The 72,089-nt window shown below is 38.1% G+C and overlaps 2 protein-coding genes across 2 annotated transcripts in view; both read left to right on the top strand.

The window, feature by feature from the left end:
- LOC131044434 (disease resistance protein Roq1) overlaps positions 1–1,256 on the top strand; it is a 3,273-nt gene extending 2,017 nt beyond the window's left edge. The window contains exons 3-4 of the mRNA XM_059216804.1: positions 122–397; positions 492–1,256. Of these exons, the coding sequence (XP_059072787.1) occupies positions 122–397; positions 492–1,181 (966 nt within the window). The 3' untranslated portion in view covers positions 1,182–1,256. The remainder of the gene's footprint in view (positions 1–121; positions 398–491) is intronic.
- A 62,389-nt stretch (positions 1,257–63,645) lies between these two features.
- LOC131044432 (disease resistance protein Roq1-like) lies at positions 63,646–70,877 on the top strand. The gene is made up of 2 exons (XM_057977753.2): positions 63,646–63,883; positions 70,519–70,877. Exons 1-2 carry the CDS (start codon positions 63,646–63,648, stop codon positions 70,875–70,877), a joined length of 597 nt encoding a protein of 198 aa, XP_057833736.2.
- The last annotated feature ends 1,212 nt before the right edge of the window (positions 70,878–72,089 follow it).

The raw sequence follows: 72,089 nt of genomic DNA, 5'->3' as shown, positions 1-72,089 counted from the left end.
CTTCATCTTCTACAATTGGAAACTATCAAAACCACCGAAACATTTTTTTTCCTTAGCTTGATCTAACTTTTAGAAGAATTTAAATCTTCAGCACCATTTTGACCTGGATCTTTAAATGCAGGAAAAGAAGGGATTCAAAAATATCCTCACCGAAACCAAAGACAAAAAAATTAGGTGTTTCAATTCAATTTTTGATTTGTCCATGAAATGCCAAATCACATATTTCTTGGGAAACTCAGATGATCGTGATCTGGCGTTAACTGATTTGCTATGGATTGAGCTTCAAGTGAATGGACTTGAATGGACGAGCATCCCTTCATGGATTCCTCTGGAAAACTTGCAGTGTTTAAGAATCATCGGAGGACATCTCCAGAGATTGTGGCAGAAAGATGACCAGGTATATATTTTTTCTTCATCGAAAATTAAGTTTATGTTAATGCATTCCAGACTGGTCATTTTGTTAACAATTCTCACCATTGTATAAATTTCAGGTCCCTTTCGAGTTGAAAGAGTTGCTGCTTCATCGAACCTCATCTGCAGAGTTTCCAAATGAACTAAGAAAGCTTCATAATTTGGAAAAATTAGTCCTCCAAGGAAGTTTCACTAATTTGCCCGTCATTGATGGGAAGTCCTTATCAGAAACCCTTGGAAAACTGGGTAATCTTAAAAGCTTGGTTTTAGTAAATTGCGAATTAAATGGGGATCTGACTCTGAGCAGTAGTGGATATCCAGAAAGTGAGTATAAGACAGGTATATGCAATAAGCTTAAAACAGTAGGCATTCATGATGAAGATTTGTCATCCGAGGTCTTAGACCATTGGCCCAGACTTAAATGTATTGTCCTTGATTCCCTGAAAAATTTAAGTAAAGTGCATTTGTGGCTGGTAAAACCATTGAATCGTCTGAAGTTCAAAAATTGTAGAAGATTGAAAAGTGTATCAGGGAAATTGGACCAAGGAAAGCATACACAATTGATCATCAGTAATTGTCCACGGCTTCAAAAGTTACCAAGACAACTTGTGAGTTATTTGAACTCCATTGAAGTTGACCGTTTAATATCCTTTAATGCAAATAAAGACTTGAAAGGAATAGACTATCTCCATCTTTCAAATGGAAAAGTCAAGAAATACAGGACCTACTGTTCAAAGCTGTCAAAGATACTCAGCATGCTATCATCTTGAATGTCTAGAATTTCAAGCTTCTTATAGTTGTAACAGGAGCAGCATTAATAAGATAAAGTGTTGTAGATTATACTATGTCTTTTGCACACTTATGTATGAGGTCAAGCGATAAGTGTTTGTCTATCAATGAGAAATATGTATTAATGATTTTATCAGTGTTGGTCTACCAAGATTTGGCCTACTTGATTTTCTTCTAAATATTTATTTGAGTGAAGGAGTTGGCATTTGCTTTATGACAGTGAAGGTCAACTCTCTAATTTCAAGCTTGATCTTCAATCTGCATCAACCACAAATAATAATATCATAGATAGAAAGAGAAGCAGGTTATTGTAGTTTATTTGAAGACTTGCATAAATTTGTAGGATATTTTAATTTGACTAAAAAGTATATACTTGCAATCTATAAATACAATTGTACACTTTGAATGGTATTATGTTTCATCTTTATTTTGTAAAGCTTTCATTTTATATTGTTTTTATAACAAGGTAGGTAACAAAATGAATTAGATTGGATTTCTGTTTTTACAATGATCTGTATCAGAAGGGTTGTGTTATATGTGCAAACTTTTTTAAAATATTGAGAATTGTCTTTCTTGTGAGAATTAAAGGATGTGTAAAGATTTTGTGAATGATGAAACGACTTTATTTCTATTTTGTTCAAGTTTAGTTTTTAGCTTTGTGTTTCATTTATATCAAAGTTTATAAGTAAACGAGTGATGACCAATTTAGTTATTACTTTTTTATTGTATTTGGTAATTTGTCTATTTTCAATTGTAAGCACTGGAATATTGTGAAATATTGTAAATGGTACATCTCTTGAAGTTATTCACCTTGAAGTTATTTCTTATATACACATCTTATAACTTGATGTTCCTTTTAAGAACCTTTGTTCTTATCTTTCCTTTTTATCATAGAGTTTGGATCTACAGTAATTATAAAAAGAGATATTATTTTATATTTTTTAATTTTAATTCATGTTTTAAAATATTCATATTTATATTTTGCATAACTTCATGCAATATGTAAATTTTCTTTCAATACATTTCTTTCTATCCATATTCAATAATCATTTCACAATATATACATTTCTTATATTATATAAATTTCCAGCTCTTTTTCTCCATAGAAAAGAGATCTTACCATTTCAAAATACCATTATAAAAAAAACTCAGAAAAATAGAAGCGATTCAGAGAATTCATAAAGGAGGAGGAGAGATTACTTGAGGCCCTAACTTCAATATCAACATAAATAGAAAGCTCTTAAATTGATAAAATCCTTTAAGTGTTGGTCTATTTTTCAATGAGGATTGAACTGCAGGTTTAATCAATGAGAAATATGTATCAATGATTTTATCAGTGTTGGTCTATCAAGAGTTGGTCTACTTGATTTTCTTCTAAATATTTATTTGAGTGAAGGAATTGGCATTTGCTTTATGACAGTGAAGGTCAACTCTCTAATTTGAAGCTTGATCTTCGATCTGCATCAACCACAAATAATAATATCAGAGATAGAAAGAGAAGCAGGTTATTGTTTTAACACCACAAAATATGGGAGACATTTTGTCATGAAGAGATCCAGGGCCACGTCTGTCATAGGCACATTGCTTGCCACATAACACATCTGGCCTGTAGTCTATTTGAAGACTTGTATAAATATGTAGAAAAGCAAGCTGATGTTACAAAGAATATATACCAATTACCAAGTCCATTGGCTCGTAAAGAAAGCACACTAATTTGATATAGGTGGGTGTTCAATACAAAGGCCTCTTCAATGTGCATTAGCCCCAACAACACAACTTGTTTTCCTTTGCTTCTATTTGAAAATGGTAGAACATAGGAAATGTTGTAAACAAATTAAATCATATAATTGAAGATTAAATAATATAAAGTAATAAACAAATTATATAGGATGCTTATTAAGATTAATTATTATGATCATATAGATATTTATAAAGTTTGTATTTTATATAATTATTAAAAAATTATATAAAATTAATATCTTAAAACTATTAAGATGGTTATATTACAAAATATAAATATTAATTTCAATTGTTTTCTATTGCAGCTATATAAATGCTAAATCTGAAGATCTTCGAAGGACACAATACATAGGAAATCAAGTGAATATAAGACAATGGTCTAAACTAAGCTAGTCCAACATTTGACTCGGGAACAATGGAATTTTTTTTTATCTAAGTGGAAGTACTACACATAGGCCTCTTCAATGAAAATCAATTAATTTTCCTCTTGTTCCCCTCTTAGAACTAAGTGTCAACTTCAAAATTATTAAACTTTTAATGGAAAAACAATAAAATTATGGCGGGGACCCTATTTTCCCTTTCCTTTTATTTGATGGTTGAGACCCTGGGAAGATTCATTCAAAAGAGAGTGAGGGTACGAGGGGTTGAAAGGGATTTCTTTGTCTTTTACTAATTATGTTTGTTCTCATTAGCAATTTGTTGATGATACCATCTTTATGGGGGAAGGCTCTATCTCAGAGGCTAAGACTCTCAAAGGTATTTTAGATTTGTATGAACATGCTTCTAGTCAAAAGATTAGCTTACCTAAGAGTTCATTATTTTTCTTGAACACCCTAGTCAGAAGGCAACATAGAATTGTGGCAATCTTTGGTTGTCGGATTGTAGAGCTCCCTTCCACCTACCTAAGGCTTCCTCTTTGTTCTAATGTGGTCCTAAATTTCTTTTCGTCGAATATCATTGAGACATTTCAATTGAAACTTGATGGATGGAAAGGGGCTTCATTTAGCCAAGCAAGTAAATTATTGTGTAATATCAAAAATCTCAACCCTTGCAATTAATGTGACAAAGAGCGCCTTCCTCCATGTCATCGAAGGTCGAGCTTCACCACCTTTTTCCTTTTGTCCACTCGGATCATCATTGTCAGATTCAAGCAAATGCATTACCAACTCTACCAACCTGTCACCTTCAGGGACCAGGGCGCGACGCAGAGACGTCTGCGCGGTGCTATCGTGTCTCGCGAATCTGACACTCCGTAGGTGGCCATTTGAGCGCTATGCCTGTGCCCAGAAGGAATTGTAATGCCTTTGTGTGTGCCCACCGACGTCCGATTTCCTTCCAGCACATTGTGCTAGTGTCCCATCTTTGTGCGCTCGTCCCAAGGAAAGAGGCTTAGCAGAGCCACCCATAGAGTCCTCTTGGCTTTCTGTCACCCTAGGATTATTTTGTTATCTTCTGGCTCACCTTAGCGCCAGTTCGATGAGGTATCGGAGGGAGTTTATTTGCGAGATTCATCATCCTTGAGGTAGCAAATTTCCTCCGTTACATTTTGGTGAACTTGACGTGAAACATTTTCTACTTGCATCTTTCCTTTTATTTAGTTTATTGACTAAACTTCTAAGTTTTCAAAAATCTAAAAATTAAAACAAAAACAAACATTTGCATTTAGTTTAAATTTTTGCATTTTCTTTTAGCATTTTCATTTAACTTAAACCAACTCTATCATTCCAAACTTTTTCGTGTCCCTGTAGTGTGGTCTCGAACGTCGTGTAGCTTGTCTTTGAGCTTTACGACTCATACTACAACAAGAGCCATAGTTAGGAGGTCTCCCAGGAGGAGTTTTCCCCCCTGATCATTAAAATCCTCCTCTACCCAGCACGATGTAGGACAATCAAATCCCCAATCCTAATGAGTTCTTGGCCTTTCATTGTCTTAAGTCCATTCTCACAGGAGGCCCTTCTCCACCTGATTAGCAACCTGGTTCTCTGAGGAACTCTACCCCGTCCTTCCCTCCTATCGTCGATCATGATTCTGTTATCACTATCATTTTGGAGAAAATCGACATGTTGGAGTAGACCTGAGAGACTTTGAGGCTTTCCTGAACCAAGAGAATGTCCTCCCCCAGGTCGAGAATGTTGTGAGTACTCTAAGAGACATGTTGATCTCAGACAAGAGAAGCCTAGAGATGTTAAGGGCATTATCCATGATTGTCAAAAGCCATGTGCCCTTGGTAGATGCACCCCCTCAGGACAGTCAATATGAGACATCTAGTTCTCAAGTTGGTGTTGGTATTATGGGGTTGAATGTGCATATGGTTGATTCTACCATACCTAGTGTTAATGCCTCATCCACTCCATTGGGTTATACGAGTATGGCTAGTAGTTCAACCTCTGCTTTTGTTGTTGCTCAGGTGTCCTTGATCAGCACTGGCACTACATATGTGGTTATCTTAGTTTCTCTTCGAGGTATCAGTGGAGGTGGTGGTGCACCTCCACCTCCTAATCCTATCTTGGACACCATTTTGCAGAACCTGGGTTAGTTGCATTTTATAGGAAGAGCCCCTTGGATATCACCATTCTGAACACTATCCTTCCTACTACTATTGAGTCTTTGAAGTTTGATAGGTTCAATGGTGATGGGGACCTGAATGTGCATATAGATTCCTTCATGACTATGTGTAGTGATTATCATAGTCTGGATTTTGTTTTGCTCAAGTTGTTATCGTGTTCCCTCAAGGGGACAACATTAAAATGGTATAGCTCTCTACCTGATTATTCTATTCGTACCTTCAATCATCTTATGGATATGTTCCTCAAGCGGTTTCAGGCAAACATTGGTAGCGGGGTCACTATCGCTGACCTTGTTCATTGTAAACAGAAACCTAATGAGAAGGTCATAGATTTCATCTCGAGATACCATGCAATCTCCACTAGGATCCCCTTTTCCATTCTAGATAGCAACCTACAAAGAATGTTCATCAGCAATCTGTAGCCAACATTGAGGGAGAAACCGTCCCTCAATCAATATCAGAACTTTGCAAACATGTTCTTTGCCCTTACGAATTACCGGCACACTATCTCACAATTTGGAGATGCCACTTCAAACCCTCGTGGTGGGTCCTTTGCAAGCATGTCAATGAAAGGGTCCCAGAAGAATAAAGTTGTTGCTAATGTTATAGCTATTCCTCCAATGGCTACTACACAAGTCCCGCAATAGAATATAATCTTCTCTAAGTTGAATGACTCTTACCTAAGAATAATGCAACGGTTGTTGAAAGACAACTTTATCACCCTTCCAGAAATTAAACTGTTGTCAGATAGTCGACCCTACCCCTGCTGGTACGATGGATCGAAGTTCTGCCATTATCACTGTGTGCCTAGTCATGACACTGAGCGGTGTTATCATCTTCGACATGTTGTCCAAGACCACATCGATAGTGGTGCAATCAAGGTGGATACATAGAAGCACAAATCAAACAAGTATATTGATAAAACCAACAATGACTTGCAGATTTATATTAATCCTTTCCCTCTGCATTCAACAAACTTTATCTTTGCATCAGATTCTTCTTTGGATGATGGTCCATATGTGAACATGGTTACCATCACTCCCATTAGCTCACCTCCAGCCCAGAAGGCGAAGGTATCTTATATGTCCTTGTCATTTACCCTCTGGATACCCCGTATTGTAGAGAGCTTGCTCCTCTTTACATCCTTGCCAAGTTGAATGGTCAAACTATCACAGGTGTGATGGTTTATCCATCGAGAAGAGCAAACGTTATCACAAAAGAGACTCTCTTTGTGAACAGTTGCCATAGGTAGGCGTATGATGAATGTCGTCCGACCTTGAGAACGCATGATGGGTTCTCTATCTGCCCCTTAGGTAGTACCACCTTGACAGTCCTTCTAGGTCCTAAGGCGGTATCCTCTGTGTTCATAATCATTCCCGAGTCGGATCTCTTTCGAGCTAAGATAGTCATTCCTTGGTTGATTACTATGGAGGTGGTCCCTTCGGTTGTTCACAAATGTCTTAAGTTCCTCCATGAGGGCACAGTGCATGTCATCCAGCATACTGGATACCGACCCCTAATTGCCCATGGGGATTTTTCACTGGACCACTTTTGGCCTACTCCAATGGGATTTGATGTATCGTGCTTACTATTAGTGTAAGACGAGGGATTTAGCCCCTAAATCTACACAACCTAGTGTTATGTTGCCACAACCTTCATCGACCCCTCCTCCATCGATTCCGGTCATGGAGCAAGTAGTGCCTTATGTCTCCTCATCATACGGGGCCGAGGCTAAGATTGCTCCCTTGAATAGACCTCTGTGTTCGCCTAGGACCACATAGCCTCCAACAATGTCTGATGTTCCTATGACTACACCTAGCGCAACCAAGAGAAAGGCACCCAGGTTAGTGTAGGATCAAGGGGGGCCAAAAAGTGGCGATGTGAAAAAAATAGCCTTCCTCACTCGCCTAAAAACGCAAAAATCCGGTATGACTTTTTGCTTGGCCTGGGTATCAATACACCTTGGCCTGGTAATTACCTATGCAAATCGGATATCGGATAAAATCGGATATCTGATTTTTATTTGTAATTTTAATTTAAAAAATATATTATATGTTACGTATTATATAATACATATTATATTATATAATATAATACAATATTATATTATATAATATAATATAACATAATATTATATTATATAATATAATATTGTATTATATTATATATAATATAATATATGTTATTTAAAAATAATTTAAGTGTTGAAATCGGATATCCGATTTTATCGGATATCTGATTTTCAGAGACTTTTATATTTAGACAGCAACAGTCCCATGAGTCATTTTTAACTCACGGGTCGCGCGAATTTGTCAAAATCCAATATCCGCTCCATCCAATATCCGGTTTTTTGACAAAAAATTGCTAAAAAATTGATTTAGAGGTAAGAATTTTGTCGTTTTGAATCATTTTCATTCATTTTTTGTATTTTCTGTGAATGTTTATTTGATTTTTCATTGAAAATATGGTTTTTTTTCATGAAAACTAGGTTTTTTTTAAATCAAATACCTAATTGTTTAAATTTGTTAACTAAATTTAATTGTTTACATTCAATTAGGTTAAAAATGGGAAATAACAATGAAAACACTGACCAACCACAACTGCAACAACCAAACCCTCATTTGCCAAACACCCCCTCAATTCAAGATTTGATTGCACAAAATTTGAATGAATTGAGGGGGATTGTAGAAGTATATCGTAGGATCCCTCGTCTAAACCCATTGTTTGATCCTCTCACATCGATCATCAAAAGTATGGAAACCATGATTGAGGAGCACGATGCCACCCTTTTGTGGCGAGATTCTATGAAGGAAAAATATGCAGATGGCTTGTCGTATAAGGATATCAAGGATCTTGAGATATCCAAAGCCGAAATCGCCTCATTGTTTGTCAATCCCCGTACTGGTCAGCCTGTAGATCCCAAAAAAACAAAACTTTCTATCAAATGGTGCACAAATGATGGGATTGTGAAAAACTTTTGGGATCGTTGGTGGATGGTTTTCGACAAACCACCCAACAACAATCTTGATATCCCCTTCTTATTCATAAAAAAATTGTATGCTGAGTTTGTTTTACAGAAACATGTGAACTACTTTGACATCCAACCTTTCTAGGGTGTAGGTTTAGGTATGCCCCAAAATAGACTTGGGGTAGTTAGAGTAGTCTAGGGCCCATATGTCCCCCCTCCTCCTGTTGATCCCCCACTTGCAGTTCAACATCCTGATATCATTTGTGAGGCGGCTTCACGGACCATATCGGCTATTCACTCTTTAAGTAGCCTTTTGGTTTCTCAAGCTGCGTCAGTAGCTCAGCCTACTTTTGATGGTAGCGGTGCATCGGGTGGTGCTGACACGTCATCCTCGGCTCCACACATATGTGTGCCACATAGTTGTGTCATGTGTGGGCATGTATGCTTGGGTCCAGTTGGACAGCCCGTTGATCCTGTTGTGGACAGTGCAGATTACGAGGTGCATGAGATGCATGATGCACCAGAGGTTATTACACAGACTGGAGGATACCCTGGGGAGTCCTCACATGCTAGAGGTGAGGAGGCACTGTCATCATACATTGATGATGTATTGGTAAGATTTGTGTTTTCATAGTTCATGTTATATTTTAATTAAATATTTATAAATTAGATAATATTAAGTACTAATTTTTATTTACATGGTCTATTTAACAGTTGATGACCGAGGATGAGTTGAGACAGATTCAAGAGGGCACCTTGTCGGCCATTTCATTTGGCCTTGATAGCTTGACGGTACATATATTATTGCACCTAGTCATTTGTATTTTATTGTACATACATGCTCATCATTTATATTTGTATTAATTAGATTATGTAGTAACTTGCATGTATATCTTATTTTACTCTTGTAGGGCACAAGCAGCACGAGTGTGGTGCAGTGTGATCTAGGATCTAGTAGAGCAATTGGAGACAAGGGAAAGGTAATTGAATGCAAATATGATTGAATGAATAGTTTAAATAACTTATAGTGATTATACATGTCTAGACATAGATTGATAGTTTCATATACTTGTTGTGTATATATACAGAGAATCCTTGGCTTCACATCCTTGATGACTACACCTAGTATACTTGAAGAAGAAGAAGAGATGCCTCAAGTAGATGCGTGTTTATTTTATTTTTTGATTAGTAGATATAATTTGTCATTATTAGTGACAATTATATGCTAACCTGTATCAATGTCATGTTTCTAAACATATGTAGGTTGTTTATGAAAATATTCAAAACATAACTCCTCTACCGAAGACATACATCAAGAGTCCTGCAAAGCTGAAGAGAAAACATGGAGATGAGGTAAACATGAATAGTTCAATTAAATAGTTCATTTTTATGTTAAATTTTCGAATGTGAATTATATAATATAACTAATATTAATCGTGGTTTGTTTTTCTTGTGCAGGATCCTTCAGAACCAAGCAGTGTGGCGAAGAGGATCGATTTTGATGATCCATCAGCAGCTTAGGATGTTATAGATAGTTTTGGGATGCTTACATGTCTAGTTGGCATGTATATTTTGTATATGGACATACATTCACGTATTTAGACATACATTTTGTTTCAGTTGGTGTTTATGCCATATTTGTGTATGGACATACATTTGTAATCATTCGACATTTTTATATATACAGAAGTTGATATTCGATCATATAAATTGTTGCTCATCTGTGTGTGGTGTTATCATGGAAACCTTTAATCTTCATTCCAATAATTAACAATGGTTAATAATTGCTATTTAATGAACAATACAATTCATTTCATTTCATCGTAAGTGTTGTTTTTATAATGAACAATATAATTCATTTAATGAACAATACAATACAATTTATTTAATGAACAATACAATTCATTTAATCAACAATACAATAAAATTCATTCAATGAACAATACAATTCATTTAATGAACAATACCCTACACATGCTCCTGTTTTGCCCCCCCACTCGATCGAACACTCGAGGTCATACCCTACCAGCATCATCCCTTGAGCACCCTAAGTGCTCAAAATTGTCAAACTTTGGCGGGCCCTAACTCAGAATCTGTGGCACCTGCGAATGATCCGTTTGAACCTACAGGGCCACGAGAGGGGTCCCTACAAAAGCCTATCTCGGTTTTTCAAGTTTCCCTACAGTTTTATTAGGGCAGCAATTTTTCGGTTGGCGAAAAATCGTCAGTCTCACTCAATGGAATGTTGTCGCGTGGCCAATTTCTTGTTCAACTCATCGCGATGATGAACCGTCAGCTCCGACATGTCCAGTTAGGCATAATTACCCTATGCATGCTCCTGTTTTGCCCCCCCACTCGATCGAACGCTCGGGGTCATACCCTACCGGTGTCGTCCCTTGAGCGCCCTAAGTGCTCAAACTTGTCAAACTTTGACAAGCCCTAACTCAAAATCTGTGGCACCTATGAATGATCCGTTTGAACCTACGAGGCCACAAGAGGGGTCCCTACAAAAGCCTACCTCGGTATTTCAAGTTTCCCTACGGTTTTATTAGGGCAGCAATTTTTTGGTTGGTGAAAAAATCGTCAGTCTCACTCAATGGAATGTTGTTGCCTGGTCGATTTCTCATTCAACTCGTCGCGATGACGAACCGTCGGCTCCGACATGTCCAGTTAGGCATAATTACCCTACGCATGCTCCTATTTTTCCCCCCCACTCGATCGAACACTCGGGGTCATACCCTACCGACATCGTCCCTTGAGCGCCCTAAGTGCTCAAAATTATCAAACTTTGACGAGCCCTAACTCGAAATCTATGGCACCTGCGAATGATTCGTTTGAACCTACCGGGCCACAAGAGGGGTCCCTACAAAAGCCTATCTCGGTATTTCAAGTTGCCCTACGGTTTTATTAGGGCAGCAATTTTTCAGTTGGCGAAAAAATCGTCAGTCTCACTCAATGGAATGTTGTCGCCTGGTCGATTTCTCGTTCAGCTCATCGCGATGATGAACCGTCGGCTCCGACATGTCCAGTTAGGCATAATTACCCTACGAATGCCCCTTCTTTGCCCCCCCCCACTCGATCCGATGCTCGAGGTCATACCCTACTGGCGTCGTCCCTTGAGCGCCCTAAGTGCTCAAAATTGTCAAACTTTGACGGGCCCTAACTCGGAATCTGTGGCACTTGCGAACGATCCATTTGAACCTACGGGGCCATGAGAGGGGTCCCTACAAAATCCTATCTCGATATTTCAATTTGCCCTATGGTTTTATTAGGGTAGCAATTTTTCAGTTGGCAAAAAAATCGTCAGTCTCACTCAATGGAATGTTGTCGCCTGGTCGATTTCTCATTCAGCTCGTCGCGATGACAAACTGTCAGCTCCGACATGTCTAGTTAGGCATAATTACCATGCGCATGCTCCTGTTTTTCCCCCCCACTCGATCAAACGCTCGGGGTCATACCCTACCGACATCGTCCCTTGAGCGCCCTAAGTGCTCAAAATTGTCAAACTTTGACGGGCCCAAACTCAGAATCTGTGGTACCTGTGAATGATCCGTTTGAATCTTCGGGGCCACGAGAGGGGTCCCTACAAAAGCCTATCTCGATATTTCAAGTTGCCCTACGGTTTTATTAGGGCAGCAATTTTTCGGTTGGCAAAAAAATCATCAGTCTCACTCAATGGAACGTTGCCGCCTGGTCGATTTCTTGTTCAGCTCGTCGCGATGACGAACCATCAGCTCCGACATGTCCAGTTAGGCATAATTACCCTACGCATGCTCCTATTTTTCCCCCCCACTCGATCGAACGCTCAGGGTCATACCCTACCGGCGTCGTCCCTTGAGCCCCCTAAGTGCTCAAAATTTTCAAACTTTGATGGGCCCTAACTCAGAATCTGTGGCACCTGGAAATGATCCGTTTGAACCTACGGGGCCATGAGAGGGGTCCTTACAAAAGCCTATCTCGGTATTTCAAGTTGCCCTATGGTTTTATTAGAGCAACAATTTTTGGGTTGGTGAAAAAATCGTCAGTCTCACTCAATGGAATGTTGTCGCCTAGTCGATTTCTCATTCAGCTCGTCGCGATGACGAACCGTCGGCTCTGACATGTCCAGTTAGGCATAATTACCCTATGCATGCTCCTGCTTTGCCCCCCCCCCCACTCGATCTGACGCTCGAGGTCATACCCTACGCATGTGACATCCATGAAGGGATATGAAGGGATATTTTGTAAACAATCAGAAACCTTTAATGATAATCAAGTTGAAGCCTTGAGATTTATGCAATATGGTTCAAGTCCAAAACTCTACCCTGAGAGCATTTTGATTTTACTTATGTCTTGTGTATTATAATAAAGACCAATTTGCCAATGTGACATCTTCATATGAGAGAAAAGCTTCATTTTATCTCAATACAGTTGTACCTGTTTCATTATTAGAAAAAATAAATATACAAAGATCTGTTATTAGTATCCTCTAGATTATGGATTTGAATTGATGTTCTCAATTAGTTATTATCTGTCCAGCTTTTCTTCATAAGGCACAACCATCTGGTGGTTATCATATGAGGACAACCATCCATGACTTTCAAAGTAATTGATATTTATTCCTACACCTCACACTCACAAGATTAATAATAAAATGACATTTATGATTCATCAAATGCTGACAAAGTCTAATCAAAGTTCAACTTCAAGATGTATACAACATATCATATTCAACTTCAAGATGTATACAACTTACCATATTCAAGCTCATGCCAACCACCACTTGGATATTGTTATATGTCGATTAAAGTACAATATATGTAATAAAACCATATAGTCTTACAAAAAAGCCATCATAGACCATCTATGTCGATTAAAGTACAATTCATTTGTAACAGGGGCACACTCACAATCTGAAGTTGCAAAGCCCTGTGGGAAGCATCAAATTAGAAATTTATTAATCTGACTCATACTACTGTCAAAAGCAGCAAAGATGCTACTGCTAGAGAACACCATGCTCCATTGTGGAGAGAATATTAGGTGCATCTGATGTCAGCATCTGAAAATGAAACAGTGTTATTCAATTGCCAAAATCTAACTGACTTTATTTTATAAACCATTAATGAATAAAAATAGACAAGGTTACCTGAGTGAAAGTTCAATGACCACTTTGACTAGTAGGTGTTGATGTTGAAGGCCCAACATTAACCTATTTACCTGACTATCAGTGTCAAATGTTTGATTCAATAGATCATCTGTCATGACAATTTGATCCACTGCAAATGTGTCCTGGCCACATGCATTTGAATCATCTTCATGATAATACATACAACAAGACCCACAATTTAATCTCATTAATGCACAAAGGAATATGTACCATCACCAAGAGAGGGTCTCGTCAACAATGAATGATCTAGCATGAACCTGTATTTTTAAGAATTGTTAGTCTACACATAAAATGCATGGATGAACATAACGGATTTATGATAATCACTTCAACTGAAATGCATGATAATAAATGAAAAGGTGGGATCATATACCATAAAAATATGTCCCTTCGAATTATATCAATAGAACCCACTATGTTGATGCAAAAATCGTAATGTGATACTGTTGTATATCATCAAAAAATACCTTCATGAGCATAAATGTTATGCGATAATTATATCATAAAAAATTATCAAATAGTGTTCTCTAATAAAAAAAATTGTAAAGCTCATCAAATGCATGATAATAAGTCATGTTGCAAAAATACGTCCCTTCCAATTATATCGAGTATACTCGCTATGTGCATGCAAAAACCGTGTTGCCAAAAAAAAACGTTCATCAATAGACTTGCATTTTGAACACATCCTTAGTACACGTAACAAACTTGAACATTAAGGTTTAATGATCATTGTTTGAAATGAAATGCATGATAAAAAAATAAGGCACCATTAAAGACCTACTACTCAAGTGTGCCTGAAGGGTCATCTCTTTGTTTAAGAGTATCCAGTATTGCTTCATGATCAGCAGTAGTCACTGTCCATAGCTCTTTGGTCTTTGGTTTTTCTTGATGCTTCAACAACTTGACATTTGTAGCTATAATAAGGTGTGAATACATTAAAATGGTTTTGTGTCTCTCATAGTCTTCAAATGCAGGTATGTCATTCTTTCTAATCATGTATGTTCACAACCAAGTTCCCACAACAACAACTGAACCTGTAGGATATGTGAACCCATCATCATCTATCACTGGTTGTGTTAGCTTTTGTTTTCCCTGTACACATCATGCCAACCAATATTCTGATCTCTCTTCATTCCCTTGCGGTGCAACAACTGCAAAAACATGTCCTGGTTGTACAAGACCTGATAGACGATCATACTCAAGTGAACTTTCCATGTCATCATTTGACAAGGATATTGTTTGAGATAAAGGAGTTAGATAGTGGGGAACCCACGTATCAACCTACTCACTTGACTCGCACTGATCCCAATCACACCGAAGACAACTCTGACAAAAACAAGCCAACGCTTGTGTCCAAATGGTCCATGTACTTGCACCTGAGCTGAGAAATGAATGCATCTTTGAAGAATCTTTAATTGTTTGAAAATCCAATCTATCTCCCATTGTTCCCTCCTCGACCAACCAAAAGAATCTGCTCACTGTTGAATCAAGAGTACCTCCATGTGACAATGTTGAACTACACCAATCAACAATAGAACGTGCATCAGAGAAATTTGCACCTGAAATCCTCAATTGCTCCTTAACTAGAGCTCTCTTCAAACATGCACCTACTCCATCATGCTCTCCCTTCCCATGCCCCGCCTCAAAAAACACCAAATATGAGGTATACGCCTCTCCACATGCATTCTACTCAACCAGTAAAACATACGCGCATTCTTGAATTGACCCATACAGTTATCTGACCATATTATATGTTGGTCAATTGCAATATCTTTCTCATGCAAGAACTCAAAAAAATTCTCAAAAGAATGTTGCACATACTCGGAGGAGTGTGATCTATCATCGCTCATATAAAAATGATACTCCCTGGTTATCTTCCTGTCCTCTTCTGTACTATCAGGAGCATGTCTATATGTAATGTGAACAAAAATAGCAATCTGGACTGAATTGTAGTACTGAGACTGTACCTCATTCTGTGGTTGCAATGTATAGTTCTCTACAAAATCAACCACCGATACAATAGTGCCAATCGGAAAAGAGTTCTTACACATCTTGAATTGTTGATCCAACCACTGAGACCTATGGGTGTGCCTTGCATACTTGTAGAAAATATTTTCCTTAAAATCCAAAATAAAATCAGCAATACTCACTTCTCTTGAGACTAATTCGCATCTAGAACCTTCACCTCCACTCTTCACAGTATATTTCATTGTCTCATATCTTTTTTTCTCAACATAATTATTTCCAAACTCGTGTTCGTTGCCCTCATGAAAACATGAAACAAACTTTGACAACCCACCGCATTCTGAGCACTTCTCATTCAAACAATAATTTCTATAGAAATAGCAGCGATCATCTCTAGGGCATAAAAATAGATCTTGCAAGTCTCTTGATGATCTCAGAAATAACATTGCACCACACTCCTGCAACATCTCATTAGTATGCATCGTAGAATGAATATGACATAAAAGTTCATGGTACATTGAAAACTCCACATGGTACTTGCAACAACAGGCATTGCGAATCTTAAGAGGAACACAATAAAATGGTTTCAAAGATTCAAAGGCCCTTTGTAATATTTGCAAAGTTGGATGTAATTCACAAAAAAATTTGTACAACATTGTTTGGCTTGATTCCAAGAAATGTTTGGGATGCAGTGTGCGGTCTCGGTTGCCGATTCTTAATTTCAAAACGTCCTTTACATTGGGTGACACTCTATAATTAGAGTGCCAAAATTGTTGAATCTCTTCCTTCACATTGTCAATCAACTTTCTATCAACACGTGGAAGCCTCCAACCAAATGCCCATGTATCTTGTTGAAGTGGATCGTCAAGTCTTTGTCTTCGTGCAAGTGCTCTATCCAAAGTTTTATGGTTTATGTTAAAATCAACACAAGTTTGTCTCATTTGACGAGCCTTCCTCAATTGATGGCTTACTAAGGAGGTTGTAATCACTCTTCGAGCAGCTCTCTTATCTCTTTCTTTGGTATTCTTTCCAATAGAATTGAGAGTGTCAAATAGATTTTTTGCAATAATACAATTTCTCTCCGTTTTCTTGTTCATACGAATCTTCAATTTGTTTAGCAATGGTCTCATCTTTATCATCTTTAGCAATTGAACAAAGAGTTGGCATTGCTTGGTCAATGTCTTATTGCTAAAATTTTGGTTGAAAAGTCTTGTAGCCCACAACCGAATGGTTCTTGTTGACCTCTTGCCTTCAAGATTCGCAATAATGTTCTCATCGATTTCAAATAACCATTTTGGGGTTCTTGAAGGTCTTGGATTTGGAATTTGTCTTTCATCCATGAGAGGGTCTTCATTTCTAAAGTAATTAGGTGTTACATATGGTTCACTTGGTGAGGCAATTCCACCTTCAATGTTAAAGTTTTCCACATTTTCACCTCCTATGTCAAAATTTTCCACATGTTGAGCATTTTCATTATCACTTTCAACATTTCAAAATTTTCAATATTTTCCCTTTCAAAATCTACATTTTCATTTTCAATAACTTGTGGCACATTTTCCACATGTTGAGCATTTTCATTATCACTTTCAACATTTTCAAAATTTTCAATATTTTCACTTTCAAAATCAACATTTTCATTTTTAATAACTTGTGGCACATTTTCCACATGTTGAGTATTTTCATTATCACTTTCAACATTTTCAATATTTTCACTTTCAAAATCTACATTTTCATTTTCAATAACTTGTGGCACATTTTCAATTTCAATTTCCTCTTCAGTTGAAGTAACATTAGCAATATTTAACATACCTTGTCTTCTCCTCCTATGACATTCTCTATCTCTTTCTCTATACACTTCAACTTGGTCATTTGAAAGTTTTCTTTTGCGTTTAGACTTTCGACGACTACTACTCCCCATTTCCCTCCACACATATGCTCCTTCGTGATTGACAATGTAAGTTTTCACTTTAAGAATCTCCCAAAAGCACTAATTTGTCTCTAGTTGTCTGCAACCTCGTGATCGTCGACAGAAAACATAGGACCCAGACTATCGGCCCTTGGAATCAACAGAATGGCCCACAAACCCTTTTTTTTTTTGGTTTTAGTACCAAAATCGGATATCCGATAAAATCTGATATCCGATTTTATCGGATATCCGATTTTAGTACAAAAATGTGGTCCCCAAAAAAAATTCCTGTTGCCGCCATTTACGAACTAAACTGCCACATGGCAGAAATCCGATATCCGATTAAATTAGATATCGGATTTTATTGGTCATATTTTAGAGAGAGAGAGAGATGGAGGAGAGGGAGAGAGGGAGAGAGAGAGAGAGAGAGAGAGAGAGAGAGAGAGAGAGAGAGAGAGAGAGAGAGAGGAGGAGGAGGAGGAGAGGGAGAGAGAGAGAGGGGGAGAGAGAGAGAAAAGGAGAGGGAGAGAGAGAGAGGGAGAGAGAGAGAGAGAGGAGGAGAGGGAGAGAGAGAGAGAGAGAGGAGGAGAGGGAGAGAGAGAGAGAGAGGAGGAGAGGGGGAGAGAGAGAGAGAGAGAGAGAGGAGGAGAGGGAGAGAGAGAGAGAGAGAGAGGAGGATAGGGAGAGAGAGAGAGGAGAGGGAGAGAGGGAGAGAGAGAGGGGGAGAGAGAGAGAGGAGGAGAGGGAGAGAGGGAGAGAGAGAGATAGAGAGAGAGAGAGGAGGAGAGGGAGAGAGAGAGAGAGAGGGAGAGGGAGAGAGAGAGAGGAGGAGAGGGAGAGAGGGAGAGAGAGATAGAGAGAGAGAGGAGGAGGAGAGGGAGAGAGAGAGAGAGGAGGAGAGGGAGAGAGGGAGAGAGAGGAGAGAGAGAGAGAGGAGGAGAGGGAGAGAGGGAGAGAGAGAGACACACAATATGACCCCTAACGACATGATTTGGTGTCTTAGGGGGTCCGATGGTGTCGTTAGGGGTCATATGGTGTCCATAGGGGTGATATGGTGTCCCATGAACCCTTATGACCTCTTAGGACACCATATGACCCCTAATGACACCATATTGGGTCATTTTGGGTCATATTGTGTCCTAAGGGGTCATATTGTGTCTTAAGGGGTCCTATGGTGTCCCAAGACACCATATGACCCCTATGGACACAATATGACCCCTAACGACACCATAGGACCCCTTAAGACACCAAATCATGTCGCTAGGGGTCATATTGTGTCCTACGACCCCGTACGACACAATATGATCCCTAACGACATGATTTGGTGTCTTAAGGGGTCCTATGGTGTCGTTACGGGTCATATGGTGTCCATAGGGGTCATATAGTGTCTTGGGACACCATAGGACCCCTTAAGACACAATATGACCCCTAACGATACAGTATGACCCAAAACGACCCAATATGGTGTTATTAGGGGTCATATGGTGTCCTAAGAGGTCATAAGGGTTCATGGGACACCATATGACCCCTATGGACACCATATGACCCCTAACGACACCATATGACCCCTTAAGACACCAAATAATATTGTTAAGGATCATATTGTGTCGTATGGGGTCATAGGACACAATATGACCCCTAACGACATGATTTGGTGTCTTAAGGGGTCATATGGTGTCGTTAGGGGTCATATGGTGTCGTTAGGGGTCATATGGTGTCTTGGGACACCATAGGACCCCTTAAGGCACAATATGACCCCTAACGACACAATATGACCCAAAGCGACCCAATATGGTGTCATTAGGGGTCATATGGTGTCCTAAGAGGTCATAAGGGTTCATGGGACACCATATGACCCCTATGGACACCATATGACCCCTAATGACACCATCGGACCCCTTAAGACACCAAATCATGTCGTTAGGGGTCATATTGTGTCCTATGACCCCGTAAGACACAATATGACCCCTAATGTTATGATTTGGTGTCTTAAGGGGTCCTATGGTGTCGTTAGGGATCATATGGTGTCTTGTGACACCATAAGACCCCTTAAGACACCAAATTGTGTCATTAGGGGTCATATTGTGTCCTACGACCCTGTAAGACACAATATGACCCCTAACGACATGATTTGGTGTCTTAAGGGGTCCTATGGTGTTGTTAGGGGTCATATGGTGTCCATAGGGGTCATATGTGTCTTGGGGACACCATAGGACCACTTAGGACACAATATGACCCCTAACGACATGATTTGGTGTCTTAAGGGGTCCAATGGTGTCGTTAGGGGTCACATGGTGTCCATAGGGGTCATATGGTGTCCCATGAACCCTTATGACCTCTTAGGACACCATATCACCCCTAATGACACCATATTGGGTCACTTTGGGTCATATTGTGTCGTTAGGGGTCATATTGTGTCTTAAGGGGTCTATGGTGTCCCAAGACATCATATGGACCCCTATGGACACCATATGACCCCTAACGACATGATTTGGTGTCTTAAGGGGTCCTATGGTGTCAGTAGGGGTCATATGGTGTCCATAGGGGTCATATGGTGTCTTGGGACACCATAGGACCTCTTAAGACACAATATGACCCCTAACAACACAATATGACCCAAAGTGACCCAATATGGTGTCATTAGGGGTCATATGGTGTCTTAAGAGGTCCTATGGTGTCCTAAGACACCATATGACCCCTATGGACACCATATGACCCCTAACGACACCCATAGGACCCCTTAAGGACACCAAATAATATCGTTAGGATCATATTGTGTCGTACGGGGTTGTAGGACACAATATGACCCCTAACGACATGATTTGGTGTCTTAAGTGGCCATATGGTGTCGTTAGGGGTCATATGGTGTCCATAGAGGTCATATGGTGTCTTGGGACACCATATGACCCCTAAGACACCATATGACCCTTAAGACACAATATGACCCCTAACGACACAATATGACCCAAAGCGACCCAATATGGTGTCATTAGGGGTCATATGGTGTCCTAAGAGGTCATAAGGGTTCATGGGACACCATATGACCCCTATGGACACCATATGACCCCTAACGACACCATCGAACCCCTTAAGACACCAAATCATGTCGTTAGGGTCATATTGTGTCCTATGACCCCGTAAGACACAATATGACCCCTAATGTTATGATTTGGTGTCTTAAGGGGTCCTATGGTGTTGTTAGGGATCATGTGGTGTCTTCTGACACCATAAGACCCCTTAAGACACCAAATTGTGTCGTTAGGGGTCATATTGTGTCCTACGACCCCGTAAGAAACAATATGACCCCTAACAACATGATTTGGTGTCTTAAGGGGTCCTATGGTGTCGCTAGGGGTCATATAGTGTCCATAGGGGTCATATGGTGCCTTGGGACGCCATAGGACCCCTTAGGACACAATATGACCCCTAACGACATGATTTGGTGTCTTAAGGGGTCTGATGGTGTCATTAGGGGTCATATGGTGTCCATAGGGGTCATATGGTGTCCATGAACCCTTATGACCTCTTAGGACACCATATGACCCTAATGACACCATATTGGGTCGCTTTGGGTCATATTGTTGTCCTAAGAGGGTCATATTGTGTCCTAAGGGGTCCTATGGTGTCCCAAGACACCATATGACCCCTACGGACACCATATGACCCCTAACGACACCATAGGACCCCTTAAGACACCAAATCATGTCGTTAGGGGTCATATGGTGGTCGTAAGGGGTCATAGACCACAATATGACCCCTTAGGACATAATATGACCCAAAGCGACCCAATATGGTGTCATTAGGGGTCATACATGGTGTCCTGAGAGGTCATAAGGGTTCATGGGACACCATATCACATAACTATCATTAGGGGTCATAGTTATGGGTCGTAAGACACAATATGACCCTAACGACATGATTTGGTGTCTTAAGGGGTCCTATGGTGTCCCAAAGGACACCATATGACCCCTAACGACACAAATTGTGTCGTTAGGGGTCATATGGTCTCTCTCTCTCCTCCCTCTCCTCCTCTCTCTCTCTCTCCTCTCTCTCTCCCTCTCTCTCTCTCCCTCTCTCCCTCTCTCTCTCCCTCTCCTCTCTCCCCCTCTCTCTCCCCCCCCCTCTCTCTCCCTCTCTCTCCTCTCTCCCTCTCTCCCTCCTGCTCTCTCTCTCTCTCTCTCTCTCTCTCTCTCTCTCTCTCTCTCTCTCTCTCACTCTCTCTCTCTCTCTCTCTCTCTCTCTCTCTCTCTCTCTACCTCTCTCTCTCTCTCTCTCTCTCTCTCTCTCTCTCTCCCCCTCTTTAAAATATGACTAATAAAATCTGATATCCGATTTAATCGGATATCAGATTTCTGCCATGTGGCAGTTTACTTCATAAATGGCGACAAAGGGAAATTCATCGGGGACCGCAAATTTTTGTACTCAAATTTTCAAATTTCAAATTTCGGCTCGGGAATGCTTTGGTAGTTAGGCTTGGAAGTTACAAGCCTGGAAAGTCAACTGGAAAAACGTGTTTTTTAGTATTCCCTGAGTTTTCCAGACTTTACACTGGTGGCTGACGACTTTTTTTTGTAGCCAAAATTGATAAAATGAAAAGGGTTTTTTAAGGACGTTCCCAGCTTTCCAGCAATATAAGCCTTGTCTTATTTCGACTTTAGTAATAATTATTATTTATTTTCTAATTGAATTTTGACAATAGTCCTGATTGATATACTGATTGAAAAAAACTCATAACTTTCAAACGGTATAACATTTTTTGAAACCGAAACATGCGTCACATCCTATGCTTCGTCTACTATAGGGAAAAAATTTTAAAAATTAAAATTTCATAAGGTTTTGACCAAGTTAAGGGTGGTCAGATGTAGGAGTTTCTAAATTTCTGAAAAGTTGTAGTAAAAAAATCATAAATAATTATTTAATTCATAAAAAATTAAAAAAAAATATGTGTCACATCCGGACATGAGTCTAATACTTATATTATAAATATTATAAAAAAAATTAAGATTTTATTTTGATTAGGGTGGTCAGACATACGTCTACTTCTTATTTTTTTTCTGAAATTTTAGTACCACTGCATTGAAATTTTGAAATTTTCATCAAATAGGATTTTTTTTTCCAAAAAACAACTAGTAGCTTAGAAACTACATTCAATTTTCTATATATTCTCTTCTTACATATTTTAAAAATAATGTTCACAACTTATTCAAATTTTCATGCCAAGTTGCATAACTCTGATTTTTCTGAAATTTCATTGCCACTTAAGGGCCTGTTTTAGCACACCATGATCCTACACATACCCACCCATGTTGTTGAAGTCTGCGATTGGCCCTCCCTTCGAGCTCTCGATCATGGCCAAATATTCCTAGACCATCTTGTTATGAGAGACAAGAGCGCTCTTCTCATGTTCCTTCATCCCCGCTTGCTCCTTCATCATGACCTATGTCGATGCCCTCCATCCCTTCGACTGCTCCGCTCCAGCGAAGCGAGGTAGGGCACCCATTGCTATGAATGTGGTGCATCTTCAAGATGCACCTCCTATTTCATCGACTGGGGCCTTCTCATGTGTCTGACATGGTTCCGGAGGCCAATCCTATGGAGTATGATGCTCCTAAATCCTCTTAGTCTTTGGTTGGGTTAATGCAGGATCAAGGGGGGCCAAAAAAGTGGTGATGTGAAAAAAATAGCTTCCTCACTCACCCTAAAAACGTGAAAATTCGTGTTGACTTTTTTCTTGGCCTGGGTGTCAATACGCCTTGGCCTGGTAATTACCTATGCAAATCGGATATCCGATTTTTATTTGTAATTTTAATTTAAAAAATATATTATATGTTACATATTATATAATACGTATTATATAATATATTATTATATTATATTATATTATATTATAATATAATAATATATTATATAATACAATATTATATTATATTATATTATATATTATATAATCATTGTATTATATTATATATATATATAATATTGTATATAATAATATTGTATTATATTATATATAATATTATATTATATTATATTATATTATATTATATATTATTATATATAATATAATATATATAATATTATATTATATATTATAATATATATAATATAATACAATACGTATTATATAATATAATAATATAATATATTATTATATTATATAATATATTATTATATTATATATGTTATTTAAAAATAATTTAAGTATAGAAATCGAATATCCGATTTTTCTGAGACTTTTATATTTCGACAGTGATAGCCCGTGAGTCATCTTTAACTCACGGGCTGCGCGATTTCATCAAAATCCGATATTCGATGCACCTGATATCTGGTTGTTTTGGCAAAAAATTGCTAAAAAAATAGATTGAGAGGTAAGAATTTTATTATTTTCAATCATTTTCATTCATTTTTTGTTTTTTTTGTTAATGTTTATTTGATTTTTCATTGAACATATGGTTTTTTAATATGAAAACTAGGTTTTTTTAAATCAAATACCTAATTGTTTAAATTTGTTAACTAAATTTAATTGTTTACATTCAATTAGGTTAAAAATGGGGGATAACAATGAAAACCCTGACCAACCACAACTGCAACAACCAAACCCTCATTTTCCAAACCTCCCCTCAATTTAGGATTTGATTGCACAAAATTTGAATGAATTGAGGGGGATTGCAGAAGTATATCGTAGGATCCCTCGTCTAAACCCAATGTTTGATCCTCTCACGTCGATCATAAAAAGTATGGAAACCATGACTGTGGAGCACAATGTCACCCTTTTGTGGCGAGATTCTATGAGGGAAAAATATGCAGACGGCTTGTCGTATAAGGATATCAAGGATCTCGAGATATCCAAAGCCAAAATCACCTCATTGTTTGTCAATCCCCGTACTGGTTAGCCCGTAGATCCCAAAAAAACAAAACTTTCTATTAAATGGTGCACAAATGATGGGATTGTGAAAAACTTTTAGATCGTTGGTGGATTGTTTTCGACAAACCACCCAACAACAATCTTTATATCCCCTTCTATTTCATAAAAAAATTGTATGCTGAGTTTGTTTTAAACAAACATGTTAACTACTTTGACATCCAACCTTTCCAGGGTGTAGGTTTAGGTATGCCCCAAAATAGACCTAGGGCAGTTAGAGTAGTCAGGGCCCATATCTCCCCCCTCCTCCTATTGATCCCCCACCTACAGTGCAACATCCTGATATCATTTGTGAGGCGGCTTCATGGACCATATCGGTTATTCACTCTTTGAGTAGCTTTTTGGTTTCTCAGGCTGCGTCAGTAGCTTAGCCTACTCTTGATGGTAGTGGTGCATCTGGTGCCATTGACATGTCATCCTTCACTCCACACATATGCGTGCCCCATAGTTGTGTCATGTGTGGGCACATATGCTTGGGTCTAGTTGGAGAGCCCATTGATCCTCCTGTGGACAATGCAGATTATGAGGTGCATGAGATGCATGATGCACCATATGTTATTACATAGACTAGAGGATACCTTGGGGAGTCCTCACATGCTAGAGGCGAGGAGGCACCATCATCATACATTGATGATGTAGTGGTAAGATTTGTATTTTCATAGTTCATGTTATATTTTAATTAAATATTTATAAATTAGATAATATTAAGTACTAATTTTTATTTACATGGTCTATTTAACAGTTGATGACCAAGGATGAGTTGAGACAGATTCAGGAGAGCACCTTGTCGGCCATTTCATTTGGCCTTGATAGCTTGATGGTGCATATATTATTGCACGTAGTTGTTTGTATTTTATTGTACATACATGCGCATCATTTATATTGGTATTAATTAGATTATGTAGTAACTTGCATGTATATCTTATTTTACTCTTGTAGGGCACAAGCAACATGAGTGCGGGGTAGTGTGATTTAGGATCTGGTAGTGCAATTGGCGACAAGGGAAAGGTAATTGAATGCAAATATGATTGAATGAATAGTTTAAATAACTTATAGTGATTATACACGTCTAGACATAGATTGATAATTTCATATACTAGTTGTGTATATATATAGAGAATTCTTGGCCACACATCCTTGATGACTGCACCCAGTATACCTAAAGAAGAAGAAGAGATGCCTCGAGTAGATGTGTGTTTATTTTATTTTTTGATTAGTAGATATAATTTGTTATTATCAGTGACAATTATATGCTAACTTTTATCAATGTCATGTTTATGAACATATGTAGGTTGTGTATCAAAATATTCAAAACATACCTCCTCTACCAAAGATATACATCAAGAGTCCTGCAAAGCTGAAGAGAAAACGTGGAGATGAGGTAAACATGAATAGTTCAATTATAGTTCATTTTTATGTTAACTTTTTGAATGTGAATTATATAATATAACTAATATTAATTGTGGTTTGTTTTTCTTGTGTAGGATCCTTCAGAGCCAAGCAGTGCGGCGAAGAGGATCGATTTTGATGATCCATCAGCAGCTTAGGATGTTATAGATAGTTTTGGGATGCTTACATGTCTAGTTGGCATGTATATTTTGTATATGGACATGCATTCACGTATTTAGACATATATTTTGTTTCAGTTGGTGTTTATGCCATATTTGTGTATGGACATACATTTGTAATCATTTGACATTTTTATATATACAGAAGTTGATATTAGATCATATAAATTGTTGCTCATTTGTGTGTGGTGTTATCATGGAAATCTTTAATCTTCATTCCAATAATTAACAATGGCTAATAATCGCTATTTAATGAACAATACAATTCATTTCATTTCATTGTAAGTGTTGTTTTTATAATGAACAATATAATTCGTTTAATGAACAATACAATACAATTCATTTAATGAACAATACAATTTATGAACAATACAATTCATTTAATCAACAATACAATACAATTCATTCAATGAACAATACAATGAATGAACAATACAATTCATTTAATGAACAATACTTGATACAATTCATTATTACCCTATGCATGGTCCTATTTTACCCCCCACCTCAGTCAAACGCTTGGGGTTTTATTAGGCCAGCAATTTTTCTGTTGGCGAAAAAATCGTTAGTCTCACTCAATCGAATGTTGTCTCGTGGCCGATTTCTCGTTCTGCTCATTGCAATGATGAACTGTCGGATCCTACATGTCCAGTTAGGCATTACTACCCTATGCATGCTCCTATTTTTCTCCCCCACTCGATCCGACGCTCGGGGTCATACCCTACCGACGTCGTCCCTTGAGTGCCCCAAGTGCTCAAAATTGTCAAACGTTGACGGACCCTAACTCGGAATCCGTGGCACCTACGAATGATCCGTTTAAACCTACGGGGCCATGAGAGGGGTCCCTAAAAAATCCTATCTCGGTTTTTCAAGTTGCCCTACGATTTTATTAGGGCAGCAATTTTTTTGTTGGCGAAAAAATCGTTAGTCTCACTCAATCGAATGTTGTCGCGTGGTCAATTTCTCATTCTGCTCGTCGCGATGACGAACCGTCAACTTCGACATGTCCAGTTAGGCATTATTACCCTACGCATGCTCCTATTCCCCCCCCCCCCAAAATCGATCCGACGCTCGAGGTCATACCCTACTGGAGTCATCCCTTGAGCGCCCTAAGTGCTCAAAATTGTCAAACTTTGACAGGCCCTAACTTGGAATCCGTGGCACTTGCAAACAATCCATTTGAACCTATGGGGCCATGAGAGGGGTCCCTACAAAAGCATATCTCGGTTTTTCAAATTTCCCTACGGTTTTATTAGGGCAGCAATTTTTCTATTGGCGAAAAAATCATTAGTCTCACTCAATCGAATGTTGTCGCGTGGCTGATTTCTCATTTTGCTCGTCGCGATGACGAACCGTCAGCTCCGACATGTCTAGTTAGGCATTATTACCCTACGCATGCTCCTATTCCCCCCCCCACAAACTCGATCTGACGCTCGGGGTCATACCCTACCGTCGTTGTCCCTTGAGTGCCCTAAGTGCTCAAAATTGTCAAACTTTGACATGCCCTAACTTGAAATCCATGGCACCTGCGAACGATCCGTTTAAACCTACGGGGCCACGAGAGGGGTCCCTACAAAATCCTATCTCGGTTTTTCAATTTGCCCTACAGTTTTATTAGGGCAACAATTTTTCTGTTGGTGAAAAAATCATCAATCTCACTCAATTGAATGTTGTCGCATGGCCGATTTCTCATTCTTCTCGTCGTGATGACGAACCGTCAGCTCCGACATGTCCAGTTAGGCATTATTACCCTATGCATGCTACTATTTTTCCCCCCCACTCAATCCGATGCTCAGGGTCATACCCTACCGGCGTTGTCCCTTGAGCGCCCTAAGTGCTCAAAATTGTCAAACTTTGACGGGCCCTAACTCGGAATTAGTGGCACCTGTGAATGATTTGTTTGAACCTATGAGGCTACGAGAGGGGTCCCTACAAAATCCTATCTTGGTTTTTCAAGTTTCCCTATGGTTTTATTAGGGCAACAATTTTTCTGTTGGCAAAAAAATCGTCAGTCTCACTCAATCGAATGTTGTCGCGTGGCCGATTTCTTGTTCTTCTCATCGCGATGATGAACTGTCGGCTCTGAAATGTCCAGTTAGGCATTATTACCCTATGCATGCTCCTATTTTTCTCCCCCACTTGATCCGATGCTCGGGGTCATACCCTATTGGCGTCGTCCCTTGAGGGCCCTAAGTGCTCAAAATTGTCAAACTTTGACGGGCCCTAACTCAGAATCCGTGGCACCTGTGAATGATCCGTTTGAACCTACGGGGCCACGAGAGGGATCCCTACAAAATCCTATCTCAGTTTTTCAATTTTCCCTATGGTTTTATTAGGGCAGCAATTTTTCTGTTGGTGAAAAAATCATCAATCTCACTCAATCGAATGTTGTCGCGTGGTCGATTTCTCGTTCAGCTCATCGTGATGACGAACCGTTGGCTCTGACATGTCTAGTTAGGCATTATTACCCTATGCATTCTCCTATTTTGGCCCCCCCCCACTTGGTTGAACGCTTGAGGTCATACCCTACTGACGTCATCCCTTGAGCTCCCTAAGTGCTAAAAATATAGATAAACAAGCATTACACTATTGACACATAATGATCATCAATATTTCCATGTATTGTATACACATAATTACCATTACACTTGCATGTGACATCCATGAAAGGATATGCAAACATGATTGTTTTTTCATTATCAATACAACTACACCAATGTACTCATGTACAGATACATTGTATATCATCAATATAACTAAACCAATTTGCTCATGGACATTGTATATCATCATAACAATGTTACATCAATTCACATCCATATACAAATACAACATCCCACTTCATCTGCATCAGACATCCCCATGGCCTAAGATAAAAGCTTGCGTATAGCAATGCTTGCATATAAATGAAGGCCAAAATAAGTAACCTTGTTATGCGGAATGAATGTGCTACAAGAAACAAATTATAACACTTAATACAAATTAGTTTGGCAAATTATAAATAGATCATTTCAAATATTTTTAAGATGCACACGATTGTATAATTATGAAACTTACCAGTTTCTCTGCAAAGTATACAAGCATAACTTTGAAGAAAGACTCATGTTGATTAAATCCCTTCTCACTGCATTTCTCTGCATGGTTGAAGACGATGGTAGATATGGTCATTTCTAAATAGCAATACATTCACTTGACTTAATTTTTATGCATAAAATTTTATCTCAATAATGCACAAAAGAATATGTACCATCACCAAGAGAGGATCTTGTCAACGGTGAATGATCTAGCATGACCCTATATATCATCAAAAATCATAATGTGATGTACTATTGTATATCATCAATAAAGACCAGAATGAGCATAAAGGATTTGCGATAATTATATCATCAAAAATTGTAAAACTCATCAAATGCATGATAATAAGTCGTGTTGCAAAAATACATCCCTTCTGATTATATCGTGTACCCGCTATGTGCATGCAAAAACTATGTTGCCAAAAAAAAACGTTCATCAATAGACCTACATTTTCAAGACATCCTTAATATACACATAACAAACTTGATCATTAAGGTTTAATGATCATTGTTCGAAATGAAATGCACGATAAAAAAAATAAGGCACCATTAAAGACCTACTACTCAAGTGTGCCTAACGGGTCATCTCTTTGTTTAAGAGTATCCAGTATTGCTTTATGATCAGTAGTAAGCAGTGTCCATAGCTCTTTGGTCTTTGGTTTTGCTTGATGCTTCAACAACTTGACATTTGTAGCTATAATAAGGTGTGAATACATTATAATGGTTTTGTGTCTCTCATAGTCTCCAAATGCAGGTATTCCATTCTTTCTAATCATGTATGTTCTCAACCAAGTTCCCACAACAACAACTGAACCTGTAGGATATGTGAACCTGTCATCATCTGTCACTGGTCGTGTTAGCTTTTTTTTTCCCTATACACATCATGCCAACCAATATTTTGATCTCTCTTCATTCCCTTGCGGTGCAACAACTGCAAAAACATGTCCTGGTTGTACAAGATTTGATAGACGATCATACTCAAGTGAACTTTCCATGTCATCATTTGACAGGGATATTGTTCGAGATAAAGGAGTTAGATAGTGGGGAACTCACGTATCAACCCACTCACTTGACTCACACTGATCCCAATCACACCGAACACAACTCTGATAAAAACAAGCCAACGCTCATGTCCAAATGGTCCATGTACTTGCATCTGAGCTAAGAAATGAATGCATCTTTGAAGAATCTTTAATAGTTTGACAATCCAATCTATCTCCCATTGTTCCCTCCTCAACCAACCAAAAGAATCTGCTCACTACTGAATCAAGAGTACCTCCATGTGACAATGCTGAACTACACCAATCAACAATAGAAAGTGCATCAGAGAAATTTGCACCTGAAATCCTCAATCGCTCCTTAACTAGAGCTCTCTTCAAACATGCACCTACTCCATCATGCTCTCCCTTCCCATGCCCTGCCTCAAAAAAACACCAAATATGAGGTATACGCCTATCCACATGCATTCTACTCAACCAATAAAACATACAGGCATTCTTGAATTGACCCGTACAGTTATCTGACCATATTATATGTCGGTCAATTGCAATATCTTTCTCATGCAAGAACTCAAAAAAATTCTCAAAAGAATGTTGCACATACTCAGAGGAGTGTGATCTATCATCACTCATATAAAAATGATACTCCCTGATTATCTTCCTGTCCTCTTCTATACTATCAGGAGCATGTCTATATGTAATGTGAACAAAAATAGCAATCTGGACTGAATTGTAGTACTGAGACTATACCTCATTCTGTGGTTGCAATGTATAGTTCTCTGCAAAATCAACAACCGATATAATAGTGCCAATCGGGAAAGAGTTCTTACACATCCTGAACTATTGATCCAACCACTGAGACCTATGGGTGTGCCTTGCATACTTGTAGAAAATATTTTCCTTAAAATCCAAAATAAAATGAGCAATACTCACTTCTCTTGAGACTAATTCGCATCTAGAACCTTCACCTCCACTCTTCAAAGTATATTTCATTGTCTCGTATCTTTTTTTCTCAATATAATTATTTCCAAACTTGTGTTTGCTGCCCTCATGAAAACATGAAACAAACTTTGACAACCCACCGCATTCTGAGCACTTCTCATTCAAACAATCATTTCTATATAAATAGCAGCCATCATCTCTAGGGCATAAAAATAGATCTTGCAAGTCTCTTGATGATCTCGGAAATAGCATTGCACCACACTCCTGCAACATCTCATTAGTATGCATCATAGAACGAATATGACATAAAAGTTCATGGTACATTGAAAACTCCACATGGTACTTGCAACAACAGGTATTGCGAATCTTAAGAGGAACACAATAAAATGGTTTCAAAGATTCAAAGGCCCTTTGTGATATTTGCAAAGTTGGATGTAATTCACAAAAAAAATTGTACAACATTGTTTGGCTTGATTCCAAGAAATGTTTGGGATGTGGTGTGCAGTCTCGGTTGCCGATTCTTAATTTCAAAATGTCTTTTACATTGGGTGACACTCTAGAATTAGAGTGCCAAAATTGTTGAATCTCTTGCTTCACATTGTCAGTCAATTTTCTATCAACACGTGGAAGCCTCCCACCAAATGCCCATGTATCTTGTTGAAGTGGATCGTCAAGTCTTCATCTTCGTGCAAGTGCTCTATCCAAAGTTTTATGATTTATGTTAAAATCAACACAAGTTTGTCTCATTTGATGAGCCTTCCTCAATTGATGGCTTACTAAGGAGGTTGTAATCACTCTTCGAGCGGCTCTCTTATCTCTTTCTTTGGTATTCTTTCCAATAGAATTTAGAGCGTCAAATAGATTTTTTGCAATAATAGAATTTCTCTCCATCTTCTTGTTCATACGAATCTTCAATTTGTTTAGCAATGGTCTCATCTTTATCATCTTTATCAATTGAACAAAGAGTTGGCATTGCTCGGTCAATGTCTTATTGCTAAAATTTTGGTTGAAAAGTTGTGTAGCCCACAACCAAACGGTTTTTGTTGACCTCTTGCCTTCAAGATTCACAATAATGTTCTCATCGATTTCAAATAACCATTTTGGGGTTCTTGAAGGTCTTGGATTTGGAATTTGTCTTTCATCCATGAGAGGGTCTTCATTCATAAAGTAATTAGGTGTTACATATGGTTCGCTTGGTTGAGCAATTCCACCTTCAATGTTAAAGTTTTCCACATTTTCACCTCCTATGTCAAAATTTTCCACATGTTGAGCATTTTCATTATTGACTTTCAACATTTTCAAAATTTTCAATATTTTCACTTTCAAAATCTACATTTTCATTTTCAATAACTTGTGGCACATTTTCAAATTCAATTTCCTCTTCAATTGAAGTTACATTAGCAATATTTAACATACCTTGTCTTCTCCTCCTATGACATTCTCTATCTCTTTCTCTATACACTTCAATTTGGTCATTTGAAAGTGTTCTTTTGCGTTTAGACTTCTGACGACTACTACTCCCCATTTTGCTCCACACATGCTCCTTCGTGATTGATAATGTAACTTTTCACTTTAAGAATCTCCCAAAAGCACAAATTGTTCTCTAGCTGTTTGAAAACCCATGATCCTCGACAAAAAATAGAATATGGAGACTGTGGGCCGTTGGAATCTACAAAATGGCCCACAAACCCTTTTTTCCTGGTTTTTTGTACTAAAATCGGATATCCGATTTTAGTACAAAAATTTGTGGTCCCAAAAACTTTTCCTGTTGCCACCATTTATTTAGTAAACTGCCACATGGCAGAAATCCGATATCCGATTAAATCGGATATCAGATTTTATTAGTCTTATTTTAGAGAGAGAGAGAGAAGGAGAGGGGGAGAGAGAGAGAGAGAGGAGGAGAGGGGGAGAGAGAGAGAGAGAGAGAGAGAGAGAGAGTCACCATCATTGAACTCACGCTTTTTGCTCACACCAAGAAATAGTCGCCATGACAAACTGATCCGATTCTCCCCCCTTATATTTTCATTTTTTATTATACCCTCCCCCCCCCCCCCCCCCCCCCCCCCCCCCCCCCCTAATCCCCAAGATTTTTTTTTTTTTTCCTTGTGGTGGGTGTGTGAGTACGCGATACTTTATATTGACAACTTGAGCAATTTGAGCACTTGGGCGATTTGGCTACTAGGGTGTGGCCCACAATGATCAGGCGAGTTGGAGAACAAAAAGAAGGCATTCCTAGCATAAACCAGCCACCCCGATGCGTACGATCTGACAGTTTGGTGTCGCGACAAGCGGATTGAAAGATGGGGCATTGTGCAACTTTTCATTTAACTCATTTGTCGCTTTTTGTTGTGACCGAGAAAGAGTCACCACGAGCAACTGGATCTGATTCTACCCAAACCGAGAGAGGCTTTTTTAGAATTCCATAACACAACCCCATAGGATCAGATGGATTGTTCTTATGATTAACGGGCATAGAGAAACGCGATGCCGAATATTGACAACTTTGAGCAATTTGAGCACTTGGGCGAGTTGGCTGCTAGGGTGTGGCCCGCAACGATCGGGCGAGTTGGAGAGCAAAAAGAAGGAATTCCTAGCGTAAACCTAGCCACCCCAATGCGTACGAGCTGACGGTTCGGTGTCGTGACGAGCAGATTGAAAGATGGGGCATTGTGCAACTTTTCATTGAACTCATCTGACGCTTTTTGTCGCGACCGAGAAAGAGTCACCACGAGCAACTGGATCCGAGTCTACCCAAACTGAGAGAGGCTTTTTTAGAGTGCCATAACATGACCCCGTAGGATTAGACAGATTGTTCTTATATGTCACTAACATCGAGAAAAACCATGCCGAATTTTGATAATTTTTCACACTTTGAGTGATTGACAACAAATGAGAGTTTTTTACATCTTTTACCATATTAACAAGGTATACTTCACGAAATGATCCCATGTGATCTCGAATGGTCCAAAATGACATTATTTACATAAAATCACACAAAACAAGACATTACAATGCCTCGAGTAGTCAAAAATACAAGTCATGTACATATATCCAAATAAGATTGATATTAAATTTTTTTACATTTACATTTAATCCAATGAACCATCTGGATCTGCTCTACTCTTTATCGTGTCTAGTATGGCCTCATGGTCAAACTCACAAACCTTCCATAGGTTCTTGTTTAGTGGTCTACCCCCATATCTGATCAAATGAACATTTGAAGCTACAACAAGGTTAGAATAATGAAGAATCTTCCTATGTGTCTCGAAGTCCTCGAACAACCACAAGTTAGACTTCTTCACTGGGTACCTTCTAAGCCATGTACCAGTAACAACTACTAATCCTGTGGGGTACTCAATATTTTCTCCATCTACCACAAGGCAATCCAATTTCTTTTTTGCGTCCACACAACGACACAGGTAATAATCTATTCCTTCTTCATTGTCTTGAGCTGCAATTACTGCATAAACATGCCCTGCAATGATAAAGTGAGAAGAATTTAGCAAACAACTAAGGTAAAATATTAAAGTACAAAAAATTGCATGTGGATAATTTACCTGGTTGGACTAAATCTGACACATGGTCAAAGTCAATTGATGCTTCCATCTGTGTGAGTTGTAGTGCACTTGGAGGTTGGTATGTCTCAAGTGGGATTAGAGGTCTCATACACCATTTGTCCACCCACTCCTTTGACTCACAGTCATTATAGGCACCATCTCTACATGAAGAACAATAACATGCCATCCGTTGTGTATGGATAGTCCATGAACCTACATTAGAGCTTTTGAAAGAGTGTAGCTCACTCGATCCTGTCAATGTACAACAATCTTCTAATTTTGCAATGTAAGTATCATCTACCAACCAAAAAAATCTGCGAACTAAAGACTTACCTTGATTACCTGGACCAATTGTACCATTGCACCATTGAACAATTGATTTTGCATCTTTCAAGTTTGCATTCCCTTTGTACTTTAGCTCTTCTCGTGCTAAAGCTCTTTTAATACATCCTCCTGCACCATCATGCTCCCCTTTTCCATGCCCAGCCTCAGAGAAATTCCACATATGTTGAATAGCAGTCAACTTATGCATCCTACTCAACCAATAAAACATCCGAGAGTTCTTAAATTGCGATGCACAATTATCTGACCATATGATATGTTGACAGAATGATATGCCTCAGCTAGCCAAATCATCGTAGAATATCTGAAAACAACCTTGCACAAACTCTGTAGAGTGTGAGCGATCATCACTAATGTAAAAATGATACTCCCTCAATATCTTCCTATCCTCTTCCATACTATCATGTGCATGAATGAATGCTATATGCACAAGTATGGCAACTTGTGTGGAGTTGTAATATTGTGATTGCACCTTGTTCTTCGGTTGTAGTGTGTAGTTCTCTACAAAGTCAACAATTGAAATGATTGTATGAAGTGGAAATGTGTCCTTGCATAGCTTAAATTGTGAGTCCAACCAACGAGCTCGATGGTTATGCCTTGTATACTCATATGCTATATTCTCATGAAAGATTCCCATAAACTGATACACTGGAATCTTCTCACTAACCAATTTACACCTTTTTGCTTCTTTTCCATCTTTTAGCATGTAGGCCACTGTCTTATATTTTCCAAATTCTACTAATTCATTACCAATTTCTTGTCCAATATCCATATGTTGAAAAATTTGTAAATGTCGCAATTCACCACAATCAACACATGTGCCATCCAAGCAACACTTATTGTAATATACTTGACCATCTACTCTTTCACATAAGATGCTAGATATGAATTCCCTTGAAGATGTCGGTGGACCATTTATGTTGCATTCCTGCAAAACATTGTTAGCATGCAAATCTATACATATGCGTTGATAAACATCATAATGGTTAGAAAATTCAATATGTACTCTACAACAGCAAGTTGTGCGTGTGTGATTTATTTTGACATAAAAAGGCTTTACCATTTCAAAGAACCTTTGACTAATTTTTATTTGAGGATACATACGTTGAAACTTGGCAAAAAATTATGTTTGAGTCATATCCAAAAAATGTTTCGGATGTGGATCACGGATTTTACTACCAATCCTCCTTCTAACAACATCTCTTTGATTTGGAGAGACCCTTGTGTTATTCTTCCAAAAATATTCAATTAGGGATCTCAAGGCTTCAACAATTGCTTTATCTTTCCGTGGTAATCTACCGGAAAATGCCCATAACTCATTGTTATATGGATCGTCCGCTCTTTGTCACCTTCCCAAAGCTCTCATTAGAGTTTGTCTACTTATCTTCAATTGTTTACTTCTCTTTCTAAGGAGGCGAGCTTTCTTAGTTTGAGTGCTTACAATTGTTGATGTAATGAAACGTCATGTGGCATTACTATCTTTTGTGCATGAGTTAGAACCAACAGTATCATATGCATTCATCAGATTCTTCACAATAGATTTGTCGCTTGATTCAATCGATGTTCTTAGCCCAAGAATCTTCATTATAGACCTAAATTTCAGATTTTTCATCATTTCAACAAATAGTTGACATCTTCTTGTCTCATTTAAAGGCTCAAAAAATATTTTCCATATCCGATTGGCATGTCTTTGACAAGTACGCTTCGGAAACTTGTCAACTATTGGTTTCAAAACATTAGCATCAATATCAATCAAATACTTAGGCTTTCTATGCAAAACTCTAGGAGGTGTTCTCAAACTTTGAGTTATCTCAAGATTAGGAATGCCAACAACATTAGGGATAGGTGGCATACCTTCAACCGGAGATGAAAATGATGACATACCTTGAAATTAAGGTGTACAAGATGGTGTAGCTCCAATACTTGATGTCAGTCGTGAAGTACTTGCAACTTCAAATGTCATAGAGGGAGTGCATTCAATATGAGATGTTGTAGACACCAACGGTGTGCCTTCAACTTGAGATGTAAGAGATGAGGTGCCTTGAACTTGAATTGTGGTAGACATTCTCTCAACCTCAGGATTCAATTGTCTCATTGCACGAAGGTTTTGCATCCATTGCCTTTGTGTGGCCAATTTCGTCTCTCTCTTAGATTGGATGGATATTTCATGTTCCTCTTCAATTGGCACCTCTTCAATTGACACCTCTTCTTCTATGGTATTCAATTTCCTTTATTCATGAAGTTGCTTCATTCCTTCTCTTTTTTTTGCATTCTTAGCTTCATGCTCTTCCGGTGTTACATTTTTTGGCCGTTTCCTCAGCATGATGATGATTATGCATATGTTAAAATGGATATATGAAATTGAAATTATTTCATGTATTCCTTTTCTAAATTATTTCATAAGATCTTAAAAAGGATGTATGAAATTGCAAATTTTGTTTTAAACCACTAAACAAATAATTTTCTTATGCAACTTCCTTCAAATGCATTGTTAAATCTAATGTAAATCTAGTAGGATTATAATCAATTTTGACTCACACTTTTATTCTAACATTTAAACAAAATAACACTTAATAAGTATTTGAATTCTAAAAACAAGAAAATATTACCTCAATTATTCAAATTTGATAAAAAAACTATGTTCTTCCTCTTTGACGTTGCCAAATGAAAAAAAAGGTGGTGGAGAGCTAATGGAATGTATAAAATAACCTTGCATAAAATGTCAACACCATGCAAAAAGCATTTTTTTTCTGATCGTGCACAAAAAGAAGACAAAATGAGAGAATGTGGGCTTGGATCACGGGTCAAGGGTCCCATATAACCTTTTTTTAGTGCAGCTCATTTGGCGCTAGCCAAATGACTTCCATTAAAATTTTTTTACTTTAAAGGTCCCCTATAACCTTTTTTTTGTGCAGCAAATGACTTCCATTGAAATTTTTTAACCTTTGAAATTTTTAAACCTTTGATAAAGGGTCATATGGTGTCGTTACGGGTCGTATGGACACCTAAGGGGTCATATGGTGTCCTATGACCCCTTAGGACACCATATGACCCCTTAGGACACAATAGGGTGTCGTTATGGGTCGTATGGTGTCGTAAGGGGTCATATGGTGTCCTATGACCCCTTAGGACACCATATGACCCCTTAGGACACAATAGGGTGTTGTTATGGGTCGTATGGTGTCCTAAGGGGTCATGTGGTGTCTTATGACCCCTTAGGACACCATATGACCCCTTAGGAAATAATATGGTGTCTTTATGGGTCGTATAGTGTCCTAAGGGGTCATATGGTGTCTTATGACCCCTTAGGACACCATATGACCCCTTAGGACACAGTATGGTGTCGTTATGGGTCGTATGGACACCTAAGGGGTCATATCATGTGTTATGGGTCCATAGGACACCAAATAACCCCTTAGGTGTCGTTATGGGTCATTACGATGTCGTAGGGGGTCATATGGTGTCCTATGAACCCTTAGGACACCATATGACCCCTAGGACACAATAGGGTGTTGTTATGGCTCGTATGGTGTCCTAAGGGGTCATATGGTGTCTTATGACCCCTTAGGACACCATATGACCCGTTAGGACACAATATGGTGTCATTATGGGTCGTATGCACACCGAAGGGGTCATATGGTGTCCTATGGGGCCATAGGACACCATATGACCCCTTAGGTGTTGTTTTGGGTCGTATGGTGTCATAAGGGGTCATATGGTGTCCTATGACCCCTTAGGACACCATATGACCCCCTAGGACACAATAAGGTGTCCTTATGGGTCGTATGGTGTCCTAAGGGGTCATGTGGTGTCTTATGACCCCTTAGGACACCATATGACCCCTTAGGAAACAATATGGTGTCGTTATGCGTCGTATGGTGTCCTAAGGGGTCATATGGTGTCTTATGACCCCTTAGGACACCATATGACCCCTTGGGACACAATATTGTGTCGTTATGGGTCGTATAGACACCTAAGGGGTCATATTGTGTCCTATGGGGTCATAAGACACCAAATGACCCCTTAGGTGTCATTATGGGTCATTACGGTGTCATAGGGGGTCATATGGTGTCCTATGACCCCTTAGGACACCATATGACCCCCTAGGACACAATAGGGTGTCATTATGGGTCGTATGGTGTCCTAAGGGGTCATATGGTGTCTTATGACCCCTTAAGACACCATATGATCCGTTAGGACACAATATGGTGTCGTTATGGGTTGTATGGACACCTAAGGGTTCATATGGTGTCCTATGGGGCCATAGGACACCATATGACCCCTTAGGTGTCATTATGGGTCGTATGGTGTTGTAAGGGGTCATATGGTGTACTATGACCCCTTAGGACACCATATGACCCCGTAGGACACAATAGGGTGTTGTTATGGGTCGTATGGTGTCCTAAGGGGTCATGTGGTGTCTTATGACCCCTTAGGACACCATATGACCCCTTAGGAAACAATATGGTGTCGTTATGGGTTGTATGGTGTCCTAAGGGGTCATATGGTGTCTTATGACCCCTTAGGACACCATATGACCCCTTAGGACACAATATTGTGTCGTTATGGGTCGTATAGACACCTAAGGGGTCATATCATGTCCTATGGGGTCATAGGACACCGAATGACCCCTTAGGTGTCCTTATGGGTCGTTACGGTGTCGTAAGGGGTCATATGGTGTCCTATGACCCCTTAGGACACCATATGACCCCCTAGGACACAATAGGGTGTCGTTATGGGTTGTATGGTGTCCTAAGGGGTCATATGGTGTCTTATGACCCCTTAGGACACAATATGGTGTCTTTATGGGTTGTATGGACACCTAAGGGGTCATATGGTGTCCTATGGGGCCATAGGACACCATATGACCCCTTAGGTGTCATTATGGGTCATATGGTGTCATAAAGGGTCATATGGTGTCCTATGACCCCTTAGGACACCATATGACCCCCTAGGACACAATAGGGTGTTGTTATGTGTCATATGGTGTCCTAAGGGGTTATGTGGTGTCTTATGACCCCTTACGACACCATATGACCCCTTAGGAAACAATATGGTGTCATTATGGGTCATATGGTGTCCTAAGGGGTCATATGGTGTTTTATGACCCCTTAGGACACCATATGACTCCTTAGGACACAATATGGTGTTGTTATGGGTCATATGGACACCTAAGGGGTCATATGGTGTCCTATGGGGCCATAGGACACCATATGACCCCTTAGGTGTCGTTATGGGTCGTTATGGTGTCGTAAGGGGTCATATGGTGTGCTATGACCCCTTAGGACACCATATGACCCCTTAAGACACAATAGGGTGTCGTTATGGGTCATATGGTTTCATAAGGGGTCATATGGTGTCCCATGACCCCTTAGGACACCATATGACCCCTTAGGACACAATAGGGTGTTGTTATGGGTCGTATGGTGTCGTAAGGGGTCATATAGTTTCCTATGTCCCTTTAGGACACCATATGACCCCTTAGGACACAATATGATGTCGTTATGGGTCGTATGGTGTCTTAAGGGGTCATAGGACACCATATAACCCCTTCGGACACAATACAACCCCTAACAACGCCTAAGGGGTCATATGGTGTCCTATGACCCATTAAGACACCATATGGTGCCGTTATGTGTCCTATGGTGTCTTAAGGGGTCATATGGTGTCCTATGACCACTTAGGACAAAATATGGTGTCGTTATGGGTCCTATGGTAACCTAAGAGGTCATATGGTGTCCGATGACCCCTTAGAACACCATATGACCCCTTAGGTGTCGTTAGGGGTCATTTTGTGTCCTAAGGGGTCATATAGTGTCCTATGACCCCTTAGGACCTAGAGAGAGGAGGGGGTGAGGAAACAACTGATGGAAAGAGGTGAGAGAGGGAATTATATGGGTGTAAGGATGAAGAGGGAGATAGCTCGAGGGATAGGAGAATAAGGGAATTGTGAGAGCTAGAGAGGGGAGGGACAAATAAGAGTTTGTATCTATTCCACATTTAGTGCATGCCAAATAGGGAGAGTGCCAAATGTGTACATAGAAACCCCCATCTCACCTCTCCCTTCTTAATCTCCCTTCCCTCGTAGTTCCATCTCTCTCTATGAACTAGATCTCATATTCTCTCTCTCCCCTTACCTCTTCTTGGGCTCTTCATTCTTATAGATACATACTCTTCTTTGTCCCTCCCCTTTCTAGCTCTCACAATTCCCTTATTCTACTATCCCTCGAGCTATCTCCCTCTTCATCTTTATTTGGTGCACACCAAATGTGGAATATGGACCACATTTGGCACACGTCAAATGTGGAATATGGACCACATTTGGTGTGCGCCAAATGGAATATCCATTCATCACATTTGGTGCACGCCAAATAGGGCAAGCGCCATATTTGGCGCACGCCAAATATCCCTCTTTGAGAAACACCAAACCTATGATTTCGATTTGCCTTGGGCATCCAACCCAAAGGTTTGGATGACCATTTCAGGATAGAGACGTGTTTTTGTCAGAACATTGAAAATTTTGACATATTTTTTGTCATGCTCTCCATCAAGTTTGCACGTGTTTCAATGAAGTTAAAAACAAATACCATGGTAAAATTGAGCTCCCTCTTAGCTATCCAAAAATGTAATTTATTTCAAATTTTGATTTTGTTAAGTCTTTCATCTATAATTTCTTTTGTTAGTGTGGCTGTTTTTTGTCAAAAACCAACATGCACTATTTTGGGTCTAGATTTTTACACGTTCATCAGATTTTGAAAAAAATTACATTTTTAGAAACTAGACTCCATTATACACAATTTAAAAATAAATAAATTGATTTTTGATTTGTTTTCAATGATTTTAGGGGGGAGCACACTCAAATTTCTATTTTTCAGGATGTGTCCACTTCGAAAATTAGTAAAAAATCATATACTCATTAAAAAATTAGCTAAAAATTTTGGCATAAACTACAAGGTGTTAGTTAATTTCTCACTGAAGCGATTTTAAAAATTCAAAAAAAAAGTTAACATTTTAGGGGGGCCACAACAGACGCTATGTTATGTTTTTTGCATAAAAACAGGACCACTTTTTGTGGCCCCCCTTTTTGAAGCCCTTAATCTCCACCATTTTAAAAAAAAATTAGTAGTTTAGAAAGTAGACTCAAAGCACTCTGACTCTTGTTCTTGTTGTATCCTCAAATTTGGAGTGTAACTATCTTCAATTTGTTGTTGAAGTTCAGACTTTGCTGATTTCAGAAAAGAAAAAAAAGTGGCATCTTAAGACCCCCTTTTGGTACCACAACTTGGTGCACATACCCTCAAATAGGATTTTTTTTTCCAAAAAAAAACTAGTAGTTTAGAAACTACATTCAATTTTCTATATATTCTCTTCTTACATATTTTAGAAATGATGTTCACAACTTATTCAAATTTTCATGTCAAGTTGCATAACTCTGATTTTCTGAAATTTCATTGCCACTTAAGGGCCTGTTTTGGCACACCATGATCCTGCACATACCCGTTGGTCATCCTCACCTCCATTGAAATTAGTGTGCCCACAAAATAAACGCTTTCAACAGGCCAGAGCTTAAGAGCATGATGTTGCTTTACAGTCCATTGGTGCATCCTCGACACCCAACGCTATTGTCTCGAAGCTTGTCTCTACGACTGCTCATGTCTCTGCATCGGCTTCAGTTTTTCTTCTTGCTACTTCAGGGCTTGTCGATAAACCTCCCCCTAAGTGGGTGCAAGTTTGCATTGCCTTCCAAAGGCAACCTCAAAGATTTCCATTAGTAAGGCGGCCCTTGTGAGTAGAAAGATATTGGCCCAGATTATTTTCATAGTAGAATACAAAAATTATTTAGTATCTTACTTTCTTTTGTGTGGGTAAGATGATTTTAAATTTTTTAAAATATTTTATTATTTTTAAATTATGGATGATATTTGTAGACATCTAAAATTGTCACGTCTAATTAAATAAATATTTTATTTATTTAATTACTTTAGCCTAATTCTTCTATTAATTAAATAAATCTTCATTTTTTTTAATTAATTCATTTATCCTCTTCTAGCCTTATTTCTCATTTAAATAAATACATGTATTTATTTAAATTACCCTTTTCCTAAATTAAACAAATATCTTATTTATTTAATTGATCCCACTTCTTCTATTAATTAAATAAATCTTTATTTATTTAATTAATTCATTAGCCTTTTCTACCCATGACACATGTCATTCATCTCTTAATTCATACACTAACTACCCTCTCATTATTTTATTATTTTCTCTACCTACCCTCTAATCATAGCCAACCATTTATCTTTTACACCTCTCAATCTTATCCCTCCATTTCTTATGGTGTCTTCTATATAAGAAGATGCTTCCTTCATTATCAACCCTAACTGACTAACTACTTGATTACTCGACTACACTACGCCTTTGCACTTTTACATGCGATCCTACTTGCAACCACATTTCCGTTCTTTGTTGAGCTCTTGTGCACATATAAAATTTGAGAGCAAATATATCAAGCAAGATCAATGGAGATAGGAAGAATGGAGATTCAAACCCTATTGGACATGTGATGGTATAATCTTTGTGATTTCATTTGATTTGCATTGTCTTAGGTAATCTTCATATGTTATGGTGGATCTTTGTTGTTGTTAGGCTAGGGTTTTGTGGTTGAATTTATTGAGTCTTTCAACATTGTTGTTATCCATTTTCACTGTATACATTTTGGCACGCCTGGTGGGGCTCTTGTCCCTTTTGCATTTAACATCTTTTGTTGCAGATTTTTGTTTTGAAGCTGCAAATCTGACATTTCGGACAACATTTTGATATTTCGCATCTGCGCACTTTCAAATCGCGTTTTTGATTTTTTGCGGCGTCTATGAAATCCAGAACCGCATCTGCGTCTTTGACAATATTTTATTTTTTTTATAGATTTCGGGAAACGCATTTTTATTCCATAGTCGCGTTTGTGAAGTCTTCAGGCACGTCTGTGTTAGGAAAATGCATCTGAGTTTGGGAGCCGCATCTGTGTCAGATCTAGGCATGTCTGTGTATTCTAGTAGCATCTATGTCTGTGACAATTGCGTTTGTGTTTGGTTGTTACGTTTTTGGTTTCATTGATTCAGTTTTCGTCATTCGGATTTCAGATTTGGTTTATTTTGGGCTAACATTTTCAGATCTAGCTAACGAAATTGGTGCAGCTTGTCTTGAAAGCAAAATCATTTTGTTGAAGGCCCCTACTTTCACAAAGTCTTTTGGATCTAAAATTTACCTAACTTGTGTGCTTGTAGGAAGGGGTGATTATTTGAAACAATCCAAGCTACTAATAAATCTTTGTTGCAGAACCTTGGCAAGGGTTTTTGATCTTTATTGTGTGCCTTGTTTTCATAGATTAGCAAACACTTCAATTGGTACACTAAAATTGAACCATTGTCTTTTGTGTCTTGAGCAATAGTCTCTTTTTGTTTAATTTTTAGAGGACCTATCTCCCCATGTGGTCATTAGGACTACTAGTGAAGAGAGAACGACCCAAGTGATAGCAAAAGAAAAACCATCTTCTTCCAAACCACTATAAATAACTGTATCCATGGTGAAAACTATGGATAACGTGTGCTGATTAGTTCATACCAACACTATGTCTCCCCATAAACCTGTTTGATCAAATTTATTTGATCATTTGTAGGGCATAACCCCTATCGAATGGGAGCCTTCTGTATTTACAGAGCTGAAAGTGCCACATGTATGGCCACACGAACGGATGCCCTTATTAGCACCTTTTTGTTTTAGAAGCCAAAATCCCTCTAGTTGTTGGGGCAGGAGGTCGGACCTCTGGTAGCGGCCCACACACATACGGTTCTTAGTAGAGATACAAAGTTCACCACAAGGAGTTTTCATGGGGACTAATGCTTGGCTGCCCCAAGAAGTGAGTGCCAAGGGTGGAGCTAGTGGGGTCAACATCTAAGTATCCGCTTTGAATAGCATAGCCTCGGGGGAAACTCCATGTGGGATCAACAACTATTGTCTTGGCCAGCCATAAGAATTGTGCTTGACTTATTTTGAACAATCAAACATTCAAGACCAAACATCAAAACATTGTGTCTTTTGTGTCTTCAAGTGTATGCAAAACAATTTTACATCAAACAACACACTTGTCTTTGAGTCATTTTGGAGTCTAAACACTTGCAAACATTGAGTCCTCATCAACACTATGTCCTCTTGTCACGAAAAAACAATCAAACATTCAGATTTGGTCACAACAAAACAACTTCACAGATTGGAAAAATTGCACAAAGTTTGCAGAAACGCGTTTGTGTCTAAAAGACTCGCGTCTGTGTCATCTAAACACGTCTGTGAAGGGCAGAAACGCGTTTGTGAAGGGCAGAAACACGTCTGTGTTCTCTTGAGCAACATTGCACTTACAACATCTCAGAAATGCATCTATGTCTGACAGAACCACATCTGTGTCATTTAAGTGCATCTGTGTCTGACATAATGGCGTTTGTGTCCTTTAAGCACTTATGTGAAGTATACAGGCACGTCTGTGTTCAGGATTGAAAACTTTCATAGTCCAACAAACAAGAACAGTTAGTTTCAGACTTATTGAGCTTCTTAGGCTATCTCTTCAGGTTTTCATCTAGCATTCAACCTATCTTTGGGTCTCACAAAGTCCATCATTGCTTTACACCTTACATTACATTCACATTTGTCTAAACTTGAGTCAAAAGGTCACTTGCTTGTCCTCATCATACTTTGTCAACACACTACATACAACAACATTTTGTTAAGTGGTCCCTCATCAAGGTCTATCACCTTTGGGTCTCATTTGGTCTTACTTAGAGTCAAGGCCAACTTACCTCATCAAGAGAAACTATCATCTCTTTGGAAGCCACACCTACTCTACTACATACATACTTAGTCTTACACTTTGGACATTGCAAGTACACCTGAGATTCATTTACATTCCATCCAAACTCTTGGTCTTCCATACTCATTTCATATTCATCTAGTCTCACACATCTTGGTCAATACCTAGTTCATGGTTGAAACCCATTCCCAAAAATCTAGGAGAGAAGCTAAAGAGACTCAAGAGTCCGCAAACATGAGTGTCTATGAGTATGACGATGATGTCTTTTTCAATTCTGATCATAACACATTACCTGACATGGATGCCTATAGAAACATTCCAAATGTTGAGAACATGGACACTACAAACAACAATGATATACACAATGACAATATGGACAACTTTTCCGTACATTCATCAGAAGTGGAAGACACCATTATGATTCCCCATTTCATTCGATTGGTTGAGGAAATAATGAGGAGAGACAGACAATATTTCTTACAAGTAATAGCACAAAGTGGAGCCAAGATCCCTCATGATTTTGACATGTCTCAAATAATGGAAAATCGACCTTTGCAACAAACTCACTCCAACATGGATCAAAGGAGGCCTAATAGTGGAGGCAATAGAGGACCACATATGGTGCCTGAATCACCATCATCTTTGTTTCAAAAACCAGAGGTCTCATACACACATGGTCAAGCATATGATACTCACCTTCACAAACCATTATGGAAATCTTATGCAGAAAAATATACTCAATCACATACCAATGATAAGGATCAACCACCAAAGCAATTGGATATTCAAAGGCATGCTCAAAATTTGGACACAAGGAAAAACCGCATCAAATTTGGGGGCAACACACTAGAACAAACTCATGACATGCCTATAGAGTATGGTATACATGGACAAATCAGATATTCCATTCCTCACCATGACTCTATACCAAATAGTCCATATACGCAACATCATTATAAACCTCCTCCATATGAACATGTGTATGATCAATATCATCCATATATGCAACATGCTCCTCCACTCGATGCTTCAGGCATGGGGTATGGCCCAAGAAGTCGGTCTCCACCTAAGAGCAATTTGGAACAACAAATCAAGGACTTACAAAAGAAAATGGAGGACATAAATACATCAAAGCCAACTTACACAATGAGAGACATATGTCCCTATCCATTTGACAAAAGCATTCCAATGCCTCCTTTTCCTACACACTTTGTGACACCTAAGTTTGATAAGTATAGAGGAAAAGGGGATCTTAAGGCACACATAAGACAATTTTTCAGAGCTTGCATTGAGGTAGCAGCAGAAGAGACATATTTGATGAGATTATTCCCATAGAGCTTAGGTGATCAAGCTATGGAATGGTTCTCCCAACTTCCACCTGGTATTAAGTCATGGGGTGACTTAGCAGAGGCATTTATTCAACATTTCTCATACAACATAGAGATAGACATATCAGTCACTACTTTGTGCAACACCAAGCAAAAGGATGGAGAATCTTTTTCATCATTTTTACAAAGATGGAGGAATCTAGCCAGCAGATGCTCTTGTGAAATTCCACAAAAACAAATGGTAGAGATGTTCACCCAGAATGTTAACAAGGACATTGGTTATGACTTGAGAAAAACTTTCTTATCCACCTTCAAGGACGTCATTGAAAAAGGCGTAGCAACAGAGAAGGTCCTAATTGAACAAGGAGTCATTAAAATATTCAAGGAAAACAAAGATGACTTTAAAGGAAAAGACAAGCCAAGATTTTGGAATAAAAACAAAAACACAGTCAATGATTGTGTTGTTGATGCCAATACAATACGACCAAAAATCATTTTTTCTGGATCAAGCTCTACAAACAATCAAGTGAATACTCAAACAGCTTCCAAATCATGACGGAAGTACACTCCATAGGGAGAACCACTTGAGTCAGTTTTCAAGAAGCTAGTGGCAAACAAAGTAATCACTATTCCAGATTTTCCTCCATATGAACCAAAGGTTAAACCAAATTGGTGGAATGATGATGAATATTGTGAATTTCATAAGAGCAAGCATCATAAAACAGGAAATTGTCATCGACTGAAGAACATCATACAAGATCTCATTGATAGAGGTGACATTGAAATTGAAGGACACTCATCCAACCAAGAACATGAAATGTTTAAGGAACCATTCCCAAAGCATGACAAGGGAAAGTCTAAAGCCACAGATGACCAAACCAACTATACCAGAGCATCCTATAACTATGATTCAACTATCAATCACATTTCGATGGACAATTATGTCTCTACCATTATCATCAAGGACAAAACGCCTAAGAATTCTACCTAAAGACCCAAGATTGTCCTAAAAGGCATTGGATCTTCTTCCGAACCTACCTCTAAATGTAATGTTACAACTCATCAAGGTAAATTCACTTTGCAAGGTGCTCCAGCTAAAAACACCGCTTCCTCATCAACCAAGCCTGACTATGACCTTGTAGAACAGTTAGGGAAGACACCCATGCTCATCTCCATCCTTGAGCTTTTACGCATCTCCCCCACACATAAAGCTATTCTTGACAAAATCTTGAGAGACACTTCTGTCCCTACTGATCTGAACGTGGACTAGTTTCAAGCCATGGTAGGATACCTTTCCGTTCCACATTCCCTTACTTTCATCGAAGCTAACGACGCCTCCACGAGCCAACCACATAATGCACCTTTGGACATTGAAGCCTTCCTACACAAACATCGAATAAAATGAGTCTTGGTAGATGGAGGAGGAGGTCTAAACATTTTCACATTGAGCACTATTAAACAATTGGGATATTTTGATAAAGTTATGAATTCTACAAACAAAATTACCATCAAAGCATATGATGATGAAGAGCGGTCATCCAAAGGCACATTCACCTTGCCCCTCAAAGTTGGGCTAGTTACAAAGGATGTGGTTTTTCAAGTCCTAGACCTGGATCTCACATACAACATATTGCTAGGACGTCCATGGATTCATGAGATGAGCACAGTACCATCTACATATCATCGAAGCATCAAGTTTCCACACAATGGAGTTGAAGTGACCATCAAAGTTGACCCAAATCCATTCATATATTGCAACAATCTGCGACCTAGATTAGAAATAACAATTCCAGCCAATCAAGAAGCTATCCCTTCATCAACATATGTGGATCCAGAATCATTGAAAGCTTCTACATCCAAACAATTAGAGCTGAAAGAAAAATTCAAGATTAAAGACCTAGGATGTGGTGAGTATATCTTTCATGTTGATCAACTCCCACTATCTCCTAAGGTATTCAGTCGACATGAATAATCTATAAACAATTTGCAATGTCAAGCAATTGGGTGTGAACCACCTAGTGTTGTGGCTACTAAGTCTGAATGCAAATCTCCTCTAGTGGTGCAAGCATCTTTTGATATCAATAGTCCTAAGAGTGGTTCCAAAGAAGAATTTATTGAGCATATTGCCAGCCCTCTTGAGAACTCATATAGCCTTACCATTTCATCCACTCATTCCATTTCCACTCCACTTCCAGACTTGGATCAACAAGAATTACAAAAGCCCTTACTCATTGGGGATCAAAAATCAAGTTTTGAAAAGAAAAATCCAAAAGTAAAAAATAAAGAAAAGTCCTTTAGTCCAAATCAAAATCAAAAGCTATTGGACTCTGCAAAAATCAAGGTCAAGGATGAAAATTATATGAAAGAAAAAGAGCAAGAGATGATCTCCCCTAATATCAAAATAACTAGGGGCAAAAGTCCTACAATTTTAAGTCAAAAAATATACTTGTTGATCCTAAGTCTCCATCATGTCATCCTACTTTCACTTCTTTTCACAATCATAAGCCTTCATAACTCATCCCCTTGTTCCACACATCATTTCCCTTCTGGTGATACATCATGGACCTTTAATGGAACTTTCTTGAAGGACTTTGTTGTCAAGGATGCCCAAACTTCTTTAGGTGACACGCATACGGGCTTGTGTAGTCCACACACTAGTAATTCTATCTCAGTTCCTTTATCAAGGAAGACAGTCGCTCGAGGTACATATCATTCAATCAAGGAACGTTGTAGTTACAATAACAAGGTAAAGCCTCTCACATTTGAGGTGGGTGACTTAGTTCTCAAAGAAAATCCTAAAAATCAGCAAGATAGAGAGAAGAAGGGCAAGTTTGAACCGAACTGGCTTGGTCCTTACATCATCACAACAACATATGGATCTGGTGCATATTAGCTCTCAACTACAGAGGGCGAACCTTTGGAGGATCCTATCAACAACGTGCACCTTCGCAGGTTTTACACATAGCTCTTCAGAGTATCCCAATTCAAAAAATACAAAAAAATTCAAAAAATTCAAAAATACAAAAAAATCATAAAACATAAAAAATCGTTACTTGGTGAAAACCTGGCAAACAAGCGCCTTGTGACATAAATTTTTTTTTGTCCAACGGTGAAAACCACTTTGGTGACACCCTGGGCAAGTACCATGGTGAAAACTGGGTCGCCGGCGCCATGTGTAGAGAAATTGCTCCTCCCTCCTTCAGGATTCCATTTCATCCTTTCACTTTGCACACACTCACAACCTCTCCATCCATAATAAACACCCGATCCCATCATGGCTTTTTATTGATCTACCTAAGATTGGTTAGCCATTCATAATAAACATTCATTTTCATCCCTTTCCATCCATAATAAATCAACTCCTATATGTGGCTAAAGCAAATCCTATGTCTAGTGATGGGTGTGGAACTAAGAGCATCGCCTATTTCGAGGAGTACAGTTTCTTCCAATTTTCTTCAGTCTATCCGCGCACAATCTGCAATAAAGCAACATTTGCATCGCCAATCTACAATAAAGTTCTCTCTTCTCCGCAGTAAAGTATCAGTTTCATGGATTCAGTCAGTTTCAGATGAGACACAGCAGCAACAATGGGCTTCAACAAATCAAATCTTTCAACAGACTCAGACAAAATTATGGTTCAGTGCTATCTATCCTTTTGTGAGAGTAAACATTGTGACCACAATCAAATAAGACTTATACAAGTGACAAGAGACACTAAAACTTGAGGACTACAGTGGATGTTGGTGTCGAGTCTTGGTTTTCTTTTGATTTTATCTTTTGGTGACATGTCTTTTAGCTTTTCCGGGAAGTCTTTAACTGGAGATTCTATCTCCAGGATGTCTTTGACTAGAAAGGCGAGGATGGGGTATCGTCACCTATTTTTCTTTGCTGTCTATGGATTGTCTCCCAATAATGCTATGACTTGTCCAAGGATATGAGGACACTGTGAGTCTAGTATGAATTGGGGCATTCCTTATTTGTGACTGTCTTATCTCCATGCAAGTGGGTACAATGACTTTCTGGGTTGAACATATGCCTTGATTGTCATAACCTACTTGCCATAATAAAGCTCAATGATGATAACGCACAAGAAGCTCTTTCACTTTCATATCTTCTACCTTCCATCCCCTTTCTTGATTGACTTCCATCATCCTTCTTGAGTCCGTGTAGCCTGCTATCACATGACTGAGCATAATGACACACCAAAAATATCTACATTTCATGTAGTTGCACCTGCATTATCACATATTAGGCATTTCATACATACATATAGATATCACAATTGCATCACATCCTGCATACCACACATATTAGCACATCTTACATTTTCATCATGTAAATAATCATTTGCATTATCATATTCATTTGCATTTCATACATTCATATTAGCATTTCATACATAACATATTAAAAACATAAAAGAACAAAAATATTGCATTTCATTATGTACATATTTGCATCCATATCATAAGCATCACATAGAAACATACATCATGAAACATCTCATCACATAGGTACACATGCATATAGCTACCGTAAAGATGAATCATCTCATATATATCTCAAAATCATGTGTCATGATAAAATGATATCAAAATACATATGGCTACACAGCCAACCCTCGTGTCGCCCTAGCCAGACACAGGAACCATTGATCACTCCTCCTAGCACTACTGGTAGTGCTAGTCTAGTTTGTGTCATTGTGTCCCACGCCATGTGTTTAACCCTCATCTCTAGTCCTAGATCCTAGAACACTCATCTCAGGGCCTCCCTGTCCCCATCTCGATCATAGGGTATCAGCTCCCCGTCGATCGATATCCTCAGAATCCTTTAAACATCCTCCAAGGTGACTGTCATCTCACCCATCGGCAAATGAAAAGTGCATGTCTTAGAATGCCATCTCTCAGCAAATGCAGTCAGCAAACCCATGTTCACCCAAAACTCAGGCACATACAGAATGTATCGTAGACCCATAACCTCAATAGCAACTTGGTCCTCGAATGTCAACTATGGTCGTAATCTCTGTGTCGATGGGAATCTCTCTCGCGACTCTTGCAGTCAAACAAAGCAATCATGTCAGTCAAAGTGACACTCACTGTTCATCACAAAGTGTTGCTTCTATCCTAGTGGTACTCCCTATTCATCACAAAGTACTACGTGTCTTGCACTCCCTGTTCATCACAAAGTGTTGCTCATATTTTGCACTCACTGCTCATCACAAAGTGTTGCTCCTATTCGTACTCCCTGTTCATCAAAAAGTACTATGTCTTGGTACTCACTGTTCATCACAAATTGCCTCGATCTATCCTATTTTAGGGCCTCTACTTGAGTGTATCCTCTTGAGTAGTTTCATAATTGGCAACGTATGTTCTATCACAAAATTGTCAATCCTAGCCCTATCTGCTATCCTAGTCTTCCCTAGAGGACCTGCTTGAGTGTATCCTCTCAGCAGCTTATCCAATCGACAGCGTATGTTCATCACAGAACTGCCGATTTGACCTTGAAGACATAAACACGCTTACAGACTGCACAAACGCGCCTGCTCTACACAGACACGCCTGAAATACACGGACGTGCCTCTGCTCTACATAGACGTGCCTATCCTGCACAGACATGCCCACATTTCACAAATGCGCCTGCACAACACAAACGCACTCACATCTAGCACAAACACTTTTCCCAGCATAGATGTGTCTGGCACAAACGCAGACACGCCTAGCCAACATAGACGCGCCTGGCACCAACGGAGACGTGCCTACACATTTTTGACATTTTTTGACATTATCCTAAAGCACTTTTATTGCACTACTTAGCATGCATTTATGACAACAATTAATGCGACAAAGTACAAAGAGGTTTTGTGGTACTTACCAGCTCTCCTACGTCGGCTGGCCTCTGAAATCGGTGAATGCGATCGAATCTGTGAACCAATGCCATCACTGCTGACTATTGTTGCTCTATTCTCTCTCTACACTCTGATCTCTTGGATGTGTGGATGGCAATGAGGATGTATTCCCCTCATGGTCTATTTTATAGACTGCCCTAGCCCTATCCCTAGCCCTCATTTCCCGAGTCAGTCTTATTTATCTCGTGACTCTGTCACTCTATCCTATCTAGTCAGTCCATTCTAGCCTTTCTTTCTTATCGAGAGACTGTTTGCGATCTTTCTAGACATTTTCATCCAATCTCTCGAGGGGTCATATCATTCCCATCTTGGGGCAACTTTGTATCAGTTCATATTATCTTCTTTGAAACAACGCGACAAGCTGCATTGTCTCGAAGAGGGGCAAAATGTATACACCTGAAATTGTCATGTCTAATTAAATAAAAAATTTATTTATTTAATTACTTTAGCCTAATTCTTCTATTAATTAAATAAATCTTTATTTATTTAATTAATTCATTTATCCTCTTCTAGCCTTATTTCTCATTTAAATAAATACATTTATTTATTTAAATTACCCTTTTCCTAAATTAAACAAATATCTTATTTATTTAATTGATCCCACTTCTTCTATTAATTAAATAAATCTTTATTTATTTAATTAATTCATTAGCCTTTTCTACCCATGACACATGTCATCCATCTCTTAATTCATACACTAACTACCCTCTCATTATTTTATTATTTTCTCTACCTACCCTCTAATCATAGCTGACCATTTATCTTTTACACCTCTCAATCTTATCCCTCCATTTCTTATGGTGTCTTCTATATAAGAAGATGCTTCTTTCATTATCAACCCTAACTGACTAACTACTTGATTACTCGACTACACTACGCCTTTGCACTTTTACATGCGATCCTACTTGCAACCACATTTCCGTTCTTTGTTGAGCTCTTGTGCACATATAAAATCTGAGAGCAAATATATCAAGCAAGATCAATGGAGATAGGAAGAATGGAGATTCAAACCCTATTGGACATGTGATGGTATAATCTTTGTGATTTCATTTGATTTGCATTGTCTTAGGTAATCTTCGTATGTTATGGTGGATCTTTGTTGTTGTTAGGCTAGGGTTTTGTGGTTGAATCTATTGAGTCTTTCAACATTGTTGTTATCCATTTTCACCGTATACAATATTATTTTAATTTTTCAAAATATATACTATTTTATTATTTGTATTCTTTGTTTCAGTTTAAAGAAATCACTTATGTGGATTTCTTCCCCCTCGGGTTACTTTTGGAGGGTCACCCTTCTCATTAACATAGTTCACTTGTCTGATGATTTTAAATGTAAAAATAAAATCCTATATTCTGTTACTTTGATCGTGTATAGAGTAGATTATTTTAATCACAAAATTTTAAAAAATATGTATTGCCTTTATTCTAATTATAAAATTAAAATTTTATTTCCAATCAATCAATTCCATACCATCTTTGTATAATTGAGATGCAATTGTCACCTTCACTGTTATTATATATGAATATATATTTACATATAATGGTACAACCTAGTTGAATATTTCATGTACCTTGACCTGTAAATATAAGAGAACAATGGAGTGCAGTGTTTGGCATGTGAAATGAGCTTCCTTTGTATTTTCTCTCTAATGGGAAACTAGTAATGGAGCATTAAATGATGTATTAGCTTATGTATGTTATAGAACAATTGTCCACCCCTCATATGCTTCTCCATAAAGAGCATCTATATTTTTTAACTTGATCAAAATCAATGCACCATGGATATATATAATATTTGTGAATAATAGGCATTATTCATATTTCTTTTCCCAATTTTAATAAAGTAGATAATTCTTAATTCTCCAGCTCTTTCATCGGTTAATTCTTAATTTTAAGGCTGCTTCCACTCTCCCCCCTATGGTTATGTAGCAATTTGTGGACGACACCTTCCTGTTCGGCCTTTCATCGGTTATTGAGGCTAAAGCATGGAAGCATCTGTTGGGAGAGTATGCTCAAGCCTCTAGTGAACTAATTAACTATTACAAGAGCAAGGTTTACTTCTTTAACACTGACAAAGTCCTCCAGGGTAAACTCATCCAAATCCTGGGTTGTAGTGTTGTTGATCTCCCTGATTCTTACCTGGGTCTCTCCCTCACTACCAAGGAGGTCACCCCTTCTTTTGGGAATCTATCCTTGAAAGAATACAAAAGAAACTCGCGGGCTGGTCCGGACAAACTCTGAGTAGTGCAGGTAAACTCTACCTCCTAGCGGCCTCCCTTCAAGGTGTCCCTGTCTACTTTCTCTCTTTTTTCAAGATTTCCAATTCTATGGTTGAAAAACTCGAGAGAATCCAAAGAAGCTTTCTATGGACGGGTTTGGAGGAGAAGACTAGAATCAACTTAGTCAACTGGGAAAAGGTTTGCAAACCTAAGAGAATGGGTGGCATTGGGATTAGAAAAATCTCTGATCTAAATAAAGCCTTGTTGACCCAAATCGGATGGATCCTTATGAAGGGAAAAACTGACTGGAGCATGATTATGAGGGCCAAGTACTTCAACCACACCCCCTTCCCCTCCCTCATATCTTCTAATGAGCTCCCTCCTGGATCTAACATCTGGAATAACTTTGTTAAGAACAGGAAACTTCTCAAGCAGGGTCTAAAGTGGCAAGTTGGGAATGGTTAGAAAATTAGATTTTGGGAGGACAACTGGATTGGGGACAGACCCCTTGCCTCCTCCCGATAAAATTGCCTATTAATCCCTCTGAAGGATTCGATTGGCTCCCTTGTGAGCAACTACATCTCTCCCTATCGATGCTAGTTAAGGCTTGATGATAGTCTGGGAAATAACCCCCAATGGATTCATCTGCTTGAAGAACTGTAATCACTCCTACAAGGGATCAGGATTCCCTATTTCACTCACACTGATAAACTTGTTTGGACTGCGAATCCTTCAGGGTCTTTTAGCATTAAATCGGCCTACAATCTCTTGGTTGCCTCCTTCAATGACTGTTGCAGTTGGAATGAAGTTTGGAACTCTCAGCTCATTCCTAAAATTAACTTCTTCTGGTGGATGACCCTTCATGGGAAGGTTCTTACTATTGACAATCTGAAGAAGAGGGGTTTTATGCTTGCCAACAAATGTGTTATGTGTAGTGGTGCGGAGGAAAGCATAAATCACCTCTTTATCTCTTGCCCTTTTGCTTCAGGGGTTTGGCACAAGGTGCTTCAGAAATTCAATTTGGCTTGGACTTTCTCAAAAGATTTGCAACAGTTTGTCAGCAATTGGAAGTGCCCTTCTACTCACCTATCATTCACTCTTTTTTGGAGACTCATTCCTCCCCATGTCTGTTGGCATATCTGGAAGGAAAGAAATAATAGGATTTTATGTGACACCAGCAACTTGGTTGACACAGTGACTGACTTAGCTGAAAATTACCTCAGGGAAAATGCCATCATCAGCAAGTGGAGAACACTGAATGTCAGCCCTATGGCTCTGGACTGGAGGTGGATTCAAAATTGGAAGTTGCCAGATAGCTTCCTCAGATATGACAATTCAAAAAAGATGGAGAGGCTTAATACCAGATGGTCATCACCCCCCCCATTGACTCAAGCTCAATTTTGATGGTGCTGCTCGTAGTGGTTCTACGACAGGGGGTGAAATTATTAGAGATAGCCTGGGTAACCTGGTCTTGGCCTATACAAGGAATTTTGACTCTATTTCGAGCAACATGACCTATAAAGTTTGTGTTAAGAATTAGAATTATAGGTGAGAAAATATAATATTGGTAACATGGAAAAATCGCTGAATGCAATAGTATGTGATTTTTAAACTTGCATCTATACCATGCAGTTGTGAATATATTGGGTTAGAATTTCTTTTTGTAAAACATATACTATGAAGATGGCGACAAAAACAAATACATTGAAAGTTTAAGTATAAAAGGTTGTATTGAAAATTGTGTACCTAAACTTATTATAATGAAAGTAGATTTAGTTGGGACTATTCCTTTTTCTTGGTAATTCTGTAAGGTTTTTTTTTCATTCTTGAAAATTGATCAAAGGAGAATGATGGTTCTATTCAAACACCTTTTATTTATTTAACTCTAGATATAGTTGTAAGAATTAATCATGTCCTTTTTGTTTTACCAATAGAAATTGTTGCTTTGTTGAGTGGTAGTCCTTGGGATTTATGTATAGTAATTGCTCATGGCATGGATAATGAGAATTTTTTTCGATTATCTAGAGATATAGGTGTTACATGTATAATTTTTAGGTCATTGTGGCTTCAAGGTGGTCCATTTTAATTACTAAATCTAAAATATTACATATAAAGGTAAACCAAGTTGTTTAGATCCAACCTAATAAACAATATCTAGTACCTCTCCAAGAGACCCATTTACAAGTCTTATTTGAACCCGCAATTTTTTAAATATGATTTGATGGCCTCTACATAGCAACATTTCTAGAGAAAATTGGTCAACGTCACTATCAATATTTTACAATATTCCTAATCACAACTATGTTACCATTATAATTCCTTAAATAACATAAGTTATAATTTTTACAAGATTCATAATATAAAATATAAAAACTAGTTTTCAATGTGCTATTATAATGAACACTAACTATTCTGTTTTGGTAAACAAATGACAGAGCCAGAGTAGTATATTACTTCAAATTTTAATTACATGTGAAGCATATTACAAATCCTACATGATCTGTCAAAAACTATTATGAAAACAAATTTGCATATTTAAACTACCTATTAACACAAAATTTTGTACCCCTGGTGATCAGGCTTGACCACCAACCTTGTGAAACATTGAATCAACCTCTCAAGTGTGGGACCTTGCACTGTTGTGAGGTTGAATCTCCGGAGAAGGCCGACTTCCTCTTCAATCTAAATGCAAAGTATTGGACCAACCCAACACTGATAAAACTAATCTATGGTCTGACAAGGAAAATGGAGAATGAGGAAAGGGAAACTAAAAGAGAGGGAAAGGGGGTTTGCACCCAGACTGAAATGATGATCTTTCCTACCTATAACTGCACATAAAATGAATAAGACTATAGAAGTATGCACAATTTCCTATTTTAACTAGCCCCTAAAGGGCAGAGTGAACATTGGAATTTGTAAGATAGTAGGAGGAACTGATCCAGTTCATAGATGATATCCATAAGGAATCAACACAGTCATCTATACTCAGGAAACAAATTAAAATGCACCCAGACAAAAAGGTAAAAGAAATACATAGATTGTCAAAACTAAAAGGAGGCAAAACAAGTGAATTCTATTTATGTAAGGGCAAGGTAGAATTTTACAAGTGCAGAGAAACATAAGAATTTTGCATGAGAAAAGAAGGGAGAATATCATCATTTAAATATGGGTGCAAACCCCTTTCCCTCTCTTTCAGTTTCCCTTTCCTCCTTCTCCCCTTTCCTTGTTAGACCATAGATTAGTTTTATCAGTGTTGGGTTGGTCCAACACTCTGCATTCAGATTGAAGAGGAAGTTGGCCTTCTTCGGAGATTCAACCTCACAACAACGCAAGGTCCTACACTTGAGAGATTGATTCAATGTTTCACAAGGTTGGTGGTCAAGCCTGATCACGAGGGGTGCAAACTTTTATGTTAACACTGCCCATACAAAAATTAACAAGAGTTTTGCAAAAAACAAAAGTAGAGTCTAGGAGCTAGATAACATACATGCTCCTGAGTTCAATTAAAGAAACGATAAACAAAAACAAAAAACAAGATCATATCTTTAAATTTGGAAGAGCAGTTATGTGGAAGGCTCCTAAGGAGAACTTGGGGATGGCCCAAAGGAGCGCCCAGAGAGCCCTTCACTGTCATGTTCCCTTCCACATTCACAACCATGTCCCCACCCATGGCCACCACTTTGGCTACTTTGTCCACGTCCGCTTCAACAACCACGACCACCTCGGCTTGCCAACCTATAACTAGAAGCTTTCTCATTCTGTCCCTGAGGAATGTTTTCATCATTGAGGCTGGGAGCCTCCTTATTTTCTTCCAAGGGTAGCCACCCGTTCAAAACCAAGAAATCCTTGAATTCCTCTTCTTTCTCTGGGTTTGTGCTCTGGTCAATTAAGAATTTCCACTTCAAGAAATAATGTGCCATCCCAACAAATTGTTTGTGTCTCGATAAGGTAGGACCCTTGAGATCTAAGAAGAAAGGGTAAAAAGTTAGGGTTTCTTCCTCATCAAAGATTGAAGTTAGGTCACCCAACCTAGGAATACCAACCCCTAGTACTGTGTAACCCAAAATCTTGCCTAGTCCAACCAAAAGTTCCGAGCGAAACAAACTTCTTGCTAAATCTCTTACCTAACCTTTTTGCACGTGATCATCCAAAAGGGACACCACAAACCTAGATGAAATTTAAGTGTTATCCCTATAGTATTCATTCCTTTGGAGATGGCCTCTACCCAAAATCATCTTCACTGCTAGGATTACTAAATCATCTGCTGATAGGAGGACTCTCTTCAATCTCAGGTCAGATATTTCTTTAAAATTAGCTTGCCTTAGGGGGCTCTAAAGAGAGACCAGCGTATCCACACCAAAAACAAGAGAGGTGTTGTTCTCAAAAAAGAGAAACCCAAGTTCACCTGCAATCTATCTATGAAATAGCCAATCTCAATCAATAAAATGCTTCAGGGCTTGGACAACATAACATAGGATCATAATGATCCTCCTACACTTTAGGTTCTGCTAGACCTAGGGGGGACACCCTTTGATGCATAAAATACAACTAGTTACAGACATATGGCATTAACAAAAGCAAATGAATCTGAAAGGGCTCAACAACAAGGAGGTTGTTGTAGATGGGCTAGATCTACATTGACATCTCAACTAGATTGGAGCGTGAGATAGGTGGAACATTACCACATAACATAAAGCAAAAGATATTCTGATTTGATTTTAAAAAAGAACCAAGTAACTTCTAGCTATAACAGATCAGTGCCTTAACCCGGGCATAGAGTCAATACAAAAACCACAAATGAAATCCAAGTTGCACATTAGATTCATTTAAAAAGATATCCCTGTATTAATGCCTGACATTAATACATTCTAGACTCAATCAAAGGATCATACTTATCCAGACATTGACCCCAAATCCAAAATGATTGTTCACAGAATTTAAACTCTTCCTTGAAGAGTACCTAAAAACACCCATTACACTCTCACTTTGAGAGGACATACCCAAACTCCCTTGAAGACTGGATTTATTGAAAATAAAGAATGCCTAAAGACAATCCAATGCAACTGTATATTTGCCTTACATATATGTGACCTGCAACTAAGAAACAATCTGAAAAATGTATCTATTCAATGACAGAAGAACAGGAACATCAACAGTTACAACTAAGAAAATTAAATGCAAAAATGGAACCCCTCTTCGAAATCTCCCTTGGAGAAATTCTCCAAAAAACTGGAACCTTTACAATGAGAAGAAAATCAGAATAAGAAGGAAGAGAGAAGAAAACAAGATTTCATCTCTAACAATAGCAATTGCCAAATCTTTGCATTAATGACCCACGCACTCGGCCTACTGAAAATCATCTCTTTCTGACTGAATTTTTTTTTTTGACATCCCGATTTAACTGCCCCAAAAATATTTTCCATGGGTTACACTTGACTATAGGAATGGATTCCTCAGATCAAGATCTTTCCAATGATATATAATACTCATATTTTCGGGCAAAAATAATCCCTCAACCATCAATCACTCGGATGAGCTCAGTCATTTAAATTCCTGTCTTTTCACTATAGTCTGAAACTATATTTTAAACTTTTGAATTTCCTACACAGATCTCTACCACATGTCACCTCTAGATTGGCTCATGAGTCCCTCTGGACTCTACCTGTCCTGCCACCTGAGCATGGCTGGACCCACCACTTCCTTGTCTCTTCCTTGTCTTCTTTTCTGAATTGCTCTCCTATCGGGTCCCACCACTTGGTTGCAAAGTCATGCCGATTAGCCATCGAGCTACTATCCATCGTGACATAGCGACCACCGTTGGATCCTCCATTCGACTGTCAGATCTTCCTTGACTTGCCCACTCATAAATTCGCCTGGGCTACTCTCTCTTCTAGCGGGCTCGCCACGTGTCACATCCTGATTCGTTATGAGCCCACCTGGACGACCACCTCAACTACCACCTCACCAGTCACTATGTCGCAGGGAATAATTGGTGAGCATCTTCATCTCATGGTATAGCGACGGTCGTCAATCTGCTTTTAGCCTACTCGATCCTTAACACCTGAGCTGCTCACCTTTTCCGCACGTGCTTTGTTACCAAGTTGCGGGGGATAATTAGCGAGCTTCTTTCCATCGTGGTATAGTGACCGTCATTAGTTCATTTGACCGTCAGATCTGCTCAACTTGCTCGGCCTTTACCTCTTTGTTCATTCGTGCCACATGTCTCCTCCGACCCGCTTGCAGATCCACTTGTCTCGCCACTTGGACCTACCACTGGACTTGGGCCCGCCTTGGTTCGTTCGATATTATTCTTTCGGCCAAAGTTCCTCCCTCGGCAAACTGCTCACATGTCTCATCGACACCTTAGTTTCATCGATACCTTTTATTTTATCGACGGGACCGATTCTAATTTCTTCGATGTACCTTATGTTGATGGAACCGACTTTCAGTGAATCCTTTTAGAGATCCATCGATGCCAAGGTCCGCTTGATAAGTAACTCTTTGGTTTGTCTGTGCATCCAGCTGGCCACCACTTGGACCTGCCATTGGACTTGGGTCCGCCTTGGTTCTTCTTCTACGCTCTGCCATGTGGCACATCCTGATTGGCTCCGGGGTCCCTGTCCTGACACCTTAGCATGACCTCACTAACCACCGGAATGAAGCTCTTCATAACCGTTTTCCTTAATTGCCAGCCATAGTTCACCGCTAGTGGTTTGTTGCCAAGTCGCGATGAGTATTTAGCGGGCATCTTTCTATCACGGTATAGCGACCACCGTCAAATCATTTGCGATCACTGTCCAATCTGCCTGACTTGCTCAACCTTTAGCTTCTTCTCGCCAGCCTGCCGTAAAATTAGAACACCTTAAGATGCACACCACATGGGGTCCATCAAGCCACAAGCCACAAGCCACTTCTTGCCAAAAGCCCTTAAGCTTTGACACTATAATTATATGTGTTCTTATATTTAAATGCAATAAACTCCCTCTACACTGCCAATGTGGGATAAATGTTTTCCCTTGAAAGTTTCATTTCTTTTGTAAACCCAATTTGGCGCCTAGGTAAAAATGCTTTACACAGGTTGATTGCATTTGTTTTGAGTTTTCTATGGCCACCCCAAACTTCACATAGGGAAGAGCTGGTAAAAGGGAGTTGGGGGGGCGCAGAACTGGCTATAAGCCTACCCATTGCATTTGCCAAAAAAAATTAATAAGCTACATCAGGAGGAAGTGTAGATGCAGAATTCTTGAAATAGGCCTCTCAAATTCACAAAATTTAATAGGTCCCAACAAGAGGCTCTGGGAATGCTCTAATAATGAACTTCATAGAGGACGCCATGGCAAACAGAGCAATCGAAGGAAGGGAAGCAGAAAGCAAGAAACTAGCAAGCTTGGAGAACTGAAGTAGTGGTGCAAAGAGTGGGGGCCAAAAAACATTGAAGGTATACCTTAATAAATGCCATATGCATTGAGAACAAAGCCTACTGGCAAAGGGACAAATTTCCGTCAGCTAGCCTTTCAAGATGACAAATTGCTAAGATCACTAAAGTCCACTCGAGTCAAGGCAGAAGATATAAGTTTTGGTGGTGGAGAAGAACTGAGAGAAAGCCACCCGTACTTTCTATTTGATGCATAGATATATTGGTACCATGCCCTTGGGAAAATTGCCATCGAAATCAAAAGAAAGACCAATAAAAGACTTTGTTCATAATGATGCCCAGATGTTATTCGATGACAAAATGAAGTCTGCATCTTGGCCTGTTGAGGTGCCAGATCAACGACCACAAAGGCCACCAATTAAGAAAGATGACGTGGCAAAACTCAAAATTTCCCAGAAGAGAATTCAATGAGTGGATACCAGAGTGTCGATCTAAAAATACGGGCTTGCTCTTTAAATGCGGGAGACCATTGATAAGAAGGCGGTGCAAAAATGGAAGAGAGCAATGTCTAACGGCCAAATTTTGAACTCAAATTTGGAATGGACTTCTCAGCAGACAGAGTAGGAAAATTGAGGACGATTGTTGACAAGACTAGTTACGTCGAAGGCGTTCCTTATATGAGATTGAAGAGCTCAGTTTATCCATCAACAACCCACAACCATCGAGAGAGAAGGCAAGACGATTGCACTTTTTTCAACCATATCTGCCATTGTAAACGATGGCACAACAATCACAGTTTTTTAGAGTGCAGGTATTGAAATTGTTGACTATAGCTTTTGCAGTAGGCTTTTGTTAAACTTTTGTTGATTCATTGCCCCGCCGGAGTGTTCAGTGGACGCGTTTGATCCCATAAAATGATATCTGAAGCATAACAGATAAACCAAATCATTGCTGCAATGAGGACATTGAGAGTTTCAAAACAGGGCATCGACACCCATCAAATTATACTAGAAGTAGGATAATCGTCAGTTATTACAGTCGCGAATGCTTGGGTGGACATGTATGTAAAATGGGGAAGCATAGAAAAGGCACGCGAACCGTTTTACCGGATGCCTTAAAGAAATGTGGTCTCATGGAATGTGCGGGTTTAAAGCCAGAGTCGGCAATCTTTTCCATTTTCCTCCTAGCCTGTGCCAAAATGGGAGCTTTAGAACTTGATATTGACATACATCTCAGGAAAACCAATGGAGGAATATTTTCAGTTGTTGTAGCTGCAACTGCCTTAGCAGATGTGTATTTGAAGAAGTGTAAGTGTAGAGAAGCCACATGACCTGTTTGACAGGTTTGACAAAATGCCATCATCATAGGATATGCAAAATGTTGAATTACAGGCAAGGAATGAGAATGCTTGAAAGAAATATGTTCTCAATGCCCTGATTGTAGGATATTAACAAAATGGATTCTTTGAAAAGGGTTCAAAATCTTGAAATCACATGCAATTCGCAGGTGTAAAACCAGAGTTTACAACCTTTGTTAGCATCCTCCTAGCCTGTTCCAAAATGGGAGCTTTGGAATAGGGTATTGGCATCCATCAAAGCATAAACAATAGAGGAATTATGTTAGATGTTATAACTGCAACTATCCTGGTAGATGTGAATGCAAAAAGTGTTCACGGTAGATGGTTTTGATTAAGGAAAATTAATTGAATTGTAAAACCAAGGGGAATTTATGGTAGGTCTCATCACAAGAGAGAGCTTTTCCCAACATGTGATATTCCTCTAAATATTACTTTAATTCAAGAAAACAATCTTATTTCTCATCATAAAGGGATTTTGATAGTGAATAATAAGGTTATGTAGTTCTTGTGTGTAATAATCACACACAATCTAAATCAAATTATAGATCGATTATGGATTGTGGAAAGATAATAATATCTATGAGGCTATGTAGGTCATATACAAAATAAATTTGATCAATGACTTATAATCAATTATGTTTTGTAGCAATAATCAATAGCACATTAGCGTATTAACCATTTTATAATGATCATATGGAATTGAATGAGTTGTAGGATAACAACGTAGTGGACAAATTATGGGATTGAATGATTATAGTAGATTGAATGAGTTGTAGGATAACATAAAAGAAAATAACAAAAATGAAAAAAGAACTCATAAAAGATAAAATAATATCTTTGGAATATGTGCCCATGCTCGCCCAGCAATCACCCTGGCACGTTTCGTTGCAATCTCCATAGGAGTTGCCCCCCTTCCTCTTCCTTCGCTTCTGCCAATTCTCAGTTGCATATGCACAAATCGACCATGAAAAACTTGCTTATGAAAATTGGCAGCATGAAAGAAGGAGAATTGATGAAGAAAGCATTCATGTGTCCCTCCTCTTGTCAAGTATGAAAGAGAGCTTTGTTCCACCCGTAGCTTAGCAGGCTCTACCATATGACCATGCTAGAAGACATGACCATTTCCTAAAGGCCCCGCCATTGCTTGCTCAGTAAATGGAAATGTCATAAAATACAAACTTATCTACTATAATAATAAAGTGAACTCAACATGATTTTTGGAAGGGTCTCTTTATGAGAAAATATTGAACAACATGATTACACACAAATGGGGTTTATTGGCCTTTCAAATATCATTGAGTGTGACTACATCATGCAATCAATCCTTATACTTGTCAATCTCTTTCTACTACTTAATGCATGATGGGCTTCAAGGATAATTTTTCTTATCTATTTACCTCTCTCTCTTGTTCACTCTTCACCCCTCTATCTCTCCCACTTTCTAATACTGCCTCTCCCTCTCCCCCTTCTCTCCATGGTGCAAACATAACATGATTACCTTCTTCAAAGTTTCTGTTTTAGTTGTATTTAAGTCCATGTAAGTGGATGCAGAGTTGATTTCAATTTATCACTTTTTCATTGATACCTTTGTTGGAGCATATTATGCCACTCAATGGCAACCAAATTCACTAGGCAACGCGCATTTACTTTATTTATATCCTCTCTTTGTTTTTCTCCCTCTCTTTGTCCCTCTCTCACTATCTATTTATATAACTCCCCCCACCCCCCCTCTCTCTATTACTTGTCTCCATCACCTCCTTTAACTCTCACGCTTGCCCTCCCTATATATATCTCTCTATCTCTACAACTCCCCCTCTTTAATCACCTCCCTCTTCTTCTCTCCTTCCATATCTTCCTCTATATATGTATTTATCTTTGTCACACCCCCTCTATTTTTCCTAAGTTATATCTTTCTCTGTATATCTCATTATTTGTATTCCTATATCTCCCTCATTGCCTCTCTCTCTTATTCTCTCCCTATCACTCCCTCTTTCTATATCTCTCTACTTTTCTTCTATCCTTTCTCTATTTTTGCCCCCTTCTCTCCCTCTTTTTGTATCTATTTATGCATATTTATTTGCCTCTATTTCTCTCTTAATATATTTCTTACCATCATATATACACACTCCCTCTTTCTCTCTCCCCATATATATATATATATATATATATATATATATATATATATATCTTACTTGTCTTTCTCACCTCCTTTCTCTCTCCCTCTTTATCTCTATATCCCTATCCCTATCTCTCCCTTCCTCTCTCCATCTATATCTAATTAACTCCACATATTTCTTTTATTCACTCTATCTCTCCATTTCTCTCTATCTATATCTCCCTCTCACTTCTGTCTCTCTCTAGATCTCTTTCTATATATATCTCTGCCTATATCTTCCCATATCTCTCCTTATCCCTCTCTATCTCTCTATCTCCCCCTCCCCCTCTCTCTCTCCTATTCACTCCATCTTTGCTACCCTAGATCTCAATTTCTCACTCTCGATCTTCCTCTCATTCTTATCTATCGCTTTTTATCCATATCTTTCTCCAATGAGCTATCTCACTTATCACACCCTATCACCTTCTTTATGTGTCTCCCTATCTATATATTGAAGTATTTATCTCTCTCTCTCTCTCTCTCTCTCTGGCCTTCCTCTACCTATCCTCTTACAAATTTGGAGGTTTTACATAATTGATTTGAACTTATCACTTGTTCATTGAGACCTTTGTTGCACTAACAACACCATTTGCTATATGGCTTGCCAATTGACCTCACTGGAGAAAGATATGGATAAAAAGTGATAGATAAAAAGCGATATTGAATCAACCAATTCACCTCATGTATTGCACAAATGTATGCAAAACATGGACCTAAATTTTTCCTCATTGAACTTCTTCGGTGTACCCATTGCACACCAAGGTGCGATTGCTAGTTTATACAAATGGAACTAAAGCATAGGTTAACCTGACATACTGATATCCTTTGGAAGACAGTGACAAAGAATATAATGTATAGTCTCTTTGTGGGCTTTATTTTCAAAAACAAGTCTGAATTTGATTAGTCCTCAACCTGTGACTGGTTGTCATGCTCCCACCAGCTAATTATGCTGAAGGTGTCTCATACTATGAAATGGACCTTCTATATTTTCAAAATCAACGATAGAGACTGTTTAAAAAAGGATGCAAGATGATGGAAGATATCCTGGCCGTTCATCATTTTCAGTCGCAACATAAGTTGTAGCCAAAATAAATTCGTGAGAAAGGGTGCAGTACGAAGTAAAAATCTTTGAAGGGGATCCTCCTCTGTCATAACATCTTTACTTCTCTAAAACAAAGACAATATTATTGTCATCGTGTCTTCCACTGATAAGATGTTTGAGGGGATGGAAATTGGATGTCTTATTACCTGTCGCTGGCCCCTCAGTCGCCATCACCTGTCGGTGTCTCACCTCAAGTATGGCTACCCCTCTACCAGTTTGTTTCTTCAAACTTTACAATGTATACATTTATCTTGTCCAGCAAGTCACTCGTAAGGGTCAATTTGGAGAGAGCCCTTTTATTCACCCCCTTCAGTCGAAAGGAAATAATGAATATATTCAGAAATGGCAGTAGCTAAATTTCCTCGTAAATTCCAATTCATTTCTTTTTATTTACATAACTTTTTTTTTATTGAATTGTTGAAATACGCCTCTCATGGAGCTAGACAAGATAGCTATTAAATATGAAGACCATATCAGTTGATTACTGATTTTTTTTAGGGACCAAGCTCTTCAAAGTTCAAAGTAATGTGAATGTATTTATTTATTCAATTTTACTAAGTCATAGCTTAGGCAATCTCTTAATAGATTTTGTGATATAGATAATAGTATGTGTATGTTTAACATTTTCTCATGGTCTATTAATTAAAAATAATAATGATAAAATATTTATATTTATGTATTGATTTTTTATATTTTGAATAATTTTTTACATATAAATGTTATAATTATAATTTATTGTTTTTCATATTTAATTATTGAATAATTTTCTTTTCAAATGTTAGTTACATTTTATTTAGACATTTACGTAAATTTATTATATAATAAGCAACATACAATATTTTATATAATATAATTGAGATAGATAAATATATAATAAATTTGATAAGAGGTTAAAAGTATTTAATTTTAAAAGTGATTAAGAAGATGTTTCTTTAACTTGCTATTTGATCTAATATTAAACTCTATTATTTATATTGAAATTTTGTATTTTTGTTAGATTGACAATACTAAATTTTATTTTGGTTTACTCTAATAGTTGCAATTATGATTTTCACACCTACAACCTTAATTTTATTAGTTATTATTTGAATTTGCTCCATGATCTTGAATTTGTATCTCAAAATTTTGTATGTTCACCTCTAACATCTAAGAATGATAGTTGTTAGAAGAACATAATCATTTATTCCACCATCAACATATACATTATTAACATTTAAACTATTTATCATTTCAATGTCATAATGTAAAATAATAATAAGCATCATATGATTATTCTAGTTATTAGTTTTATATGTGGTAAAAAATATGTTATTTCAACTTGTCATTGAATTTAATATTAAATTTTATTTTTTATCATGAATTTTTTAAGCTTTGTGAGAATTCTACATTTTGTTTTGGTTTAGTCTCATAGTTGTAGTTATGATTATCACACTTGCAACAATATTTTATTAGATATTATTTTGAATTTTCTCCATGATCTTGAACTTTGCATCTCAAACTTTTATAATCTTGTTCACCTCTAATATATATAACAATGATAGTTGTTAAAAGTCATAATGTATTAGAATATAATAAGCATGATATAATTATTTTAGATAAAACAATTGAGATACACAATTATATAATGAAAATGATAAAAAGGTTAAAAGTATTTAGCTTTATATATGATTAAAAAGATAAAGTTTTTCGTGTGATCTAATATTAAATTCTATTATTTATCTTGAAATTTTGAATCTTTTCACACTTGCAACCTTAATTTTGTTAGATATTATTTTGAACTTGCTTCATGATCTCGAACTTTGTATCTTGAACCTTTATAATCTTGTTCACCTCTAATATCTAAGAATGATAGTTCTTAGCAGGTTCAATTGATACAAAATTTTATTTCCTTCGATGCATTTTACTATTTTATTATTGCTCATTTATAAATTTCTATAGTTTATAAATTTCACCTATGTCAAATAAATAAATAAATACATTTTAATCTTATTATCTTTATGTGATTCATTTATGAGTCGCTATCTTCTAGACCTCCAATTTTAAAAAAATGAAGATCAATATCTACAAAATTATGTGAGTAATGTCTCTATGACTTGATTTTCATTTTCATGCTACAATTTTTAAATAATTTATTTCTTTAATATATAAATTTCATGTATACATTCCTCATTCAAGATGTTAAAAACAATACATATATTCAGTTAACTATTATTCTCTTTATGTAGTTCATTTGAAAGTAATTATCTTTCAAAACTTACCAACCATGTACTATCTAGTATTAAAAAATAAATTGTTCTCATATTTTATCACGGTGTATGAAGTGTTTGAAATAATTACCTTCTATAGAATTGTCTCCAATCTAATAATCTATTGGACATTGATCATATTTTCATGTCAATGATTTGATATTGGAGATAAATGATTGATGTCCATATGACAATTATTTTACTTGTGAAAATTATTATCACTTATGATTTGCAATATGGCAATTTGTTGAACATTATTGTCATCCGTCTCTTCAATGGGTTTGTGTGATTGTAAGTAATAATACATTTCTCCTCCATCATATTAATGGTAGAAGATAGTTGCTCCTTAAGGAGTCATACAATATGAAAAACATGAGTTCACTAAATAAATACCTCTATCCTTTTTCTCCTCTTTCTATTTATCTCTCCATCTCTATTTTTATCTTTATATTCCTCTCTATCTTTCTCCCCTATCTATATATTCTTACCTCTCCCTACATCTCTCTCCATATTGCTCCATCTTTATATACTTCTCTAATTATCCTCTATTATCTATGTACTTTCATCTCTTAACTCTATCTTCTTACCCCTCTATCTCTCTCTTTCTCCCAATTTATATCATATATTGCACAAATGTATACAAAATATATACCAATTTTTTTTTCTAATTGACCACATCTATTTGACGTACCCATTACAAACCAAGATGCAATTGCTAGTTTCTACTCCTTCTGCCACTGTTTTTGAGAGAGCGTCAGCCTCTAAATTAGCTTTAATGAACTCTAACTATTAACAACAGTGGTTAATTATATTTTGAAACATGTAATAATAAAAATAACTAAACACAACTAATCTTTGCGATGGGGGCTTCTGGAAAAACAACCCTAGCCAAATAATTGTTTAAACGTAAAAGATGCAGTTATCATGGATTAACTTGTTTGCAAAGTAAGCTCCTCAAAGACCTCTTCCTTGAAGATAACAAATTTATGAGTAAAAGTGAAGGGACATCCCATCTTAAGGGGCGATTGCAGAAATCTAGTAATCAATTCCTTATTGTTCTGGATGATGTTGATGACGGGCAGCAGTTAGATGCTCACTTGTTCAAGATTCACTCAATTCTGGTAGTCTGGTCATTGTCACAACGCGTGACGAGGGTTTGTTAACATCAGCTGGAATTTCTAGTCATTATAAATTGAAAGAAATGAAAAGAGGTCATGCAACAGAACTCTTCTGCAGGCATGCCTTAGGCCTGGCAAAAGCGCCTCCTGGATACGACAAGTTATTGAATAGCTTTGTAGACTTCTGTGGAGGTTTGCCTCTGGCTATACAAGTGTCTGCGGCCAATCTTTTTGGCATTACTGACATAGTTATTTGGCATTCAGAATTGCAGAAATTTGAGAGAAGTCTGAATCTGGAAATAATTAAAAAACAATTGGAATAAGTTTGAACAGGCTAGACCGAGAACAAAACATTTTTTTATGGACATTGCATGTTTTTTCATTAGCAAACGGGTGAATATGGGCATGAGGATATGGAACGGATCAGGATGGAATGCGGAGCAAACAATTCGGACTCTCGAAGATAAATGTCTTCTTCAAATAGGAAGAGGGAAAACTTCGTGGGAGTGTTTCTCGAACCGCAGGTGTGGATTTCCTTATGGTGGTCTGTTTGTTTTCAAAATGCATGATCTCCTTCCAGATCTAAGCACAGAAATTGCAAGAGAAGTGGTTGAACATGTATCTCTTCTGTTAGTCCACGCAGAAAATAACAATCTGGAATCTTTGTTAGCAGCAGATAGAAAAAAGAATGGAAAGAATGGCAATCTGAATATAATTTGTATTCAAATAAAAAAACTGTACATTCAAAATAAAATAAACAAGCAGATATAAAGAGGAGGCAAAAACAGTTGTAAACTGTTATAAAAAACTACCGAACAGAAAAACCTAATAAATAAACTAATGAAAAATTAATCTAAATAAAACTAAACCCGTGAAGAGAACTAAACCTGTGAAGAGATATTAACATCCCCCCCTTAAACTGAAGAGGTTAAGCCGAGCATGTCTTTGAACTTCTGAAACTTTTCTCTGCCCAAAGCCTTGGTAAGAATATCTGCTGGTTGATGTGCAGTTGGGCAATATTTAAGGTATATGGTGCCATCTTTCACATAATGCCGAATCAAATGAAACTTTGTATTGATGTGCTTGGTGCGATCATGAAATACTGAATTTTTAGCCATTTTGATAGTAGATTGATTGTCAATGAAGAGTGGAGTTGATGAAATCTATGGTGTCTACAAGTCTTCAAGAATTCTTCGAAACCATAAAATTTTCCGAATTGCTTCAAAGGCGGCCATATATTCAGCTTCAGAAGAAGAGGCGGCTGGAACAAATTGCTTTTTAGATCTCCAAGAGATGACAGCAGATCCAAGATACATTAAATACCCGGATGTAGATTTTCCATCTGTGGAATCACCTGCATAATCAGAATCAGAATAGCCAACCAAAGAAAATTGGTTTGTTTTGGAGTATTTGAGCCCATAGTGTTGAGTACCTTGCAAATAGCGAAGAATGCGCTTGGTAGCTAACCAATGAGTTTCTCTAGGTTGTTGCATAAACCTTGAAAGAACTCCAACAACAAAAGAAATATCCGGATG

Source organism: Cryptomeria japonica, chromosome 1 (genome assembly GCF_030272615.1).
Source record: "Cryptomeria japonica chromosome 1, Sugi_1.0, whole genome shotgun sequence".
Lineage (NCBI taxonomy): Eukaryota > Viridiplantae > Streptophyta > Pinopsida > Cupressales > Cupressaceae > Cryptomeria > Cryptomeria japonica.
Note: the sequence above shows the minus strand (reverse complement) of the source record. Positions and strands in the feature narration are given on the sequence as shown.

What these genes read in the sequence shown, in the direction of transcription:
- LOC131044432 (XM_057977753.2), top strand. Translation starts at nt 63,646, where the DNA reads ATGGGGAAGCATAGAAAAGGCACGCGAACCGTTTTACCGGATGCCTTA. An exon ending in AGATGTGTATTTGAAGAAGT is followed by an intron (nt 63,884 to 70,518) that starts GTAAGTGTAGAG and finishes GATGACGGGCAG; the next exon opens with CAGTTAGATGCTCACTTGTT.